General features: G+C 38.9%; 1 protein-coding gene across 1 annotated transcript; it reads right to left on the bottom strand.

The window, feature by feature from the left end:
* Positions 1-32,793: 32,793 nt before the first annotated feature.
* On the bottom strand, positions 32,794-65,734 carry LOC146004235 (uncharacterized). The gene is made up of 2 exons (XM_083142916.1): positions 65,287-65,734; positions 32,794-35,127 (listed from the first exon to the last, which is right to left on the bottom strand). Exons 1-2 carry the CDS (start codon positions 65,605-65,607, stop codon positions 33,877-33,879), a joined length of 1,572 nt encoding a protein of 523 aa, XP_082999042.1. The 5' UTR covers positions 65,608-65,734; the 3' UTR covers positions 32,794-33,876.
* Between the last annotated feature and the right edge of the window lie 6,355 nt (positions 65,735-72,089).

The raw sequence follows: 72,089 nt of genomic DNA, 5'->3' as shown, positions 1-72,089 counted from the left end.
TTACATTTTCTTTTTTCTGATACAGCGGCGTTCCAACAAGACATATCGTTATTCAAGATCATCCTTGGCAACACAATGAATGTCTTTCAAGTAACAAAATCCTCTTTGATATTTGAGGCATTAGATAATTCAGTGCTAGAACTGGAGGTGGATGGCCGGGGGGACATCTCACCAGTTAGGAAGAATTAAACAAAGCATCCCCCAACAAATAATTTTCACTTTGAGCACAGCTTTAATGTGCTACTGGAATCAACATACTTGTGTCAAATAACACATTTTGGTTTATGTGTAGCTAGCATGAGTCCGAGTTTTTGTATAGACTGAGGAAACACACATTCAGGAAGAGAAAGAATTTTGAAATTGCTGTATCGAGTGCTGCATTTTGTTGCTCTGTGAAGTTGTTGTTAAAACTTGACCTGTTGAACAAGAGAAGCCCCAATCTCATCATGGATTCAACCGTTCGGTGCCATCAACATCTCTAAACAAGCTCCCCAAGCCATATCCGAAGGAATTTTTCTTATATTTGATTCCCTCAACTTGCAGGAGCTTCAGCTTTTATCTAGTGCTACTTTGGAATAACGACTCTTTCTTCTACCATTTGGACTTTTCATGTTGTTGATTGCTGGCAGATTTTTCATCGTTTCGCAGATATTTCATACCGTTATTTCCTTCCCCCATTCTCTTCATTCCCTTCTCATTTCGGTCCGGGTGTCTCCCCTCTATATTCAACAGTTGGAAGAATACTTCAAGAATGTCAGAAGCGGTGATGACCGGAAAAGGAGGAAGAAATAATCAAAGAAACTTCTCGTATATTTCCACGGGGACAGCTGTGATTGAGTGGGATTCACTAACTGTACGTTGTACAGTGCGTTCGTCTTGACTCTGGTCCGAGATAGCACGTGAACAACTTTGAACAACCCTTATAACACAGGTTAGTACTCGTTATGCAATATAAATATAATCGTCTACATGCTAGAGATATGTGCGTAAATAAGCGAGACGTTTCGAGACAAAAATGCTGGCATCTGCGCCATGTTATGCGCTATCTCGACTCAGAGCCAAATCGAACGGACTGAATATTTTAGGTAGTCTACTCAGATTGGTCCGTCGAAATAAACAATCGCGTTGTAGATTATGAATATATATGGGTTTATAAGCAACATAGAGAGTCTGAATGTATTCGAACCTATTGCTACCAATTTATTTATTACAGACTCAGCTTTTGAAGTTACGTAATCCATGTCATCGTTGCATTTCTTGTAATTTCACACTTAGATATTTAACTTTATTTACTCTTATAAATTTTTTCTCTGAGTTTTATCTGCGGGTGTTTATTAGCATTCAGCTTACCCTTTAGAATTATAAAGTGGGTCTTCTGGGTGGCAATCATCAATTTCGCTGTATTACACAAGTCCTCGAAAGAGTTTATCGCAATACTGAACTTCCTCTCAACCCTGTTCTTGAATTACCTTATATTACAATTATTACGTCATCTGCATAGTCTATTTGTGCTTTTGATCCCTAAATATTTTCCAGTTTTTCTAGAGATGGTTCCAAGTTTAGATTCCACAATTCTGACCTAGAATTCATCTCTGTGAAAATCCATGTGTTGTTGATTTTGAGGCAGTGAATTTAGGACATCTGATATGCTTTCCTGTCGGTGCAATAGCTTCCATAATTCTGTCGATGGTTCCTGGGTAATCTATGTCTCTTAAGATCCTGATAATATAGCTTGATTGGTACAGGTAGATGTAAGTTCAAAGCCTCACAACGCCGTCAACGTCTCTACCATCTGTGAGGGCCTCTTTTTTCAGTTGGGAGAGGGACGCAAGGCCGTTTGTACCTTACAGCCTTGCACCGGAGAACCAACTGCAATCGACTTGATATATCGCTTGCAAATACACTCGATATAAATGTCGATTGCATCTGTGTATAACAAGATTTCGCTTTCATTTCCACAGCGATCTCTTGTAATACACCATTCTTCCTTTTGAGTCTGCAAATACTGATATGTTTAAATCTAAGGTAATAAAAATTGCACAAAGCACTTGAAATATCTATTACTCAACCTAACCTACAAGCTTAAAGAATTACTTCGCAGACCCAAAAGGAAGAACCGTTAGTGGTCTTACATTATATAGCCTACTATCTGAATACCTACATACACACTGGCTATCAAGACTTACTTCATTACATAGCTACATTTGCCTGAAGTTACATGGAAAGGTCTCAGGGATTACTGTAATTGTACCTGGTAAGCTGGTCAAGTTCACCCCAGCATAACAACAGTGGATGCTGAGCAAATATAGGAGCTTCTCGACCTAGCAATATTCCAGAGCTGACGAACTCGTGCATCTCGGAGAACGTCATGAACTATCACACCTAAGTAGTATAGGGCCACCAACGCAGAGGCAGACCCATTGCCCTAGGTGGGACTTCCACGACTCTCCTACCAAACGGTAGAGAAAAACCTTATCGGGAGAGGTCCTACAGTTTTTCTTGCCATCCGAATAACAGGGTCCATGAGATATATGGTGGAAACGTAACGTGTAAAGTGCTCTATTTTTTTAAAAAATAAAAACCTCCTTGGTCAGCAGCTATAGTGTGTTCAATATCGAAACAAGGCATAATCGTGTTACAGCAAGAATCCAAGTTACTTCAGGAAAATACTGTGTATTATATTTTGTTAGCACATAATATAACACACAGGATATAACTAGTAGATAAAATAGCAGATAAAGAGAATAAGTAGTATTCATTTTGCCATCTAATCTATCAAGCTGTATACAACAGCGGTGATTGGACTCTATGAGTTCACTAGGTGCCATATAACTGAAATCTGGTTGGTAGGCTTTGGCACTCTAAGACCTGTTGGCCACAGGGTTTATCTATTTTATAGACAAACACCTTTGAACAGATATAGAATTAATAAAGGTCCCGGGTTCGAATGCTGGCCTGGGAATGGGTGTTCTTTGTGACTGTCCCATCATCTTCATCTTCGCGAGTAGCCAAAAGTGGCAGAAAAGCTAAGTAAAATAAGTCAAGTCAATGTAGCATTAATAATATAAACACGCCGGTTCGGTGACCGAGTGTGTTAAATGGCAGATTTGCGACCCGAAGTTCCCGGGTTCTAATCTCGATCTGGGTATCCTTGTAAGTGTCCTTTCTTCAATTTAATAACATCGTCGCCGTTAGCCAGAACTTACAAAAAATTGATTGAAAATAGTAAAATTCAAAAACTTACGTACTATGCTGCAGCTCCACTTTTGAATGGAAATCCGGTATTTAGAACTTTTACCTTAAGTAAAAGTAGAATAGAATTCTTATAGCTACGCGTCGGGCCGTCAGTTTTTGAATGTAGTTCCATAGCTATTGTAACGAGCTTCAACAATGAATAATAAGTTTTGCATGTTAAAAACATTGTTGTGCTTTGTGTGTTAGATCACGTTCCACTTACAAAATAATCTAGAATGTAAAAGAAGAAGTTTCGAACATAAAGAAAGTAAATATTGAAACTGAACGTGAAGTTAGTAAATCTTTAGGCTTAGCTAATTTTACTTTTTTTAATATAACCATTTTTACTTCGTTGCTCATTACCTGTGTCAGTTCATTTTGAATTTCAGAACGTGGATAATTATTGTGAATCTCATTTTATTTTGTACGTCTGAAATGTTCTTGTGGTAATTGATCATATTTAGAAAGAAATTTCATCAAATACGTGAAGCTTCCTTCATTTTCTGTTGTTTCTACTGTGTATAATGTTTCTCGATGTTCTCGAACCGTTAAGTTATGAAAAGTCAAAAATTGTGTTTATGCTTATCAACCATTGTAAGAGAACGTTCCATTGTTGTTGTTTGGCTTCCTGAATATTCAAAAAACAGATGGCTACCACCGGTATGTTTAAAATATACTAAATAGTTGACGTATTCAATCAAAGTGTAATGTTTCACTAGAATTTATAACCGGTTAAAAACATAATGTTGAAGTTTTATCGGCCACAAAAATTAGCCCTTTCCATCTATTTTTCTCACGTCTATTTATTACATTAAAAATAATAATAATAAGCCCATGGGACGCGAGGCCTTATACCACCCTTTGCTACGCCTCTGTTGTTATCATAATTCCTCCTATTGTCACGCTAAACTGAAGATCAGATATGAGAAGCAAAATGAATTCAGAAATAAAAACGCATTCTGTGCGGTAGTCTCAGCTCCGATTTCCTTTTAACGCATCTTGTAGACTCGTTCTAATCCAAATTTAAACTGTAGGTCCAGTTCCGATTAGCCTATCATGGTCTTCTCGAGCCTGTTAAACGTGGTGATTATGTACAGGACGAATGAGTCTTGAATATTACATATCCAAAACATGGCAGTTGGGAGGGGCGATCGTCCCTATCGCCCTCCCCGTGGATCCGCGCCTAGTAATGCTTAGGGCAGCCAAGTGATGAACGAAATTCTTTAGGGACACGACAGGGATGGAAAAGTTTGGCAATGAACAGCCCCATTTGCTACGAATTTTCTTGCATAAAGGACAATTTTCCTTCATGTAGCAACACTGCTCATCCCTGTTGTGATAGCTGCTGGGAGTACAGAAGCAGTGGCGTGCCCAAGGAGGATGATTGATGGCGGTTATGGCCCAATATTCCTATTATATGTATATGTCACAAAATGAGGGCGGACTACCAAGAAAAAGTATACGTAACCTCTCACTTTCGAAAATCCACTGTACAGAAGCCTTACGATACCTCATCCCGACGGCTCCTATTGGCTGCGGGTTCCTGTATCGAAAGCCGGAGCAACACGTGACGGGTTGAACTCAATGTGACATCACACTAATATGGTCCATCGCGTTATGTAACACTTCGACAAGGGAAGTTTTTGAACGTGGCCCATGAGAGAACAACAGCATTGAAATTTCTTCTCTGTGCTACGTTTTCTACAACGGCAGTGTGACATTCTGATGTGAAACGTACTCGCGGACCTTTTTAGAAGGCAACTTATAATCGGTCAACCCTGGTCCAGGAGTTGTAAATAAATTCAATCCCGGACTGGGAGAGAAAAACAGCAAACGTAAATTAGTTCTAGACAGAATTAAACCTTTTCGTATTGGTCCAGGAACCTTTTCCAGGATGAATTTAAATTCGGTCCAGGAACCTTTTTTCTGGATGAATTTAAATTCGGTCCAGGAACATTTTTTCGGGATCAATTAAAATATGTTTCATGAACCTTTCTATCTCGCTTTGTATGTCGGCCAGTCCATGCAAAGTGAGCCTGGGCCATCAAAATTAATGAAATTCCATTTTATTTTACGACTTCATTATCCACACAATTCATACTTTCTAAACTAAGTAAGAAACATGTATTTATTTATCTTTTTTCTCAAAAAAATCGTACTTGTAAGTAGGCAACCCTGCATGCTTGTAAAATGTCAAATTTGCGCATTACATCTGGCAACATTTTCCAGCTATCAATGAAAGTGATAATAAGAACTGCAACAACAAGTAAACACATTACTTTGCAACATAATTTCTGTTTGTTTTACTAAAAAATGGAAAATATTTACGTTATTATCATATATGTAGTTGGAAGCTGTACTCATATCGCACCCGAAACATCGATATGTTTTAATAACTTCGAATATTCTAACCTCAAAATGTCATGCTTGAATTCCTTCTAAATATATTTAAAAACTAAACTATTCGCATCATTTTTGTTCACATTTGTTTGGTTTTTGTATATTTTTTTGGCGGTTTCGGGTGCGACATTCCTCTGGTTACGGGTGCGAATGACTTCGGTTTTGGGTGCGACATTATCTTTTCGGGATGTTTTTGACTTTCTTAAATAGAATTTTATTTAATAACTAGCCTTGTAATATATTTGTACAATTTCGAAACTAATTAAGTTATGAATTATATATATTTTGTCTTAATTTGTTCAAACTATGGACGGATAAAGTACGAATCATAATATCATATTAAAACACAAAGTTTGGTTTGAGGTAAAGTCAAGACGTGCAAACGTGAACACAGCTGAAGAGTTTTACAATTATATTAAATACATGTCAATAGAAGAAATTTCAAAGTTTGAAGAAATATTGACGTCAAGGTTGGAAGGTATCAAACCCATACCCAACCTGCAATCGAGTCATTTTTTGGAGCCCGCAAGTTTCACCAAAATCAGATATGGACGATCCGCTAATTCAGAATTCAAGGAATTCAGGATCAGGAATTCAAAGTTGAATACATTACCATCAGCCTCTATCTCTTCCCTACCTAGACTGAAATATAATGACGTTTACTCAGACTCGGATACAAGTTTTGAAAGTAATGAGCGACATGACGAAGACATAATTGAGGTAAATGCACAAAACGTTAAGGAAGGTTCTTACCTTTTTGTGGAATTCCCATCAGAGAGAAAGAAAAGGAATATGTACAGGTATGCAGCAGTGGCGTTGAGCGACGTAGATGAAGAAGATGGGGAGGTCAATGTTTGCTCAAAACAGCAAAATCTATTCCAAGCTAACGAGAAAGACATTTCGTATGTAAACTTTGAACAAATCAAAGAAATATTGCCTAAACCTACCGTAATATTGAAGAAAAAAAAGGATTTATTATAAATTTCCTAGAATTATTGATGTCTTCGAAAGTGTATAAATTTTAAAAAAAAATTGTTTAACATTAATAATTATAAAACTATGAATGTTATTAAAAAGTGATTATTGCATATTAAAGTTTGTTAAATGTAGGCTTAATGATGGTTAGAAGTTCTAATAATCACACGCTGTCGCACCCGAAACCAAGCATGTAGCACCGGTAACCTGCTAAATGTTTAAATTTTAAAATATATGTGTAAGACTTTCCAAAAATAGCATCAGTATATTTGTAATTTGTTTATACTCCTGTCCCTACGTATTTTTATTCATAATTTTTTGGTGTAGTTTCACAGAGTTTTAAGTATTTGTAAATGCCCTCAAAGGGCACTTCCGAAAGTTGTCGCACCCGAAACCACACATTCAAAAATTCATAATAAAATAAACTGATGTTGCATTACTTTTCTACATACAGAATACTCTATTTAATTGCTAATTTTGAGTTGCATATTTTCTATTATTGTATAACCCATTTATCTTTCATTAATAAATAATGAAACACTAAAATGTCTTATGAATTTGCTTGTAAATGTCGCACCCGTAACCATGGAATGGTCGATGTCTCATTATTCTACCATGTCTTCCACTCTCCATCTCTACCGCGGATGTCGGCAGACAATAGGAGGAAACAATCCCGCGTTCCTGGTTTGGAAACATTAGTCTGGTGTAATCCACACTTCAGTAGGAGGTGGAAGTGGACCTGTTTTGTAATGGAGCCAAGTGGCCACAAACACACATTCGTCAACAAAAAACAAAAGAAAGTGTGAACCCAGAGCCTTGATTACTGCAATTTCCCGCCACGCGTTAAGCAACGCTTTGTTTCGTTAAGTAGTAAAACTTTATTGCCTACTCTCAGTACTTGAAATCTTTCATATTCCACTCCCCATTATTTCCAGAAAATTACAAATCAGCTTGCCGGTTCTTTCGTAAAAACAGTTAAAAGAAAGGGAAACTTACTAATACGAATATAATCAATTGCCGTGGCTGTCTATCAGCAAGAATTGAATTCATAACATTCTATAAGGCTAGAGAAGTCACTTTAAAATTGTTGTGTGCTTTAGTTGCAATTCTTCCGTATGAGCACTCTTTTGATGGAAAGAGGTAAGGGGGGCATATAGGGAAAGAGAATGAGAAGAAATAAGATGATCTTATAGCACATATATAAAAATATTTCTTTTTTTCACATCTCTACTACACACTCTAATTCTTTCTGTCCCTCCCTCCCTCCCTATTCCTTCTGTCTTTGAGACATATGTGTATGTACACATATATAAACGATTTTATACTGATAAATATATATATGATTGGTCATCGCTATGTTAAAATGTTGATTATTGTTGGTAATATTTATGTACCCATTGGCATGGGTGGCTAGAATATATCACTTTGGGTGATCCACGCCTTCGTAGTGAATATGACTCTGTTCCACATAGTTTTAATGTTTCCAATTGTCTTTTTAAAATATAAACAGTTTATAATGTTCTTTAACAATTTGTAATGTTTGTAAATAATATTTTACGGTTTCCAAATACATTTTAATCTTTCAAATATTTTCAATTTTTAACTGTAGCCCCAGGATCTCCGATCTTGCACTTAGCTTCATATCAAAATAGGATCTGCTTAAATTAATATCATCTATATTAGTTGATATCTCGTTCTTCTCTTAGCCTTTGTCTGTTAACCGTTCCTTCCAGCTCATCTTTTAGTAGGCATTTCAGTCTTAGCCATTGCTCCCTCCAATTTTCTTTTCTCTTCTTTGTTTCACAGTTTAATTTCTTACTTTGTCTATGCATTACACACGATGCAATCTTCGCCATAGCTACATTTATAACTCTTCTAGCCGATTTCCCTAACTTCTTCGTAGGATTCAGGTTTCTGCACCATAATATACTGCTATACTCCACGCAAAACATTTCGTTAGTTTCTTCTTTAGTTCTTTAATCAAAGGTACACTCTGTCCCATCTATCTCTGGAGCAGGCGAACGAAAACAAGACTCTGCGCAAATAGTGACGCGAGACGGCTCCACCAATGGACACGTGAGAGAGAACGGGATTGCGTGGAGGGGGAGAAAACGACTGCAGTTAGCATCCTTCCGAGCACCGGGTACTGCTTCGCTCTGCCCATTTGATTTCACCACCTTCTCTGCCGCTATGCGCGGCCTTGTTCTTCTTCTATTAAAGGCTCCCCTTATTCGTTCTCCGCAGCTAGCAAAATTTTCGCAAATCATATCCCCAGTTGGCTCATTGTTACCATGTTAAACCATAGGAGCATCCTCCCAGGAAACATTCTCCACTTCAAGCACTGATGTTCAGCATAAGAACTACTCAGAATATTGTGGTATGTTTATAAATGATCGTCGAAGTAATTATACCCGCGCTCCACACACATGCACACATTTATTTTATTCTAATCTATGAAAAGGTGCCGAAACGGCGTACCGTTGCGTACCGCAAGAAGAAAGAAAGAAAAAAAAACATGCCGGGATCTGAAGTTATCAGCTTGTTCAAGTCTTTCCCTTCAAGTTAAGAAACATATTTTAATGTTTCCAAATAGTCTTTAATAGTTTCAAATCCGAAAATTCTGTGCATTCTGTCCATGGACATCGTTAAGCGGTACGTACAGTCATGGAAAAAAGTTCTTCCCCATAAGGCTTTAATAGGAGCAAGTAATGCAGGAGGGTAGGCAACACACATTGCACCCTTCGATGATCGGGTGATTTTGCCTGTCTTAACACCGAGAAATGTGTTCCACGCGAAGGTCAACATGACAGGAAAGCAAAGAGGGTCACGTGACTATTGGTTACGTGGAGTGTTGTGCTTCTCCACGTCCCCAGTTCTTGATCCACATTGCAGAAAAAGTAGATCTGCATGCAATATATGAAAATAGGTTGTTTTCAACTACACGCTTAATTATGATTTTCCCAATTGTAAATCTATCAGACGTGTCTCCCGATTTAGTCGGGACAGTCTTTTACTTTGAATTCCTGTTTGTCATAGGCGTAACTTGACGGGAGCAGAAAGGGCATTTGTAACCCCCCCCCCAAAAAAAAACAGGAATTAAATACTATGATTTGACGCGTCCAAAAAAAGTATTATATTGAAAGATTTTTCCCAAATACGTAGATAGCAATTTAATACTTTGAAAGTGTCTCAGATTTGTTTATTGTCACAACTTAGTGTGGCACAGATCTACTACAAAAATGGAATTTCGTAACAGAAATATGAACCCACTCCTTTTATTTCGTAGCCGATTTCATCTTGAAACTGAAATTAAGAATATTAGTTAACAATGTCATTGGTAAACAATAAAAAAATGTGTTAGACCCAATTCTTTAATACCTTATCATAATCTTTATCGCAAGTTTAAATTTTGTTGTAAGTCAACTTTATGCAAAAAAAAAAAGGTAAAGTTCTCACCTGTGCTTGGCGCTACGCCATGAAGGCGTATAGGGGGTGTGGGGGTAACGCCCCACACTTTCTTGATTCGTTCGTGAGTGGGGGTGATGTGATCAGCATCACGCCGCCCCACACTTTCTTGATTCGTTCGTGAGTGGGGGTGATGTGATCAGCATCACGCCCCTGACCGCCTTTACCACCAGGGTTTCCCCCAGGTACCCATGTCATTCGACGCTGGGTGGGCGATGGGGCCGCTTCCAACGTTAGAAAAGTTCCCGGGCTTGAACCGGCCGGGAATCGAACCCGGGGCCTATAGCATGGTAGTCAGACGCGTTACCGACTGAGTCACCGGCACAGATAGACTAATCTGAAGTGCATACAGTTTAAAGTGGGATCCGAACCACTATGTGCGATCACCTGGTATCGTACCCCAGACCCCTTGATTACAAGGCCTTACCAATACGCCATCAGTGAGGCGCACACAATCTTTGTATTTCGACCTTTTTAAACCTATATGTATCATATAAGAGGTTGTTCAACGTTGCTATGCCTCTATGGATTATATTTAGCCAGCATTCGAGCACATAGCGTCAGGTTTCATAGAATATAAGCTTCTCTTCCATGTTTATGGTTTCCTGTCTGCAGTAGAAAAACTGGCAGGTTCCCATAGCTTTTCTTTCAATAGTCTTCCAATGGTTGCATATCATATCACTCAAATTTGATTCATTCGTTTCGAACACAATCCCCGATGGCGCAGTGGGATCGTGGGCGCCTTGTAATTAAGGGATCCCGGGTTCGATACTCGGTGGAGGAACATAGTGGTTCGGATCCCCCTTTAAACTATAGATCCATTCACGATTAGCCTAACAGGACATAAAGTGGACTTAAGACACCAATCAACCAACCAACACAATCCCGTTATTGTCCAGATTATCGAATCCAGAACCTTCGTCGCGAATAACATAAGCAGGAAGACAATGTGAAATAACCGAACAGAAACAGAACCTAAAACCTACATCAGATAGATTGAATTAAGTCGACGATACAGCACGGGTTCTGAAATGAAAAAGAATACGAAAGTTGAAGGACCTCTATACGCACCCACTTTTCCTCCACTCAATGGGGAAGATATCCTTCTAGCTGAGAAGACTTTACGTAGGAGTGCCCTGAGGAAACTTCAAGGCCACGACGAAAAAGTTCTACGTGCAATGACGGGACCAAAACATACGTCAGATAGCTGTGTTCCTCCTTATTTCGTACGCCATTGATAACTGGAACACGTGACCTCGTCTTTGGTAGAGCAGAAGCCTGCTTGCTTGCCACCACCCTTTAGTTCAGTGACCTTCGCCCGTAGTCAGCAAGAGTGAATGACTCACCAGATACTTGTTGTCTGTGAGGCTACACAAGAATAAATATTTCGTTAGTGGCTGTAAGTATTGTTTCATCTGCAGTTATATCAGTTAACATTTCAATAGTTTCCTTCCTAATGGTTACGTTAGTGATAAACATGTAAATTAGTTCTCGAGAGTGAACGTTTTATCTATTTGAACGGGGGATTTTTATACAGCCTGCATGTATTATTTTTTCCTCAAACAAGAAGAAATTCGAAGACGCAAAAAGAGTTGTATAAGAGTAGTTAACAAAAGGAAAAAGAAGAAGAAAACGAAAATGTAAATGCTGAAATAAATTATGGTAGAGATCGAGTGAATAACATTTTGTCATGGGGCCTCCTCGATGGCGTAGTGATAACGTCGTCGCCTTGTAATCAGTGGATCCCGGGTTTGATACACGGTGGATGCACATAGTGGTTAGTATCCCACTTTAAACTGAAGGTCGAGTCCAGATTAGCATATCTGTGCCCCAAACCAAAACTAAGAAAGAAATTGTCACAGTGTAAGAAAATTTCATGTTCAACCAGATACGAAACAAAAGGGAATAATATATTGCAGGTTGGAGTTCACATCTGTAGCATCTAACCAGCACAATTATGAATCGCAACATATCGTATCAGATCCATTTTTATTATACATGTATGATAATATAAGAGAAGTAGAGGAAAGAGAAAACCAAGCGAAACACGGACGCCTTCTCCAGAATTTCAAATCTCGTTACATAAGGTTCTGGGTTGGAGTCCCGAACAGGCATGACTTTCTTGTTCTTGCCCTTTAATCTGCTTCATTTCATCATAATTCATCGTCATGGTTTACCTGCAGGGGAAGAATAATGACAATAATTGCCAATACAAAGCCAATGACAAACAGAACAACTCGATTACGGAGGTGCCAAGAAGAAACGAGACTTGACAGTTTCTCCGTCTCTCGGTTTGTCGAATTGAAAATTGCTCGCCCGTTCTCGGTCTCGATTAGTTAAATATAGAAATCGAAAATGTATGTGAATGAATATACATGTATTTTATATATTCCGGTTTTGTAGGAGATTTCGTGAGAGATGAAATAAGTACTCTTCCATCGTATTTATTTTTATAATTTTTATTCCCTGTTTGATTATCGCGACGATAAGGACGAGTGACCATTACATGAAATTGATGACGAAATAGTCAAACACCCCCGACAAGGACGATACTCAAACCCGGGAACTTTGGCGACGATATCGAATGTCAATCACTTAATGAGCTTGACCACCGAGCCTGCTTAATGTTGTTTCTGTCAGGTAATTCGTAATAATATCCCACATTCACTATCATTTGCTTCATAATTTATCTTATTGTTGTGATTAACCTGAATTCAAAGAATTAGTTGAAAGGCAAAAATGCAAGATTGAATGTCTCTGATGTTACTTCGTGCCGAATAGTATGACTTGGTATTATGATATGATATGAATTTATTAATCATATAATATGCCTATTCATTCCATTGATTGATCCCAATCGAGCACACAAAATATGCTATAATGTCCACTCCATGGAGGAGTGGTTAGCACAGCGCGCTACGATGCCATGGGTCCCTGGTTAGAATCTCGACTTGGGCGTGGGTGTCCTTGGTAAGTGTCCCTTCATCAATTTCATCATAGCATCACTCATCTTCATCGTCGCTATTTGCCAAAAATAAAAGAATAGCAAATCTAAATAACAAACATCCAATCAAATCGAACATCTCTACCGATTTAATTCTATACGGTACCGAATTCCCACTTTATTACTGCATCTTAAGTCATTTTACAGCATCTCAATTGTTTTCCGATTCGAAAACATTTGGAATGTTGTTTTGTGCAGTTGATTGTGCATTGTTTCGTTGTTTGGATTGTTTAATTAACGTCGCATTAATTAGTTTTAGACCAATCGTGACGGGGGAAGCAAGAGCACAAAGAAAGCGAAAAAGACAAGGAAGAGACCACGGCTTTCTTTAAAGATAGCATCCCGTGAATACAACTCAAGTGACTGCAGAATATTATGAATAAAATTTATTTCGCTTTTTCCTTTTATTTCTGTTTCAGTTATTTTACTTCGCTTTTCTTCTACCACTCGCGTTACTCGTGTCGGTGAGGAAGAATTATAAACTCGTGAAATGGACGATGGTACAAAAAAATATATGCCTCTCCCACGGTTCGAAACTGTCAGTACAAAATATTGTCTTATTTTTAAAGTTTACGGGCAAATATGGTTTGTCACGTAGCAATTTTCGCTTATCACTTTCTCAAGGGGTTCCATTGCCTCTCTGATGTCGTAGTGGTAACGTCTTCGCCATGTAATGAAAGGCTTCCGAATTCAATACCAAATAGAGAGGCATTTGGTTCGGATCCCATTTTAATCTGTAGGTCCAGTGCATGAACTGGACTTAAACAATTAACGTGTGGCATGTGGTCTGTGATGAGAAGCATCATTTCAGCGAACCTTCTTGACAATGACTCTAATATCACTTGAAAGAATAGTATTTCCTTACGAGTAGTTCTTGTCAAGAAACCAGTTCCTGAAATTTTCTTCTGGAGGCATCGTAGCACCCAGCTGTTTGTTGTGGCTGGGGCACGAGTCATGTGACTCATGCTATCAAAGCTCAATCCTTCCCGAGAACTCAGAATCACCAGGCAAACTTAAGCGAATATTTTTTATTTGGGTTGCATAAACAACAGGCTTTAAGACGTTACGAAATTCTACGTCCCGTGGCCCAGGTATTTTTTTCTAAGACGTACACGCTTACAATTGACCAACGATGCTTCTTTGAGAGAAAATTGACTCCATCAAAAGAACGTAATATTATATGGATGTGAAACTTGGTCTCTTACATTGAAAGAGGAACATAAATTGAGATAATTTGAAAATCAGATCCTTAGAAAAATATTTGGGCCTAAAACGGATGAGGAGACAGGTGAGTGGAGAAGGTTACATAATTTAGAAGTACATAATTTGTATTTATATCCTGATATTATTAAAGGTAAAGTACTCTCCTGTGCTATGCCCCACACTTTCTTGATCACGGTCGAAGGTGGGGGTGATGTGATCAGCACCACGCCCCTGGCCGCCTTTACTCCCCAGAGTTTCCTCCAGGTACCCACTTTATACTACGCTGGGTGGGCGCGGGAACCGCTTGAACAGGTGGAAAGAATCCCGGTCCTCTCCCGCCGGGGATCGAACCCGGGTCTCTCGCATGGTAGACGCCCTAACAACTGAGCTACCGCGGCTACCAGATATTATTAGAATGATTAAATCAAGAAGACTTAGGTGGGCAGGCCATGTGGCACGAATGGGAGAGGAAAGAAGAGTTTACAGGATTCTTGTTGGGAAACCTGATGGTAAGAGACTAGTAGGAAGACCAATACGAAGATGTATGGATAATGTTGAGATGGACCTAAAGGAAATTGGCAGGGATGGAAAAGAGTATATAGATCTTGCTCAGGTTAGGGGCAGATGGAAGGCCTGTGTTGCTGCAGCCATGAACCTTCGGGTTTAAGAAATCTAGAGAGTTAGTTAGTTAGTTCCATCAAAAGAGCAAGGCCAAAATGTAACTTCCAGAATACGATATTCGCCTAGTTCCTATTTACTAAGCGTTACAGTTCGAGGATCCTTGTCGATTGCTCCTTTCTGTGTCACGCTTAGTCACCGGGTTTAAAAAAGAAAGATTTTTAAATGACTGTGTGGACACGGAAGTTTCTCTGCGTCATTGTCTCTAGCCCAGCAGTAGGAAGTGAGCGACATCTCATTTTCTCATGGCTGTGCACGCTGCTGAAGGTGGAGGAACAATCGAGTGTCAGCCGAACAATAGGTCGCTTAGCTCACAAATCCTTATGTATTCGTCAATGTCAAAGAAGCGTAACGAACCAGTCACAAATAGTGAAGGACAAAGTCAAAATACCTCGGTGGCTTCGACTATTGTTGAGGAGAGATGAGAAACTAAGACAAAACGCTCCATCCTCTTGGTGCCAAAGTTCGAAATCACTGTTTTTGTCCACGTGCTGAGTAATTGTATGCGAAAGGGTTTGGCCAGAGGCGTACTCAGGAATTTCGTAGGAGTGGACATTATGGTTTGTATATTCTACGTTATGTGGGCTCCAAGCAGTACGTTGCAGGAAAATTTCGTTTTGGTGGACGAAACATTTTTAAGAGTGCTTTGCTTTGGTCAAGTATTGTCTTCGTTTGCCACTCTCTCCCTTCTATAGCCTCTCTTTTTTACTTTCTTTTTCCCCTCTGTTCTTATTTATTTTCTTTCATTTCTTTCTCTTCCTTTTATCTTCCTTGTATCTTACATTTTCTTCTCTTCCTCTGTAATTTTTATCTCTCGTTTCTTAGTTTTCCTTAATTGTTTCCTTCATTTTCTATTCTCTCATTACGAAAGCGTAATGCTTTCGATTTCTCTCATTCTTTCTACTTCTCCCATTCTTACATCTCTTCTGTATCATTTCTCTATAATTTACTTCCACTTTCTCTCCTTTCCTCACTTTTATTCTATTCTTCGTCCTTTTTTCTGTCTGAAATTCTTTCTATAAATATCTCTTTCTCTCTTACTTTCTCTATGAATGTTTGGAGTTCTGATGATGTGATGAGAATCGAGCAAGATCTCTTTGTTTTAAAACTGCAACTGTTTCTATTTTGTCCTCGTTCGGTGGCCAGGACACCCCTATGTGGGGCGTACGTGAATCTAACCCAACTATAAACGATTATCCATTGCAATAAAGTGTCTTTATTAGCGCTCAAAATTTCGCCTGCGCTATTTAAGTATGAAGGATGGTTAGCTTGAATTTGAATTTATTACTCCACATAAACCACATACATTGGTATTTGGAGGGTTCAGTACAGTTCATATAAAAAATATAATTACAAAATTTCTATAATTTACAATCTAGATATTCACTAACGCTATTTTTTCTCGCATATAATGCCATTTCATATATGTACAGTGAAGGGAGGGTTAATATTTTGTATTTCTTAAACAACGTTTTGCATACGCCTACCTTCGTCCACCCATGTGGGTGGCGATGGTGTCTCAGCGTCTAGATACAAAAAACTACTTGAAGACATTGGATTTAAAAGTATAAATAATGGCGACGATGGGGGGGGGGGGGGGTGAATGATTAACTGACAGGAAAGCACAACCGTGCCTTAGCCAGAATTCGAACCCCTTATTTCGTGGTGCATTCCGTTAACCACTCCGTCACAGAGGAAGGGTAAAAAATAACGTGAGTTCAAATTTGTTTTAGTATATATTGTTAAGAACAGACCAGATGATCCATATTTGATTTTAGACGGGAGTATACATGGTGTTGATATCTGTACCTGAAAATTGACCCAGATTAACTTGTAAAAACATAATGCTCTTACACTTCAAGACAATAGAATAATAAATTGTTGGCAATTAAAATTGCAATACTAGGAACGACGCTTATTTATATATATATATCTTGCAAATTGGTACCTGTAGCAAATATCAGGTACATGATTTGAAATAGACACCGTGGGAGTATTTAAACGCTGTTGCTAATTTCAGAAGTATAGATCTTGTTTACGTAATATATGTGATTTTATTGTTTTCCAAGCATAAGTGCGACCAGCAATGCACACCATTAACAAGGGAAATGCTTTTTAATCATCTATCTCAAAGTTTCGCCCACGAACACGTTACTTGCAAATGATTGCTTAACAACAGGCAATAAAAGTTAAAAGCTAATAGAAATCATTGAAAGCAGGACAATAAAAGAGACACTATGTTTTTATTTCCGGACTTGCGCTCTTCTTGCCAAAGAAAACAAAAAGCAACTACGCGACAACTTGCACGAAACGTAAAACGCAGTTAAGCACTTGAAACATTTGCTTAACAACAGCGCTTATTACGCTTTCACGACTCGGAAAGCGGCTTACTCACTCATCGCCCCTCCCCGGAGGACATTAAACAAATAAGAATGATGCAGTCACAGCAAAAGTCATGTCGTTGGGAAATGTTGTGCTGTGACGTTGTGCGATCTTCCGCTCCCCAACACACGGAAATTTAAACGGGGCGATAAGGTTTCCTTTTCCTTGGCAATGGGCCGATGGTTGTTCTGCCACCCTTCAAGGCCTTGATTCCGAGGAGTCATAGCAACACTTTCACCGACCGCAGCGCCACCATTAGAAAATCGGAAGGCACGAAACTAAATTACGCAAATATCATGCTACTTACGCAGGAACAACTAACATCCGCCATCTTAAAAAAAATTGAGGAAGGAAATGTAACGGTTCGTGGACTTCTTTTTTTTTCCACGATCGTCGTTTGTCCTTTGTTTACTCTTTGCAGCCATCTTGCAGAGTTCGTCCTGTCAACCACTTTTCTCTTTATCGTTTTCTTATGCCACCTTTTACGAACCAAAGGAAGAAGTTGAGGAAGCAACGCACAGCTGATCCTTCCTTTTTACCTTCCACTTCCTCTTTGTTCCTTTTTTATTTTTTGGCCATTTTTCCGTGGCTCCACAAGACTTGTCAAGTATGGCGACTGCACGTGGTCACAGTCTCTCGATGTTGTGTATATTTTCTTCCTCAATGACGTTCGTGGCGCTGCAAATAGGATGACATAATTCTTCCTTCTCCGTTCTGCTGATTGTTTTTTGTACGAAAAGAAAATTAAAAAAGATATTATATTATATCTCGGTCAAGACCAAGATATATACATGGCAGGTGAAACAATAACATATTTTTGGAATCATTTGCAATAAATTAGGAAAATAAAACTTAGGGCATGCTTTTATAAATAGCCCCTTTCAAAGAATAATTGAACCCTTAGTGTACATTTATGGAAAATATGTTGATTAAATTAATTTTACACACAAATTATCCAATAAACATGCTATTTATGTAAGAGGCAAAGTTAAAGTATGTCATATATTATTTTAATGTTTATACTTGCTCAGTTTCGTGTATGTATGTTCTATAGTTCTTATTTCTTCTGTATAATTTTGTATATCTAGACCTTTATTCTTCGTGGATCGAATTTCATGAAAACTGAATTCATTGTTTCACTTTTGATTATTTTCTTCCGAAAATCTTCAAATAAAAATTTTGCACTTCCAATTATATTTCCTACGAAATTCCTTAATTTATTTTTTAGTCAGCTAATTTTATTTTCACTGTGTCTGATTGACTAACCTTTTATCCACCTATCTTGGATAAAGATTAAGTAAAATCAGAAACTGCTTTCAAACATAAGATTAAATTACAGTATTATTTTGCGGGTATCCGTGAAGGAGTGGTTATCACAGCGCCCTACGAAGTAAGGGGTCCCGGGTTCGAATCCCGGTCTGGGCATGGATGTTCTTAGTCTATGTTTCTTCATCAAATTCATCATATCCTCACTCATCTTCATCTTCGCCAAAAGTGGCTGAACTGCGAAGTAAAACAAACCAAATCAGTCACGCAATTAAATGATTTTCTTTCAAAATGATACTGAGAAATGACAGATTATTCTCGAAAACGTGGTGGTATATTGGGCAATAGTAACAAATCGATTCCGTCAAAAGTTGGTCTATTTGGACCGATTCAGCTAACACATAGATCAGGTCCATCTTCCTCAATGGGTGAACAAGGTCTTGGCCCTATTGAACGGTGTGGCGGTGGGAGTAGCGAAATTTCAATGGTTAAGTAACAAAGAAATCTTACAGAAAAACAAACCACTATTTGCAATTCAAGAGAATTATTGTATGGCACATCTAAGAAACCCTATTTAGTGGTTTGTCATTTAGTAGTCTCACGTTTGGTTGTAACTTATTCTATTCCCATAATTTTCATTTAATATAACTAATCTATCTACCTGTATAAATCTTTTGGATGTAGTACGTTATGTTGAACGTCTAAGATTTTCTATTATAGTTTTTTTGTATTTTTAGTGCAATATTAATGTGTTTTTTGTAACAAAAGCGCATGCTGAACTATTTTTATTCTCCCTGTCCTACCTTAATTTGATCTCGAAAATTACATTTGAATAAAGATTTGTCCCAGGCAACTATGAATCTGCCCCGTCCAGAAATCATTGTCAATTGTTAGAACTTATAACCAACAATAACGTTTGTTGGACTTGCCATAGTTTGGTAAGTTCGTGTGGGTGGTGATCTGATGTGTATTGTCAGTTTCAATAGTGTTCTAGGACAACGATCTGGAAACGTCCTAAGGGCTACTAAGTTTTATTATCAGGGCTTAGTGTGGTGCTTACCACACATTCATTCCTATCACCAGGGCTTGGAGGCTATAGCCCCAGGCCTCCATCTGCAAAGGGCCTTCAACTAGTGAAAATGCTTGGAAATGCCATTAAAAAAATTTAAGAAGTTGTGGTAGGTAAAAATATAAAATATATAACTAACCATCTGGCATAACTTGGCCTAGCAGAAACTGAAATTGTATACAAGAGGGGGCTCACAATATTGTTAACCCCGTTCCTTCACACATAAAAATCAGTGCTTACCTACCGTTACCGTTGTGAGCAATTTACTAACAAGAACAGAAGCTGTTACCAAGTGCATTTGGAAGATATTTGGCCAGCCATTGACACAGTTAATTGCTGACCAACTTCTCTCTTTCTTGAGAACCTCTGCAAATGTTGCGGTTCATCGGCTACATTCAGTTTACTTAAACATTTCGTAATACCATATGTTAATAAAGAGAAAAATCGTAATACCTTGTGCTTATAGCGCTTCTTAAGTGACATTTTGTAGTTCTTAATTTGAAGGTAAACACTCCAATTCTGGTTTCGTAACAGTGCAACAGGTGGCACAGGTGTCAAAGCACCCTCACGCACTCTCGCTCACAAATAGCCACTCTGCCACTCCCAGCGATACAATTGCGCAGGAAAGTTCAAAATGAGCACTTGCACATGTCAGTCACAAGAATGGTCTTCGAATTAGGGTCATCTAGCAGCAGTGCAGCTGCCACGAGGACACAAATGTTATTATTTCTTTCTTTAGGGGTGATACTTTTTATACACTCGGAAGTCTTCCACTCTGGTCTATAAACGATTCATTACATAAGCAATTTGTCTTCTACACTTTATACTAAGTTCTTTCTTTAAGTTTATTTTGAACAGTAATAGCGTGGTAATAGATTTATTTAAAAATCAGTAATAGTTAATATTGCATATTGGACCTATTTCAAAAATTAATAATAATAAAAATAAAATAATAAAGTCTTTAGTCAACTGGCGGTAGACATTTTCCTTCCTGACGATTTAGAAGACAACTCCTCTGCCAAAAAAAAACAACAACATTGAAATTATTATGTTGCTTAGTTATTTTGGTCTCCAGAAATAAAAATCGCTTCTCTGGTCAACTCTTCTTTCTCTAATCACTATTTGACGTCAGCAAAACGTACTGCTTTTTTTTTTGTATGCGCTAGTAAAAGTAACTTTCATTATCTCATTTTACCAAACTTTACTATATCTTTAGGTTAATCACGAGTGAACGATCATTCGATGCAATTGAAAGGTTAAGTGTCACGAGCCGGCATTAAATGCTAAATCAGAAAACACCAGCCAACTCCCCGGTGACGAGAGCTCGCTGAGAGAGTGAAAAGTTTTTGGCCAAGAGGGCCGGAAGCTAGGAGCCTCAGTGTTTACACCGCGCGGAGGTTTGGGCGGTGCACAACGTAGACGCCCTCCGCGAGCCAGCACCGCGGGAACATCAACAGCGACTGGTCCTTTTATTATTATCAGTGTTTAATTACGTTTTGATCCGGGTATGGCGTGAACTTCCCCCCTCGTTACGTGAATCCTAAATAAATATTTGTAAGGGGCATCCGCCTCCACACACATAAATACAACCTCCCGCAGCCAAGCAGTGTAAGCCGGCAAACGGCCTAAAACGTAACATAAGAACAAAGGAAAACCCATTCTCGTACCCAGAACCTTAAGTGCCGATTTTGCGAGTTTATCAGTCACAAAGTGAACATTACTATCCATGTCACGGTTTGATTTTCATTGTCACATTTGTATCTTTTTCTTTGCGTTGATTATCTTCCACACCTGACTAAGCGCGATGATGAGGATAAGTAATGATTATGTGGAAAATATTGAGGTATCATTACAACCATGTCCAGGTGGAGACTAGGGGTTCATCTAGAAACCTGACACGCTCGGTCACCGAGTCTGCTCATCATCACTTTTGGAATTCAATTGACGGAAATTTTTGGAGTACAATTGAAGTTGTAATTGCAGATTTTTTTTAATCTCTAATATCAAATTTTTTCAGTGAAGTACAGCGAAGCACCTACAACATTGTGCAGATCACAGACTTTTGCACATTTGTAATTTCTAACTTATACTTTTGAATTTCCACATTGGAGATGTTAATTAGTAATTTTGTAGAACTGGCAACTTAGATCTTGCAGTTTGCAATTTGCGTTTCGAGGGTTTTGTACATGCCTCTTACTGCTAGCAGTTTTACCGGATTTCTAATTAGTTAATATTGATATTGCCCTTTAAAACTTTATTGCTCAATCATTAATATTTTCTTCGTCATTAGCTCCAGAACGTGCGTTGGCAACGTTACGTACAGCCTATTTGTTTCTAACGCACGTGTGAAACTTTGAGTCGTGCATTTCTTGCATTTATATGCTGAAACATCATTTGGTCGTGTAGAATTTGCCGACCTCAGAGGCGGAGTGGTTAGCACAGCGTGCTATGACGCCTGGGGTCCCGGGATTGAACACCAACCTTGGCATGGATGTTCTCTGTGAGTGTCATCATCATTTTCATCATATGGTTATCTTCGCGATTAACCAAAAGTGGCAGAAAAGTGATGTAAAGTAAACCAAATCAATCAATCATTTAGAATTTCATTTATACTTTATTAAACTACAAACTTGACTTTTCATGGAATCATGTAATGCAGTAAATGCAAACATTGGCGGCGTCAGAGAATTTCGTCTGGGTTGACAAAATAAATGATCATGTCTTTGTTCATTTTTATCTTTTTAACTTTCTCTCTTTCTTTATTCTTCTATTTTTCTCTTTTCTCCTTCTTTCTCGCTTTATTTCCTCCCCTGATTCTCTTTCTCTTTTTCTTGTTCGGTTATCTATCTCATTCATTTTATTTAGTTTCCTCTCTTTCTCTCTCTCTCCCTCTACTTTGATTTTCCATTTATATATTGATCTCCCTCTTTATCTATCTTCTTCTACTTTTCTTCCTCCGTTTTTCTGCCTATTCTTTCTTTCCCTCCTTTATTTGTAACTCTATTTCTTTCTCTCTGCATTTTCATCTTAATTTTCTATCCCTTTCTTTCATTTTTTCTTCTCCCCACCTTATACTTGTTCTCCTATAAATGTTTCTGAAAACATCTTATGTATGCCTTTTGGATAAACAGAAGGGCGAGTAGGCTAAGTCTACCCTTTGACTGTGCATTCGAATTCAAACAAGAACTTGTTGTTTCCCATATATTCCCCTAGAGTAGATTGGACATATCTCCGAGGACGACGGCATGCTTTATAATAATAATAATGATAATCATACGAGGGTTGTTTTCTTGTATAATGAGTATTTACATTGTGCCTCCAGAAATCAAGAGAGATCGGCGCCTATGAAAGAGAAGGTGACATGTTGTTGGAGTGTGGATAAATCACTGGATAGGAAGAACGCTTCCAACCAGTGGCGGCAATTACGGGGGCGTATGGGGGGCAGTTGCCCCTCACTTTTTGCCAGTTTTGGCCGCGCACTGTGCTAAACCTTATCTACTAATGGAAAGTAAACTGTCTTGCGGCCCCCCCTCCAGTTTTGTAACCCAATCGCCGCCACTGCTTCCAATGATATTTCATTCAGGCATTTGAAGAAAAAATAGTGTTTTGCCGAGGTTTCAGAGACAAAATCTGAAGTCTTCGCGACAGGCTGGTTCTTGTCAGACCGTGTGCTTCGCAGCTCTTGTAACCAGCCATTGGAAATCACCAATCACAGTAGTTCGAACCAATCACGTTCGTGCCACACGTACCGTATCTCACGATGGCAGCCTCATTGTCAACAAACGAACATTACACAACGAATGCTTCGTGAAGTGTGCCTTCCGATCGAGGGTAGTATCAAGCGCAGTGGACACAAAAGCCTTGTAAAGCCATACGCTTTCAACAACGCCACGTTCAGACAAAAGAAAAGTCACACTTGAATGAGCGCTGACACTCATACGTTCGGTATAGGCTCGGTGCAGGCGTTGCAAAATGACTTCGTTGTTATTTATTGTAGCAGTGAAAGTTCTAGATTGTTGATATTCTGTTTTTGTGCACTATGGCGTGTTTAACGAAGGTCTTATCTGGCAGATCGAGAAAGATACGCTGTTGTTTTTGTTGACGTGGCGAAGTTATTATCCGAACTGGCACTTTTAAATCGACTCGATCCCGAACAGGAGTCTACGCATTCATGTATTTTCACACATTTATTTTTTTTGCCTTACAAAACGTATGCGTTGTGTTGGGCAACCATTTCTAATTATTCTCAGTACCAAATGCAGAAGTAATTTATTTTCGCAAGAGTTCATTTTTTCCCCACATACATAGTGAAATTCAATAGGTGCTGTGCTGTACAGTACATAGAGCCTAGATGTTGTCCTAAATGCCTATTTTGTTCCTGTGATCAGATTCGTAAGCTTTCAGAACAGAAATTATGTTTCAGGTAATATAATCACTATACGCAAATTCTAGTGCTTATAAAGAGCCTAAAATGTTTCATCATGTCTCAACTGCGAAAAGTGTGTTTTTCTGCCTTTTTTTGTTTAGGTTTCCCACAGGCGGGTATAAAGAGCACAGGAAGGTGCTTGTCCTCTTTTTGACGACTAGAATTTATCAATAATTAAATATTCAATTAACTTAAGAATAAAGGACAGAGCCGGATCTCCAACCACAAATAAATACACACAGGTACTACTATTGAACTTATTGTTAATTAAACTAACGTGTATTTTCAAAAGAGTTTGCTATGTTAACTTAATTAACGGACATACTCAGATTTGATTTGATTAATGACATACTATATCACCAATTACATAATTATGAAGGTTTTTGTAATGTAACATATTGTATTAGTAACCTTAGAGTTGTTTCCGTTTCAAGCATAACAATAAACATAGTCACTGCCCTCTAGTGTTTCTTTTCGAAGGTGTTGAAGTGAGAAACTGGCAGTAAAGTTTCTTCTATCTATTCGGGCTATTTTACATAGCTTTTCTGCTTCTTGGGTTAGTTACGAGGTTGAGAACGAATGATGAGCTTATGTAATGTATGATGAGACAAACAATCATACATTCATGCCTTGTCCAAGGTTATTTTTTTAACTCGGAATTTCTTACTTCTTTCTTCCTCTCTCACCCCCATGTTTCTCTTTGTCGTTCTCTTTTCCCCTTTCTACTTATCCGTTTCCTTTGCTTCCTTTTTAGACATTTCTCTCTCATTCTTCCCTTTTCAGTATTTCTTTCCTTGTTTCCCTCTCCGCCCTCTTTTCCACTTTCTACTTCTCTTTTCCATTCTCTTTGTCTTTATTTATTCTTCACTCTTTCCTTCCCTTTCTTGCTTCCTTTCGCCCATTGTTTCCTGTTTTCTTCTCTTTCTTCCTTTCCAAATATTATTTTTCCTTTTGTCTCAGTTCTTTCTCTCTTTTCTGTCTATCTTCCTTTGTACCTTTCTCTCTTCGATGTTTCAAAGTTTCTAGGATATTTGGGTGAGCAGTCAAGCAATTTTCGGTGGGCCAGAGTTAGAGCTAAGATTATAATCATTTGTTGACTTATTTTACAAGATAATTTCCTCACGTCGAGTCTGTCCCAAGAGAAAACGCCACTGGACTTGAGGGCGGGACCAAGTGTTTCACCAACAAAGTCAAATTTTTACCCCTGCCAGGGGATGATTTTATCTCTCTCTCCCATAACAACACAATAATGATATTTAATGCTGCAACACAAATATTTCCCAGTAGATTTCTAAATGCAAACTCGTTCATGATACAAGTTTCCAAGTGTCATGAATGACAACACGTCTAGCTGTTGTGAAACTGACAGCTAATTGTCAAGAAGTACATAATATTTGAAATATGTGTTACTGTTGGCTGAAACGAGAGTAATATATAATATATTTAATGGAAAATGTTCAAGGACGAGTTTCGTCAGTCACAGACTGATGATTGCACAAGAGGATGGAGTATATGAAATGACTCTGGAATTTCATGTATGCATATTCTACATACCTTAATTTATTTTAAGTACTGCGGACTCCATACAAGTGCGCAGAAATTTATGATTTGGGGGGTGGTAGTACAAATTTTACCTTCCAGTGACGTTCTATGTATGTAGTGACGGGGTTGTATTACATGAATCTGTGTATGAAAAACCCACAATTGTTCCTCGTAACAACATTCTTCTTTTTCAGTAAACTACAAAGCTTCGAACCAATAATAATATTAAAAGACACTATTCAAATATGCAAATCGAGAAAATAACAAAAATAGACTCTGTGTCAGGATGCGAAATCCTGGGGGGAACAGGAAGGGATTTGCTCCAATCAACAATCTTGGCCTCAAAACTACCCCCACCACAAATTTCCAGAGGGGAGTCTTTGTTACAACAACAAAAGATAAGCAGTTAGTTTTGACTTCAAATATACTTTACTAAGGATAATATTGAGAAAGAGATCTACACTAATAGCAATATATGCACAATAAAAGTAAAACAAGAATGCAAGACATACGAGTATGACATCTAATGCTATATATTAATAGAAAGCAAAAACTAAAAAAAAAACTATTTCAACTATTTTGTAAGTTATTGATATCTTTAACCAGTTGCAAAGAAATTAGTTTGCTACTTTATAAATATCTGATGTTTAAAAGTAACCAATGAATGCCTTTCATTTTTATTTAATAATTATGTATATTTAATAACATTATAAATATGTATGTCATGTAACAATTATACATATGAGGCATTCCATGTGAAAGTTCCCCTGAACCTCAATTTTGAAATTAAAATTAATTTGGATAAAAATTCAAGAAGTATTATACATAATTAAGTTAGAAGATATTTTACATATTGTTCGTCTATTTTAAGTTTTTGATTTACTTGTGTTTTGAATTGTGTCCCACCCTTGACACCAAATAACAATTAATTTCTCCTTTAACTGTTACATTCCCCCCTCAACTACACAAGAATATTAAAATGTCAATTACCTTCTCTTTGCCTTAAATAATTTATCTTTTATCATTTCAGAATTCACAGAAATTAAAATAAATTTCTTATTAAGTGAAGAGGCAGTATTTCGTCTGTCCAACCCGTGACATAGCCTGGATGTTTGTGAGTGTCCATTCATCATATCATCACTCATCCTCATCTTCTCAAATTAGCCAAAAGTGGCACAAAAAGCGAAGTGGAGTAAAGCAAATCAATCAAACAACTAACCGTGACATAAAATTGTTCACTTGTAGCCAGTGATGTGCCGTAGACTATAAGTTTACGTCTACATGCGTTGTCTACACGTAATCTACGTGTAGATTATATTGGGTTGTAGTTTACATAGACTACGTAGACAATCTAAAGTGCATTAAAATTAATTTTCAGGGTTTCATGAAAGGAAAGTGACATTTTTAACTATATTGGTTCCTAACGAAATGAAAAGAATCCTATTTACAACAAAATTGCTCTTTTCTTCTATTATCAAGTATGGAGAAGATAAATAATATGCAAAAAACAACAATAGATGGCAGTCGTGAGGCAAGAGTGGTCTTTTTCCCGTAAAACACTAGAATATTTCCTATATTAGGTTTTTCCCTAGGTGAGAAATTGTTCGAATTTGGAAGAACGAGTATGAAAAGTTCTCCTCATACATCAGCAACTGATACGCAGTATAATTTTGATTTACTTCCACGGCGCCCTTTGCTAAGTTATCACCTTTCGCTATGGTGTTTACATAGATTACGTAATCTACGTATATAAAATAGTCTACGTGTAGAATGTAGACTATCGTTGTTTACGCGTAGACGCACATCACTGCTTGTAGCTATACATCTGGAAAGAATGTTGAGGATAGTTATGTTTAATCAATAGTTTTAAGTTTGATATTACATTGCACAGAAACTGTAAGAAAAATGTTGCTTAACTATCAGTATTTATTTTAATCAAAAATACAGTCCGCGTGTCCCACCCGTGGCAATGGAATATCCCCTATAAATACATACATATATGGGCGTATTTAAGGGGGGTTCAACGCGTTTCAACCCCCCACCCCCTTGGTTCAGTAAAATTACCAGATTGCCTGTTCTATCCGCTATGCGCAGAGTGTTGTTCGTAAAAATTTCTTCATACCTACTTTGTTATAAATTACAAGCGTATAGAATGGAATACGGATGGAAAAATGTATTCTACACACCAGATGGGACTGCAAAGCAAATGTCTGTAATTTCCTGATAGTTTCGGAATTTCTCTAGCAAATACTCAGAAAGCTCTTGACATTTCACAAATTCTATAACACCACACGTAATTACTGCCCGAAGCAGCTGTTTGTGAACTTATAGCGCGAACATTATAATTTCATTAGAAGTTCCCGATATGGTTTGTTACCATTCAAGATTTAAGTATTCCCAGGTTCTAATTTTTTGATGTAACTGATAATCCCGAAAGTCGATAAACTATTTTCCACTCTCTAGATCGGAATGGAAAATTTGTCACTATTGGAGATTGTAACTGCATCCGGGTTAGCTCCTGCTTCAGCTATTAGTACTTCTACTTTCTCTGGGTTGAGTGGGTGTGGATTTAGAAAACAAAAATAGTTGGTGAAGAATATGATGGTGCTAATGTAATGGGTGGTAGAATTAAGGGGGCGAGATAGATAGATAATTTCAGAGAAGTGTTCAAAAACAATTTTTGTACATTGTTCAGAACATATTTTAACCCTGGCTGTTGCCCATTTCTGTGGGAAATCTGCGATATTGAGAATGTCAAATCAGTTATAATTTTTCCCCCTCGAGTCTTCTCAAAGGAGCAGCCTCCCGTGGTTAGCACTTCGTAGGTCCCGGGTTCGAAACCAGGAATGGGCATGGGCGTTTGTGGGTGTCCATTCATCAATTTCATCATGTCATCACTCATCCATATATTCGGAAATTAGCCAAAAGTTTCACAAAAAGCGAAATAAAATATTGCAAATAAATCAATCAATCGTCTCAAAGTAATTTGGTTGTAAGAAATGCAGTGCAAGATAGCTAGGGAAGTTCTGTAACGTTCTCAAGTTGTTTGACACGAGATGGACAGAAAAGTATCAATACTCAGTAGGGTGACTTGTGAAATAATATACACTAATAGTAGAAACTTTACTGTTGTCCATTTTTGGACCATTTTGTAGTAGAATTGAACCCAAGTTTCTCTGAACACAGTCAACACATTGAAAAATTGCAACAACTTATTTCAATATGTAATGCCTATTCCTCATTCATTGGAACAGTGTGTCAAAATGTTGGATGGCTTGGTTGATATTTTTTACATTTTCAAATCTGAAAGAAAAATGTGGCAAACAGTAATTTAAAAGCAATTTCCAGGGTCTGTTATTTTCAATTTTGTAGCAAGTAGGAAAAGACTAATTCTAACATTGTAATTCTTTTTTAAAGAGAAGCTGGGATTAGTTTTCTCATTTTATGTAGAAAAGTTAGAAGTTCGTAGATAAACTTAATTTAATAAATGTATGACCTTTCATGTGGTGGCAGAGTGGATTTTGATAGCCAGATCATACCTAGGGACGCTACGTCCCGGATTTTCAGGGACAATCCCGGAGTGGTATAATTTGTCCTGGTATTCCGAATAGTTTCTTCGGGATGCACAAATGTCCTGAAATCGGGTGGGAAAGTAGACATGATTAAGACTATATTTTCCTGAACTTTTTTTATATTTAAATGCGTGGACGTAATTTTAAAATGCTCATTTTACAAAACAATCGTAACTCTACATTGAACGACTCCCTTTCCATAATACAAGAGTTAACGAGATACAGACTGCACTGCAAACATATTTGACTTCACGATGGTGCCGCCGTCTGCTAGTGGTGCTGAATTTCAGTTACGATTCTCTTCCATTGTATTGTAACCTGCTTACTATAAAGAGTCAGTGCTTGGCTCAGTCCGCAGTTGTCAAATAAAGTTCCCACACAATGTGTGATGTAAATGACAATTATATTGTACAGTCACGGACACTGCCGGGTTGTAATTAATACATTGGGTGACGTACATACATACAACTTTATCGGGTCCAGCCCCCCCCCCCCCCCCCGCCCGTTCCCTAACAAGCTACCGGTCACTAGTGTCCCGGATTTTCACTTATGAAATATAGGAACCCTAATTGAACCAAAAGTTGAATCGCCCCCCCTTTACGTGAGCAACACACATAACACCTTGCAGTGAAGCGAGCATTTCAGGATCTAGGTGTCCCATTTTTATTGCCGGTGACTGTACATTAACTTTTCTTTCTAGTTATTCTCATCAACAATAATTCCTGTGTACGATCACTTGAATATGGCAGTGGATAACCTCGCCTGCACCTTCTCCTCCAGATTCAAAGTTTAATGAACACTGTTTGAGGATCTAATTGAGACTCATTTCTAAATCTGTTTTGGACAGGAATTAATTTCTCAAATTAGATCTGTATGAACTAGTGTAGTGGGCAGTGACAGGATTGGCGCAAGAATTTCGCATTTACTTCGGTAGATGGCACTTCTTTCTGCAAGGTTGCATTAGGGAAGAAACTTTCCGGACGAAGTGCTGCGCTCTGTCGTCAAATTTTCGTACTGCGAGCTTATGCTGTTTATCATGTGTACTGCAATGGTCAGTGGCGTATTTATGTATTTTTATTTTAGAGATCTGTGACTTTCATACTGGAATCTGAGCTCTCATTTTGTGGATCTATCTCGAACTTGTTGTCACCAGGTGGCTGGGCTTGCATAGGGTTGCCTTCTGTCCGGCTCGCAGGTTTACAAATTAAGGCGAAGAGTGACAGTTTCGTACCAGATGTGACTTTATTTCAGTGTCGCCGGAATGGGTACTGCTACTAAAAAGTACTCTGGTTGTGCATACAAGAGAATATGAATTTGCAGAATCTCACGTATTCCGTATATCTACTTCAAGTTGCGGCTAATCAAATGGAAGTTTCGACGGTACCGACGTTCCTATCCAAGGTCATTGTATCTATGGACTTCTAAATTAACCAATGGGAAACCAATCACTTCTCATAAGTCACGTGGTTTTCTTTTGATTGACTTCAATCTTGCAACGGACGTGCATAATTACTTGAAACTAGAGCTTTAAATTTAGATGGTATCTCAGGGGGTCTATATTTGTCTTGTCCACTAGTAACTATTCCAGACCTTATAATTTCTGTACGTTATGTGCACATGTTAATAAGTACAGTTTGTCGTTTGTTCGCATATGTTGGAACTTGGAAGAACATGACGAATCATGAAGGTTTAATTAAGAAGTCATAGTGTGATCTATAGAACATGTGTGTCATTATATCGACCACCTGGGAACTTCATATCTTTTTACGTCACTTTCAAAAGGTCAATGCTACTCTCCACAGCACCTGATCATACAGAATAATAAAAGATAATGGAGACACAGGTCAGTATCGTCTGACACGAACTGTGCACTGCGAATAGAGAGGCTGCCGATAGCATTAATTCTCAAATGCCATGTTGTTTTTGAGCAACTTCAATTCATACCATAAGGCCGGGTTTGGACGAAAGCATTTCCATTAACATTTTTGCTAACATAAATGCTACGTAAATGCTTCCAAAAATCTTACAGCAGATAGTATTTTACACCGAAGCATTTCATGAAACATTTCGGCTAGCTTTTATGATTACAATGTATAATACATACAGCACGAAAGGCACATCAAGTTACACCATCTATGGTGAGTGCACGGTGTTTACAATTAAAAACAATAAAATATTATTCCATACGAGTACAGTAAATGCTGTAAAGTATGTATTTAAGCAGCGCCATTCTTTTGTACCTAAAAGCATTCAATACTAAACGTTATTCCTCTCGGTTGAATAGTTATCGTTTCTTAAAGATGTGAGGTGATACATTGTTTAGCTCGCGCGGCCGCCATTACAACTGCGCTCGTGACCTAGAGCTCGGCTCTGATTGGTTACGCTACGAAAAATGGTACGGACCGAGCCTATCCTTGAGAAATGCCATGAAATATGCCATGGCATCTGAAATGCCATAAGATTTCTCACTTTACACGGTAGCTTTATGGTCATGGCATAAATGTTACGAAAAATGCTAAGGAAAAGCTTTTCGCCTAAAGTGGGCCTAAGCCACACGTGCCAAAATTTTAACAAAGAAATGGCTAAGAGACCAGACAAGATGAGACTTTGACAGTCTCGTCTCGACATGTGTGGCTCTGAATTGTGTGAAGAGCTAGTAGGAAGAAAACGGGTTATAGTACAAATTAGATCAATAGTTACACATACTGCTTAGAAACCTCATTTTCTAAAATAATGTGTAACTATTGATCTAATTTTCTCTATTACCCCATTTTCTTCCTACCAACTCTTCACATAATTCAGACCCACCAGCTGCCGCTGGTTGGTGAACCACTACATATAGGCAAACTTTTCTTAATGTTTTCATTTTCTGTTTGGCCCTTCATTTCTACGTTACGAATCCTCCCAAAGCTGCATTTATTTTGGATCATGCCGCGCAGGTTAACAAGTGACAGTTGACGAATTGCCTTTACAACTACGAAAAACAAATATATATGTATGACCTGAATATAATTAAGTGTGGGGCGTTACCCCCGCACCCCCTATACGCCTTCATGGCGTGGTGCTATGCACAGGGGAACACTTTACCTTTTTTACCTGAATATAATTAAAAACGTAGATATACGATTGCTATGTCTGAGTAAATCACATAGTAAAGTAATTTTAGCTTACCAAAGTCTCGAACAAGACCGAGAGCCTCGGACACTAAGTCTAGTCCCGTCTCTATTTTATAGAGGTTTCTTGACGTTCACAGTATCTTAACTGTTAATGACAAGTCTCGAAGGACCTTCGTCCAGAACTTTTCCATCCCTACCTTACACGCTAGCATTTTTATACTTCTACTCACCTGTTTCACCATTTATAAAAGTCATTGTGATATTTCACAAAATGAGGTTTTTCCCACTTCTTCACATTATCTAACTTGGAATTATTTTTAGCTTCTTTTCCGTGCGGTATAATTATGCAAGATAATGAAATCAGAAAACTCAAGCAACTGGTATAGATATTAGCGTTTGTTGCATTACAAATCAAACACATCTCAAATTGTAGCATGATTTATTCCAAGAAACTTACTTGATATTACACATGAAATGCACGTTAAGAATTCCTTGTCCCATAACACATACAAGGGAACTGCCTAAATTTTATGCACTAAAGTTGCTACGTAATTAAACATAAATTTCTTCAGAGCCAATTTTATGACAAACTCAAAAATTATTTTGAGTCATGTTTTGACATCGTAAAAATAACATCATAACTCTTACAAAAGTTACTGAAATGCGCAATATATATGAAATCAGTACTCGAAACAAGAGGTGACGTCATCTTCCCATCTAACCAATTTTGCACAAACCATCACTCTACCTGTTTCATTGTTCACGCTTCTTAACAATGTATTATAACTCCTCATCTTTTCCATTTATGTAAGAGCTCGAACAAGCATTCTCCCAACCAACAATTTCGCCTTTGAGCACTTCGTGTAATCACAGATACTTCAGTAAATTCTCTGTAAATCCCTATTAACATAAAATTTTATTTTATATTTCAGAGATAAATGCGAACAAGAATTCCTGGCCGTTATCTTCTACAACAGAAGGTTAGTAAATCGTATTTTTATTCACATTTGTTCTCTGACAGTGAAATATCTTCGTATAGAGCATTTCTGCAGTTTAAACTTGAAAATGAATTGCATAAAAACGTTACCACTCTACAAATAACTTACATGGATAACAATAACAACTGCTTGTTCTTATTATTACAAGAATAATGTTTGTGGTGTTGTTTGTTTGTTTTTTACAATTACCATGGTTAAGACTCAGCTTGACGGAAGCTTGCTTTATGTCTTGCTAAGTTTGAATACACATGTAATATCTGCTTTAATACAAGTCTTTATATCCGTGTAATTAGATATGCTATTCCAGTGGGAAGTATGGTTGACAAGTCACAACCAATTTTGTTTCTACACTAGATAAATGTAAATGTAAAGGCAGTAACATTGTACCTACACTAATAACATATCGTCTTGCATATTTTGTCTTGTACCCTTGGACACCATCTTTGAGTCAGTGTTCCTGAGGATTGATGCTTGTGGAGTCCTCTTTGGTTAATTTTCAGTTTTATCAACTAAACCATCAAAGGCATAGTCGTAGTTAAGTCCTCCCTAGTCTTTGTCACAGAAGACATCGTCGTTCGCCATCTTCACTTCCACAGTCATCTTCACTTGCTGGCCTTGTTCGTAGCTTGGGAATTTCTCTCGTAATGTTTGGCTTTTGATGACTGCGCTCTTTCTCAACTTGACAATATCTGACCAAGAGGTCGACGAGAGGGATAGCACGCTGTGCTCGAGAGTGATCCTCTTCTCGCATCCGTCCTGGAAGACGTTGAGAACGAGCGTGAAAGATTCAGCATCCTTCTTGTTGCCCAGCAACCAGAGCCAGACGAGAAGGTCACCTTCCGACGATGGGTCGGCAATGACTCTGAGGAAGAACAAGTCTCCGTCCATGCACAGTGAAGTCAACGAGGTGTCGCTCTCCGGCGGAGGTATTTGGACGGTGACTTTGGGCTTGAAGTACTGTATGAGCGGGCCCTCGTGGTACTCCTGAATGTGTCTCAGCACCCCGCAGGCCTTGACGAGGCTCGGGCAGTCCTGCTCGTAGGGGCAGTGGTAGAGGGACCCGTCACCTTGCAGGAAATCCTGATGGTAGAAGTCGTTGTAGATCTTTGCGTTCAGGGACTCCGAGGAGCCGTGATAGGACGCTGGGCGCTTGGCGAACGGGATCCCCAGCAGCCCAGAACTCTTGTTGGACATTATGGACGGTGTTCTGGACATCGGACGACTCACGGCCGGGCTGTCCGTCCTGCAAATCTCGCCGGTGGAGAAGGACTTGGCCTTCAGGTTGGTGGACAGGTCCAGCTCGTTGATGAACTCGTTGGAGAGCGGCCTGGGGAGGGAGGACAGGGTGACGCTCGACGAGAGGTTCTCAACAGATGAAGATTTCCCCATGATCCGAGTGAGCAGCTTGTTCTTGGGCGGGGTGAGAGCAAGGTGGAACCCGCCGGAGCTCTTCTGCGTAGTGTCGAGCTTCTGCTGCTTCTTCTTGCCGAAGAGCTTGTCCCTCAGCCTCGTCCCTTTGCTCTCCTCCTGCTCGTCCTTCAGGTTGAACGCCTCCGTCATCGACTGGAAGATCTTGTCCGCCAGCAGACTCCGGCCTCTGGAGAACCGGACCCTGCACACAGGACAGCGTTCCGATCGGACTCGGCACTTGATGCAGATCAGGTGTCCGTTTCCGCATTGATGCGCGGGTGGTGGGATCGTGTCCAGGCAGACCGGGCATTCCAGAACGGACAGGATGCATCGTAAGCAGGCGGATAGGCGCTCGAGGTTGGACGGCATGGGTCCACAGCAAAGATCCTGCAATTGAACACAGAAATTGATATTTATATCACATATGGAAAATTGTGGGTAGAATCTTCCACTAATACTAGATACGTCTAAAAAGATGCCAATTCACTCCTTGTTTCATTTACGTGACAATTAAAATGTGTTAAAGATAATTGTTATTAAACGGTGTAGCACATCCAACTGAAAAATGTCAAATTTCAGTCCCTAGCATTTTTGCTACTTGATGAGACACCAGTCAGATGCATTTATATTTCCAGGCTTCTTAACTGAGGAAAATACAAGTAGTTTACGGTGCCATCCAAAGATCAGGATGTCGCCTGAATGGTACACAGCTGCTGAGGGATAGAGAATTCTTTTATAGGCAAGAGAAAGACAGTGGTAGTGATGTGGATACAGTCATAAAATGCGTAGTATTTCTTTTCAGAAGAAGCAAGAGACAATTAACCTTTTGTAGTACTACTTGCACTGTTTAAAGTTAGATCCTTAGAAGGTATGCAATTGTGCAAACTTCTCACCCTTCTGTATCTAGACAAGAAATGTACAAACTGGTAAGTTAATGCATTCTTACCATTAGCACACACGTTACATGGTCATATTAGATAAGATTACACTCCAAGAGGATAATACAGTATTTGATACCTAGCAGCGGCTTTCTTTCAATTATTTTATTTTCGGTTCAGTATTTTTTTTTCATTTTCACTTGTCAACGATTTGGACTGAGCATATGAGTTACTTGTATCAGGAAATAGAAACTCTTAGGACTTCCCTTGTGCTTTGAGCCGTGCTCTCATCACATAGGATCGGGACCCACATATTCCGATCCCGTGAATAGTATAAGCGATGTGATCAGCACGACCTTCCTTCGGTCGCTTTTTCTCCCACAAGTTTGTCTCAGGTAACCAATGATTAGTTTGGGTGAGACCGAGATTTTAAAATGCAAGAATTTTGTGAAGAGAATTTACAAATATACATCTGTATGCAACAATATTTGTAAATTCACCAAGGTAATAAAACGGCTGCATTTATTTGCTTGTAAAATATCTTTTTATCTGAAAGTAATTGGAAATATCGGAGATAATAAGCATTTTGTTTAGTCATAACATAACTTATCAACAACCCACAGCACGTTCAAAGAAAACAGTGTGGGAGGGGAGAAATTTTTACATTGGCCTTGGAGAAGCATGTAAATCCAGCCTTGCACTCCAATAAATATATTCCCTCTCCTTTGTCCCCTACCCACTCATTTTTCTGGAGACGTTCTGACTGCCTCGAGTTACTCAGGCAGAATAGAAATACTTCAATGAGCACTGAAGACGGCGGTGTTTGAACCCAAGATCCCTGAAGTACAAGCAAATAAAAAAAAGACCGAAAGCCAGTGTGAAACCCACACGAACGTGGGATAAGACCAGTCACTTTTAACAGAGTGTTAAGTGCGACAAATCTGTTATTTCCCTTCACGCGAGAGAGGAATTTCGTGTTTTCGTAATCTGTCTTTGAAAGAGCATGAATCACGACGCTCGGTTCTCCCATTCTCCTCGCTTCAGCCTCGCCTGAGAGCTCTTCGACCCTGCCTGTCCCCAAAATTTACATCTTCCCCGAGTGGGAAGAAGGAAGGTAGCCCTTGAAGTGTGCTTAAGAGATGTCTCAAACAATGGCGCTTCCACTAAACAGTGCGTATTTTATCTAAGGGCACGCGTCGTGTTTCGTAAACGCATCGGGACGTAACCTTCTGCCAGCCTTGCCGGATTACATCGTTTGTAGCTTTTGTGACCTTCGTGTGCTCCGGCTACTTACTATTTAGCCTTCCTCGAGCAATGAAACTCTTGTAAATGATTGTTGAACTTTCCCCGCTTCTAATATTGTACGGATGGTCGAAAAGCATCGTAAAAGAAAGGATTTTTTCCCCAAAAGTTGTGAGTGCGCATTCAAATGTATAAAAGTAAGTCTGTCTCCCTTGCAAAGTAAGAGTATATTATAGGGAGTTTTCAGATCAAACTGACACGCTGCAGCCGAAAGGTAGCACGTGTCAATTGATAACGAACCTTTAAGACTAAATCCAACCTTTCTTACATGTCAAGACAAACTGCACGTGTCGCTTATTGATTGCATGTTGCCCGGAATGGGTCATTTTCTGAATAACGTGCGTGTATCGTGTCAGCTAAGTCTGTTAGATATTTTTGGGATCTTTCAAACCGAAGCGACACGTGTCACTTGGAAGCAAACTATCAGTCATAAATACATTCTTTCGAACCTGAGCGACACGACAAGCTGCACGTGTCGTTCGGACTGGGCCGTTTTCTCAATGGCGTGCTTCGTATCGCCTCAATCTGGTGTTCGCACATTCGCGGTGAATGATTGCTTATAGAAGGGGGATTTCAGACCGAAGCGACAGGACAAGCGACACGTGTACTTTGGAAGCGAACTCCCGGTAATCAATGCAACATTTCGAATCTGCGCGACACGACAAGTTGCACGTGTGGTCCGTTCCGTGACAAATACCAGTGTCGCTTGTTACTTGTCGCTCGTCGCTTCGGTCCGAAAACTCCTGTAGGGATGGAACAATATATAAAATTTACGGATACAAATAACCGATGTCGAAAATGTTTCTTGAAAAAGATGAAGGGTTCATAACCCTCCTTAATTAATGCACGTGACCAGATGATTGCAATGGAGTTTGCCTTTGAAGAAAGAAATTGTTGTATTTGAACATTAACCTTACTAAACGATGGAATTTTGCAGTAAATCACCGATATATCGAGTAGCTAAATTATCGGTAAGATTATCGATACACATAGTCCTTTATCGCCCGATACCGATAATAACCCGTCGCTCGACAGCCCTCGAAGGACCTTGCTCTATCTCCCGATTGCCAGTCTCCCTCCCACAATCCTACCTAGAGGTGTGGAGATCTTCAACCGATAATGGGGTTGCGTGGGGTGAGCACGTCGAACCCTCAGCCGTTGTAGAGATTTACGAGACCGGGTTACGCTACTCGCTCGTAGCTCGCCAATTTCCTCACGATGGCGGGTTGCCACCGGTCCTATACACAGGCCGAGAACCCAGAGATTGAATCGAGGAGGACTTGAACCCATGCCGTCCCGGAGTTGGAGTCCAAAGCACATCGCCTTACACCGCACAGCCACGGAGGAGGAAGCCGAAATGCCAACCTCTATTTCACGCAGTACACCATGGGCTGCATTTTTTCAGAACAACGAGGCTCTGAACTCTCAGCCAGTATAATTCGCTGTTGAACTTGTATTGTGTCGTCCATGTGTGTTTCTGATTGTTCTTTCATCAATTTTATCTTATCACAATTCACATATATACACACAATTCATCCTCGCCTTCGCAATTACCCAAAAGTGGAAGAAAAGCTAAATAAAACAAACCAGTGAAGCATCCCTACACCCAAAACCGCAAGTGCATCAAAGTGAATATGATTCACTCTAGTCAATAACATTATGCATGCACATGTGTAATTGCTTAAAATCTACTTGATGTTTGATAATCTTACTTCATCAAATGGAATGTCTACTTTGTTGTGTGTAAGACGCATTTCTTTTGATGCACTGCTGTGCATCAACAGGATCTAATGCACTTTAACGTGATGTTGAAATAAAGTATGTATTTTTTGTGTAAATTAACATATTTTAAGTTCTGTGCGTAGTACATTACACACAAAAATTTCCTATAGACCCATAGTCACATACGTCATCGCTTGTGTTTTATTGGTGAATATATCGATATTATGACAATGCAATATCAAATCATCTCCACATATAAAGCTCACCGAAGAGAGGGTTATGGAGGTTAAACCCTCCTTTAAACTTTATTTCTTACTGGAGAAGACAAGGCAATATATACCAAATTCGTTCCATTCCTATTTATGATTGGTTTCAAATTTTCTCTCCTGTACTCGAACTCTCCCCCTTAAAAAAATGCATGGGTACCATTATGCCTACATGTATACACGCGTTTATGCATTATTGATGAGTACGTGTCATCCTTGCCTCTTTACTTTTCGACGTTTCGATACATAGTCGTAGTAGAGATGTGATGACACATTATATGATAGCCTTATCTCAATGAAAGTAAATTCCAAAGCAATCTTATTTGATTGATTGATTTACGATTTTTTACTTCGCTTTTTGTGCCACTTTTGGCTAATTTGTGAAGATGGGGATGAGTGATGATATAATGAATTGAATGGACACTCACAAACATCCATGCCCAGGCCGGGATTACTTAAATTAATTGCGCGAGACTTATATATTTCCTGATAAGACTAATTTAAGATTAGGTCAATGTAATATTGCTGCAATTCTCGTGGTTACAAAATTGGTGGCTTTGTCCACTATACATTATACCCCTCCAAAATCACGTATTATGTTACGAAATTTCCATTGGAAATTGTAAGCTACAGTGATAACTTGCTGAGATTTACATTTCTTATTCTATGAAAATGTAGTCTAGGAAAAAAGAGAGCAGAACTTCATATCCACGCATGATAGGGAGCAAATCGTTTCTTGTTCGTCCGTCATTTTGAAATGTGTGAATCCCTGTACACCAAAAGCAACCGAACCAAAGCTGTCCAAGATATTTAACTCTCAGACTTGAACTCTGCTTTAAGAATTTCCCGGGTGCGAATCCTGTCCCGAGCATGGATGTTTGTGAGTGTCCAATTTCATCATGTCATCACTCATCCCCATCTACGCAAAGTGGCACAAAAAGCGAAGTAAAATAAAGCAAATGAATCAAATCATAACAAAAATTGAGCCCTTCCCTAGGAGTTGCCTCAAATGGCTTCTGTTCTTTCCTTTTTCTTTTAGTTAACTTGTGGCTTCCGTTTTTCGTTTCCTTATACTCGACTTGCTACTAGGCCTGCAAACAGATTCCCTTCCTACTAGTCTCCCTTCTAACATTTTCCTGCCTATCCTTTCTCACTCACACCACATGGTCCCTCCACTGAAGTCTTCTGTCGTCTTTTAATTATTTTCCGTTACTCGGTTCGTCTGTCAGTAACGGGGTTTAACAGTAACAATTTTTAGAGTTTGTTTCAATACTTCCATGACAAGTCTACATGCCTCCTGACTATTTATATCGTTTTTGTTCTGTCTGTACAACGTATCGGGGAGTCAACAAGATAGCGTCAGCACTTTGTCCACTTCTATTCCTATGTGGATTGGTAACCGTCCTGCCATTATATCATAAATATAAGCTAGTTAAGTGATGCCGCAAGCATTAGCAGTCTTGCGAAATAGCAAGATATCCACAGCAGCCGTCATTCGCTAACACGGAACTTGATTGCTGATAAGGGCAGCGTTGATTGCGACTCGAGGCGCAATTACCTTGATTTGTTTTTTTATCATAATGGAAAGCATGCTGTGGAAAATACACAACGGCCTTCGTTATTTGCCAACGACCTTGGCAACTTTTATTACATTTTATCAGTTCTGAGAACAGTTGTGGAATTTCTTGTTTTTAGGTGAAAAACGGCCGTCTCGTTACTTGTCGTTTCTTATTATTCACATTTGTTTGTGTTCGTTTTTAAAATGGCCATTGAAGTAAATTTCAATTTCGTCTTCGGGAATACCACCGAGTGTTCGTACAAGGCGTCAAACAGAAAAAGATTAAGGCTCGGCAAGACCTTTGTCCAACACCAGTAAAGTCGTTTTCAATTTCTCCTCTCCTTTCGAAAAAAAGCTAGAATATTTCAAATTCTGAAATTCCTTCTAGAGCATTGCCGTGAATCCTCATGTAGTTTGCTTTCGCTATTGTCTAGATATTCGCAATAGTTTAATACTCTTACGCAGCCGCAAAATTATTACAAATATCTGCACAATAGCGCAAGCAAAACTACACAAAGATTCACGTGAATGCTATAGAAAGAACTCCAAGCAGATTTATTTTTTTTCGGAATTTGGAATATCATAGCAATTTTTCGAAAGAAGAGGAGATTTTGAAAACGACTTCACTGGTGTTGGCCGAAGGTCGAGCCAAGCCTCAAGAAAAGTAATTTGCATTAATGTCCTCTATACGCTGTGAAAGTTTGTTCGGTGTTACGGTGTCTGTGGCGGCACCTGAGGGTGTTGGTAGGCAACATTATCTATAGGATTTAAGGAATTATCATTATTTCTTTCATTTATTAACTCATGCTATATTTAATGGATGACTGTCAAAGTATTGGGAGGGCAACACAAACATCTTCAAATAACAATGTCCGGGTTCGATACCCGGTGGAGGCACATAGTGGTTCGGATCCCACTTTAAACTGTAGGTTCAGTCCCAATTAGCCTTACTGTGCATAAAGTGGACTTAAAACGCCTAATAAATCAATCAATCAATTCAAATAACAATGGATGCTCTACATTGATCTTTCATTTTATTTCTATCTCGAAATTTGCCCATTATATTTTGACGGAGATGGTCATCAGGTGGGTCAACCTGACTTTGAGACGGGCCACGGTTCACTCAGGTTCACCCTTGGCGCTGCCCAACGCAGAACGAAATCGAGACGAGAACGAGACATTTACTTGAGACTGCTGAACTTTTCTCAGTGAAAGTTTCGCAGCACCTTGGTGTTAGGAAGTGAGCTTGAAAGATAAGCCCAGTCCCTACCGTGGCCGAAGATTACGAGAAGTAGCAGACATGCAATGCTCATTCAGGTGCAGTTACACGAAGTGAGGCACGGGGGTATGGTTTCAGTGCAGTTAGGTCTGAAGGATGTAAGTTTCGTAAAAGCGAGCGACTTCCTTCGGCCACGCTGCGGCTGGCTTGGCAAATGCAAACTCCTTGCTTCTACAAGTGAGACGATAATAGAAAGGGACCGAGACATGAATGACAACTGCTGCAATTACCAACATACCCGGTCACAACTCCAGTGAATCTTGTACATTGCAATACTGTTCTCTTGTCTTATTGGATAGACGCTCAAGCACCTGTGTTCGTATTACTATTACTGCTGAGAGTCGCCTTTCCCAGATGAGTAGAATGGTGGCCTTAACCCTTTCAGGCAATTAATACATCTTAATGTCCAATAGAGTTTGTCCTCACTCACTGACACGCCAAGCACAGCTCAAACCCATGAGCCTCGAAACATAAAATTTTAGAGGTGTGGACCTCCCCGATGGCGTTGTGGTAAATTCGTCGCCTTGTAATCTGGGGTTCCCGGGATCGATACCCGGTGGGGGCTCATAGTTCGGATCCCACTATAAACTGAAGATCCAGTCCCGATTAGCCTATCTGTACATAAAGTGGAATTAAAAGAACAAATCGATCAATCAAGTTTATGGGGTGTCTCTCTCGCTCTCGCATGACGTAAGCACGCATGAAGAGGTGATTTTCCGAAATTCATTTCCTACGGGGGGGGGGGGGGCGTTAATTAAACTTTTTTTTGTACGTTTACAGGCCAAAGCTCTGGACCAAGAAACCTGAAACTTTAGGATGTCTTCCTCTTATGACGCAAGCACTTAGTAAGTAGCGACTTTCCAAAGTTCAATTTCTAAAGGAGGCTAATGTTAAACCTTTTTGAAAATTCATATGTTTACAGCCTAACACCTGGACCTAGAAATACGAAAATACAATAAAACCTCGTTAATCCGGATTAATGGAAAGGGGGGATAAGTTGACCGGTTTAACGGAAGTCCGGATAAACTTAAATAACCTAAAAGAACAGTAGAAAGTGCAATAAAACTCCGTTTATAGCAACAAAACACATTTATTATGGTGTATTTAAAGGGCATAGGCCTAAATACACTATACAGTACAGTAAAATGTAAAGCAATTTCATCAGTGGTTGACTGCCTTTTCTTTGGGAAGTTCTCCCATGAACGTTGGATGTACTGTACGTATTCTTACCCGTTACGGAGCAATATGACGAATGTGATTGTTGACTTCTAGCCACATTTAAAATCTTGCAGTCTGCTTTTTTTTTCCTGTCTGGATTAAGCAAAGTCCGGCTTATCGGAGTCCGGATTATTATGAACAAAAGTCGTCAACAGATGGCACTGTATGTATTACAAATCTCGATTCGTTATTTTGCGTTCTACATAAACGGATTAATGAACACGCATAACATACACATATAAATATAATACAACGCGGGAGGATCGCTTGTTGTGTTTAATTGTAATACTTTGTTAACAGATTTTATACTTCTTATTCGAGGAAACTCCCTGTAAGCCAAGGGAAAATTTTAAATACAATAATCTGAATTAATGAAACCATCCAGTTGTGAACAAGTACCGTACTTCTTGAATTGTACTTTTCAAGCTAACAAATGTTCCTTTTGGTTCCTTAGACGTACGCATATTTTTAATGTTGCAATTAATATTCTTGGGACATCCAATAAAATTGAATAATGATAAATGAACGTTTCTGAGCTGTTTCTCTTATATTTTTCTTATATTACGTCGGTGTTTAGCCTCTCTATGCTAAATGCCACAATAAGGATGAACAATGATTAGATGAAATTGATGAAGGGGCGCTCACAAAGAACACTCACGCCCCGCCTAAGACTTGAAGCTGGAACCTGGAGCGACCGTAAGTCAAGCACTTACATATTCAGAGGTTGCAGATGTTTCTTTTATTTATTTCCATGTCAAAGTGCCCTAAATCTTAATTTTTTAAATTAAATGCAATGCTGTAACTTGAGTCAACAATCTAGACTTGTCTTTGGATAAGAATTCAAGTATTATACATAATTAAGTTAGAAGCTAGAAGATATTTTACATATTGTTCGTTTATTTTAACTTTTGATTTGTATTGTGTCCCACCCGTGACACCAAAAAGAAATGTAATTTTTCCTTTGACTGTTATATTTCCCCTTCAACTTCACTAGAATATTCAAAGGTAAACTTCCTTCTCCCATTGTCTTACCCTCGAAATACCAAGCAAAACAACACCCACGCAAAACCAATGGGGTGCATTTGATTTGTTTCTTGTTTCGCGCTTAAAAATGAGGGTTTTTCAAATAACATACATAGAGTATTTTTATAATATATTTCCTAAGTTACAAGTATAAATAATATGTAATAATATGTAATAAACACAGTAATTTATATTCATGTTCTATACGTAGCTTTCATGATTTTGAATGATTAATGATTTTGAATGATGATGCAAGAAAAGACGTCATCCAAGAATAAATTCAAATGTAGTTGACAAACAACTTTTCTAATGCCCAAAACACTGCATTTACTTTCATTATTGGAATACCAATGGGGTACATTTTGGACCCCAGACACAAGAAATATTTTTCTTTCATAGCAAATTTTTCGAGAAAGGTCATCTTTTACAGCTTGTCATTTACATTAAACCAAAAAATTCAGCTACAAAAAAATTCCAGTTTCGGAACTAAAAACCAGATAAAATGCAGCTACAAATTTATGCGTGGGTTCCAAAATGTACCCCCTTTGGTATTCCGAGTGTCATAATTTATTTTTCATATTTTGAAAAATTCCCGGAAATTAAAATAAAGTTCTTGTTAAGTAAAGAGGCAGTGTTTTATCTGTCCCACCCGTGACACAAAATTGTTCACTAATAGTTATAAATCTTGCAAAGTAGTATGTAAAGTTGATGGTGTAGTTGTGTTTAATTAACAGTGCTTAGTTTCATAATGCATTGCACAGAAACGGTAAGAAACATGTTTTTTAACTATCGGTAGAATGGTTATTTTAATGCCAAAAATGTAGTCTGGATGTCCCACCCGTGACAATGGTAATTATTGATATGAGCGATTTCGTTCTCTCTTTCTTTGAAGTAAAACAAAATATTTTCCCAGGAGAATTGAACGAACTCCTTAAACGCAGCCTTCCCTACGCCCCTACCAGAGCGAAAGGGTGTACACTTGTTTATTGCCATACAGTATTATTTTCTGCGAACAAGAGAGTAAGTTCAAAGGGAAGAATTAACGTTATCATTGGCCTTGTCAATTTACAATAGAGACACAGCAATACTTTCGCAAGTCATTGTTCTATTTCGGCTTTGCCAATATGTCCTTGGGACATCCAATAAAATTTACTAATGATAATGACCTCTGACTAAAAAAATTATATTTGCATTGAGTAACTGAACTGCAAAATGCGATTTTCTGCTGTTTCCATTTCATGAAATGTGATCAGTCAAGTGTATGGAGCTCATCCTTCTGGACTGATTCCTCAAAGCCTTCATGCAATTACGGTGCGTACGTTTAACATTCGGATTACTGATATTTGTTAACTTCTAGAATTACTAACAGCGGACATCTTCACCGTAATGTTTCGTTGGACTTATTAAGTAAGGGAAAATATATTTATATTTCCATCTGTATTATGTACGATTTTATAGTTTTCTGCTATAAAGTTTTAATTTCATTTTTATAGAAGGTAAGTGTCGTGTTTGAACGCAGAGGCTAATTTATGCACACACGTAGGTACTTCAAAATGTAATGATTATCACGAGAATTTATAAAAAACAACGATTTGATACTAAACTTACAAAACCATTTCTAAGATGGCTGAAACTTACAATTTCGTAATCAACTACTTTACAAACAATTGAAGGTTGACTCAGATATTATGCACACGTAACATTCCCCCTCTTCCTTATTTGATTTAGTTATATTTCAGTCTATCAGGTGGTTTTCTCAGTCGAGAGGACCTCCTATACTGCTGCGGCTGCGGCTGCTGTTGCTGTTGATGTAGACTGCAGGAATAATCTGAATTCAACGTAGATGGCTGGTTACCTGGCGTTGAAACTTCAGCTCCCACAGTATCACTGTGATTGTTTAAATTTCTTCCAAACAATCAATAAGTCTTCATCGTAGCAAATTCATCCGCCGTCTTGACCTGTATCTGGCATATGTACTCGTTCATCATTATCCTCTTCCTTATTCTGACTTCCAATATGATATGTATATTTCTTGTCTTGTATCCACTTCAACAGATCTTCATGCACGACCCGGTTTCTACCTTCAACATTCACCAGCCATGTAACTTTGCTTTTCCGTGCTATAATTTGTCGTAACTTTGGTTCAACGTTTCTTATGCTTTATCCTTTCCGCAATTTTGATTTATTATTTCTTCCATTTTGGTATCAAATGTATTCCTGGGAATGTAGGAAAAGATAATTTGCTGTGGTGTTTTGACACCTGATGCCACCAATACTCTCTGTAACAATTCCTCAACGTTGAAATGTAAATTTTTATTCAATTGCTTCCGTTCAGCACAGTCTAGCTTTGTTTTCACAGTCTGAACGAAGCGCTCGACCTGACCATAACTTTCAGGGTGGTACGCAAGACAATGATACAGATTGATGTGACGTTCATCACAGAATGTTTTAAATTCCGTAGACGAGAATTAAATATACTTTGGTAGTCCAAAAATAGCAAGATGTGTGCTCTTTAATTCTTTAAATGAAGTAGATGAAACTCTATTGCAATCTATCGATTTGCTACAGGCATCCACTATTATAAGTGATGTTTCTGTACACTATAAAATCGATATGCATCCTTTCCCACGGGATGTCTGCATTCAGTCCATGCACTATACTTCTTAGCGCTTGTATTTGGCTTGACAGCTGCACAAACTTCACATTTATTTACATACTCTTCAATAACCTTATCCATTCCTGGCCACCAATATCTCTCTCGGAGCATTACTTTCATTTTTACAATACCGCAATGATCTTCATGGGCTCTCTGAATAATGTAATTTCGCACTCCTTTGGAAACAACCAGTCTCCGACCCAAAAACAGCAACTCATCCGTAATGCTTAATTCTGAATCTTCTCTTTACATTTTCTAAGCTTCAACCTTTGCACTATATACTTGTAGTTATTTAATGGACTATAATAAGATTTTAATCTTTGGCCAATATCCTGATAGGATTTTTCATGAGGCAATGTTACTTTAGGGGGAAATGGGCACGTGGGGAATATGGGCACAATTAAGGTTATTCCGTCACAGCGTATGCTGTGTGCGGTGAAAAATGTCAATTGTAGGTCGACAACATTGGTGGAGTTTTGATTGTCACGTGCAACTGGGTTCCCATCTGAACTGGCGGAAATAAACGTTCTGGACCTGTTTAAAGGGAAGTACTTCTCGAAATTGTACTAAAAAATACAGCTGATATTATTTTTTACTACTAGGAGTTAAGATCTGAGCAGAATATTACTTGAGATAATGATATGTATCGTAGATGTACTTGTAGTAACACTTACTTACTTATTCCGATCCTCTTCTACCGATTGGTGTCGAGGTTTTGTAGAGAGCTCGCCATCTGTCACGATCTTCTGCCAACTTCCTTCCTTCACTCCACGTGATGTTCCTCCTGCTCAGGATATCCTTCATTCCCTCATTCCATGTCCTACGTGGTCTTCCTTTCGGTCTCTTTGCATCCAATCCTCCCATTCTTGCTTCCCATACCTGTTTAGGTATTCGATGTTCAGGCATTCTGCTGAGGTGTCCAAACCATCTGAGTTGTGCTTGCTCAACATCCTGATATATTGGTTGTGTGTTTAATGTTATTCTGATTGTTTGATTTCTGATTTTGTCCCTTCTGGTCTTTCCCACTGTTCTCCTCAAATATTTCATTTCTACTGTTTGTAAGTTTTGTTTTTGTTTTTCATTAATTATCCAGGATTCACTTCCATATATCAATGTTGGTACATAAGTTGATTTGTACACAATCATTTTTGTTTTTTGGCTTATTTCCTTTTTCCCTAAAAATCCTTTGTTTATGGCATAGTATAATCTGTTTGTATTCTTTATTCGAGTGTTTAATTCTTCATCTATTTTTCCATTACTATTGATTGTAACACCTAGATACTTAAAACTTTGTACTTGTTTTAGCTCTGAATCTTCAAGGCTTATTATGCAGGGTTTTTCTATTCTCCCTATCCTTAACACAGTTGTTTTATCTTTGTTTATTTTCATATATTTCTTTGACATATTACCATTTATTATTTCTAAATTTCTTTGTAGGTTTGCTTGTGAATTTGCAAACAATACAATATCATCTGCATATAAAAGTTCAGATACAGTTACAGTTTTCAGTTTCCAATTTCCTACTTTGAATTTTCTCACCTTTAGTTTTATTTCTTTCAGAACATCATCCATTAGAATGATAAACAAGTATGGGGATAAAATATCACCTTGTCTTACTCCTGTTGATGTTATGAATTCCTCTGATCTGTTATTGCCAGTTCTGACATAACATCTATTTGTTCTGTAGAAACTTTGTATTGCATCTACTAATTGTTTGTTTACATTGTTTTTCTTTAGGGTTTTCCATAGCTCTTGCCATGGCACCCTATCGAAAGCCTTTTCCAAATCTATAAAGCATAGGTATAATTCTCTATTGTATTCTATAACTTTCTCTATTATTTGCCTTATTGTAAATATGTGATCTTGGACACCTCTACCTGGTCTGAATCCACTTTGTGTCTCCTCTAATTTATCCTCTATTTCTTGTCTTAGTCTAGTTTCCAAAATTCTTGAATAGACTTTGCCAGGCACACTGAGTAGTGAAATACCTCTATGATTTCCGCATTCCCTGTTATCTCCTTTCTTATATATTGGTATTAGTATTGATATTTCCCAATCCATCACTATCTTCTTTTCCTTCCATGCCACATTTATTATTCTGAGCAACAGATCTTCTCCTTCCTTTCCCATATACTTGATCATTTCTGGTGCAATGCCATCATGACCAGCTGCCTTTCCTAGTTTCATTCTACTAATAGCTTTCTTTAACTCTTCCCGTGTGATTACTTCTTGTTCTACATCTAGTATATCTGGTTCTTCAGGTCTTCTCTCCTCCTCCTCCTCCTCTTCATTTGGTATGTTTCTTTCGTTTTCACTTAACAATTTTTGGAAGTAGTTTTTCCATCTTTTCATTATTTCTTCAGAATTTGTTAATAATTTCTTATTTTCATCGTATATAAATTTTAAAGGGCAATCTTTTTGTTTCCTCATGTTCTTCAAAACTTTGTAAAAAGGTTTTTGATTTTCCTTACGATTTTGCTCCATATTTCTTCCAAATTGCTCCCACATTTCTTTCTTTGCCTCTTGAACCACTTTCTTCACTTTATCCCTCTGCTTTCTATATTCTTCAAATGCCTCCAGAGTACCCACAGACAGGTATTTCTTCCATTTTTCTTTCTTATCTTTTACCTCTGCTTCTATTTGTGGATTCCACCAATTTGTTATCTTCTTCTTGCTTCCTACTCTAGATGTTCCACATACTTGTTCAGCTGCAGATATTATTGCCCCTTTCCATTTACTCCAGAGTTTTTCTAAGTCCTCTTCTCTTTCTTCTACATGCTCATTCGCTAGTTCTTCTTTCACTTTCTTTCTAAATTCTTCTTGAACCTTTTTCTCTTTCAACTTGTATACCTTTATCTTCTCTCTTATGTTGTAATTTATCGTTTTCTTCCTTCTATTCATCCTTGATGTCTTACTTTTAACCCCTATGGTCATATCTAATATGAGAAGTTTATGATCAGTGTTTACTTCTGGCCCTCTTTTAACTCTTGCATCTCTTATGAACTTTTTCATATCTCTCCGCACAATGATGTAATCTATTATAGATTTTTCATTTCTACTTGGTTCTTCTCCAGTATATTTGTGTATGTCTTTATGTATATGTATATACATAGTGTTGGTGATAATCAGATCAATTATTATGCAGAGTTCCAATAGTCTCTCTCCATTGTTATTTATAACTTCTTCTCCATACTTTCCTATTACTTTTCCCCATCGATCAGTTTTATTTCCCACTCTGGCATTCATATCTCCTAGGATAATAACTTCTTTATCTATGTCTTCAATAGTTCTTTGTAGTATTTCATAAAACTGATCTTTGTTGTTTGAAGTTTCATTCTCGTTAGGGGCATATACAATCACTAGAGTTAATTCTTTCTGCTCGAAAATGTCTACTGTCATTATTCTCTCATTTATAAATTTCCATTCCTTGACATTTTCCTTTCTATCTTTATGTATCATACATGCCACTCCTGATCTTGCTCTTTCTTGTTTTGGTACTCCACTGTAGAATAGAAGAAAGTTTTCATCAAGTTCTTCAATTCCATTACCTTTCTTCTTTGTTTCTGTAACTGCAAGGTATTTCACTTTTGTTTCCTTTATATCTCTTACTAATTCACATTCTTTCCCATTTAGACCCCTTACATTCCATGTTCCAACATTCACTGAGCCATATCCTCGCCAATTCGTCGTCGTCGTGATCTGTCCGGCTTGCTCTCTTGTTCTTCTTTTAATCATTGTAGGTTCAAATGTGCAGGGGATTGGCCTACACCATTTTAGCCCAGTGGAGGGGCTGCCTCCTTTCTGCCTCTGGGCTTGCAGTGAGCATAGCTTAGCTGTTCTTAGCTGTTCTGCTCTACGTTTTACGGGTAGAGTTAAAGTCTCTCACTCCAACCCCCAACCTGGGGGACCAGGATTTTCTTTCGGGGTTTACTCCCTTAGCCTTTGAAGTTCCCCTTTTCCACAAGGCAGTAGTTTCCCTCTTCTCCCAAGAGGGTGGGTTGCCTCTTCCGCCATCTCTACCGTTCCGAAGGTCTCCTTCTCCGCCACAGATGTCGTTGAGGTCTTCACCGTAACCCTGGCAAGGGGCCCTTACAAGGTGCTACCATCCGGAGCCAGATGGACCAAGGTTTTTTATAGAGGTATTACTCCTCTAGGTTCCTCCGCCTCCTCAGCCGATGAGATGACCATCCATCATCTTCCGCCTTCGGAGCCGTTGACCGTTAGGTTGCTTCTTAGTCTGGCTCTTTACCCGCTAGCCTGCCCGGCATGGGAGACCCTGCCAGTAGCTATGCTACCGCCGGTATAGCCTAGGGGATCATCAGAGCACGCAAGCCCCACCACCAACTACAAGGTCCTGCAACCACTAGGTGGGGCTTGTAGTAACAACAAAGCTAGAACAGTGGATCACGTACGTACTATGAATTGCATCATTGTGTTGTGGTTCGTCTAACACAGTAGTACCAACTTACATAAAAGGTTTCAATTCGGGGGAAATTGAGCACAGCAATTCGGTGTAATATGGGCACTTTAGAAGATAAGCTTCTAAGCCATATAACCTTTTTGAAATCTCAGAAATTGACAAAAAAGAAGTGTATTACCCTTCACGATCCATAACAAATTCACATCGTACTCCATTAACGGATGCAAGTAAAGAGGACAGTCAGTGCCCTATACGCAAACGTTGTTGGTATCGTGATGAGGAGTGGATTTGTTGTCACCTTTGTTCCTTGCGCTATCATAATAATTATGTTGGTACACAGGAAGAATTACATTTCATCTGCCCTAATAAGGAAGATTAGGAAATTTGATGACTGCAGGACATTTTTATGATATGAATTCATTCAGTGCTATCCCATAGGCGTGCGCAGACCCTCTGATTAGGGGGCAAAGCTTTGATGAAAGTTCAGTCGGGAAAGAAAAACCTCATTTTATCTCACTTTTTTTAGTTTCATTGCATTGATGGGTATTTATATAATGCAGCAACAAAGAAGCACCATACGGAATAAATAAATTGTCTCTGAAAATTTTTAGACAAAAATTTTGGCAAATTGAAAGTAATATTGACTTAATATGGCACAAGAAACTTCATGGGCCCCCATGGCATTCTTTTACAACCTTTTTTTTTTTATCATTTCGGCTCCCTGGGCCAACTCCCGCCGCCTCCTAGCTACGGCTCTAACTTGACAAGACTGTAAGAAAAGCATATATAGTGCGAGCGAAGCGAGCAAGAAAATTTTACGAAATGTATTTTTATTTGTATAAAACTTGATATCGAGGGGGTGCAATTGCCATTATGTGACCCCTGCAGGTGCTCTTGTCCGTCTGGAAGAAATAATGCAAGATAGACGTGAAAACAAATTCCATCTTGAGTATATTTTTGTCCTGCTACTCTTAGATTCTACTAGTCTTGCTTTCTTTTACCCCAATGTTTGCCCCCCTTGCCACCCTATAATTGATTTTCGTCCAAGTTTGAGGAGGGGGCAATATGAGTATACTATCGTTTAATAACGGCGATAAAATTCCTCTACACTAAATTTCTAGGTAAAAGTTTAATAATGTAGGGACATAGACTTCTGGAAGGGGGGCAAGGATGGCCACACCTCCCCTTAGAAATCGAATGTCAACTTAAAAGTATATATTTCACACGTATAATTTGAATTCAGTCATAGTAATTTACATTAACGCGATAATTTCAAATTCAAGTTGCCTTTTTTAGGGTGCAACACTATTATCGGCGTAATATGCCCCATGGAAAAATACTTTGCTTATCCCTCCGTGGAAAAAAAAACTGCGAACGTCTATGATTAGGGGGGAAAGTGCCCCCCCCCCCCGTACGCACGCCTATGTGCTATCCTGTGACTAATTGTTACGTGTGTATCCATCAAACATAACTGCCCATGAGTGGGGGTAATATGGGTTTTGCAGGCTTTTGTTTGTGTGCATTTTTTTTGCTCCTTTACAGAAAGAGATTTTTACTCATGTGTACTACCAGATACAGTGCAAAGACTGATCTTCATTTTGCAATATGAAACTTATTTTTATTTCAATAAATCTCTTAATTACTAGGAATTTTGCCTTAAAGGTGTTCATAATCCCCCACTTCGTATATATATATATATATTGTTTTGATTGATTAATTTGGTTTATTTTATTGCGCTTTTCTGCTACTTTTTTGTGCTAATTGCGAAGATAAGTATAAGTGATTATATTGATAAAGGGACACTCACAAAGAGCACCCATGCCCAGGACGTGATTCAAACCCGGGACCCCTGGCGTCGTAGCGCGCTGTACTAACCACTCCGCCACGGAGATCAGCTCATTTGTTCTGAGAAGATGCTTTAGGTACATCACTTTATTCTCAGCGGTTAGGGATTTACAGAAATTCTTCTCAACGTGTAAAATAATATCCCTTCCTTTAGAGAATCCAGAAACTTGTTCCAGAAATATCTAGAATATTGTAAAACACATGAATTTGCCATCTCTTAGATGTAGACTTTACACGATATATTGGAGGTCCATCTTATCTGAAATACCAACTGCATCTACTTAATGCAAAATTTCATTGTTTTTGAAAAAAAAATCTCCACTTGTTTCACATCAAGAGTCGAATAGAGAAAGCCCATGAGCATAGCTATGGGTTTTCTATGTCTTCATCCGATAAATCGTTGATGGAATTTTTCCATTTTTCGGAAGGCGTTATGAATGAAGGATGTGACAGCTACATTTACTCAAGCCTATGATAGGCATTAGCTTTAACTTGAAATTATGATTAACGCAAAAAAGAAATTAAGAGAATAAATTATTATAGTAGCGTTTCATTTGATTTTGAAGTACATCATGTAGAAAACCTTAGCAAAACTTTAATAAGCAATGCCAACCCCCCCCCCAAACCAATTTTTGAAATTACTTTCTAAGTTTTATGTCTACATCTATACTACATTTTATAAAATGTCACTAAAGATGAAATGCCCTATAAATTCTTTAAGGAGATAATAAGTAATAATATATCGCAACGATTAAATCGACCACTTCCGTAACTCTAATGTTGGAGTTCGGCTATTGACACATTCTTGCCTTGCAAGTTGTACAGTCACGGACACTTCTGGATTGTAACAATCTCACTGACTTTGAATGGGTTCATTACAACCCACAAGTGTACGTGACTGTATACTGAGAGAAATAAATGCATCATATCGATTGAGGCACCAGAATGCATCGATTGATGCACTAAAATGTGTTTAGCAGATTCTTCAAAGAATCAGATTCACATTTGATGCATTTTGGTGCATTTTTGTATGTCGTGAAAGAAACACCAAAGTGCATCATTTGATTCAAGTGAGGATTTATTTCAGTCGAGATGCACTTTAATGCATCAGCTGATGCGTTTTGATGCACCTTGATGCGTTTTGATGCATCAGAATGCATATTTTTTTGATGATACACTTAAACGTTTCGTCTGAGCTACATAAAGTCATTAGCTCAGACCAAAGGTTTAAGTGCATCATCCAAAAAGAAGCAGGAAGGCATCAAGAAACACCCATGATGATGCATTTAGTTTTCTGTGTGTATATATAAATTATCTCGAGAAGAGTTTCGAGCAAATGTGCTTGAAATGAAGGGATTGTAGCCAGGGAATCTCCTCCTTATTAGCTCCCTTTAACAAGCTCTACATTGTTTTTATAATTCGTTCGCAGCCAGAGCAGAAGGACATAAGAGTGACCTTTTTGGGTGGAAACAGACACCAACGCCCCTTTCCCGTAGTACACCATTCTAACCGTATTCCAGTTGCTGGTTAACGAGGCTCTGGCCTAGTACCAGGAGATGCTGTGGGGGTAAAGTGTGGTCGTGCCTCTCGCTCATGTGCTGAGCCTCGACTTTTACCATAGTTATGGGTATTTTAGATAAGATGCCATGAAGCCACGTAAGTAGATGTGGAGATAGGACCTCGCGCCTCGACGACCTCGGCTATTATATTTTAGGTGATGTGATCAGCACCACACTTCCGCCATCTTTACCCCAATGATGCTCTCAGGTACCCAGTTATTGGAGGCTGGTTGAACCAGCCACCCCGGTAATCGAATCCAGATCTCCCGCGTGGCATTCAGATGGCCTAACGACTGGGGCACCGTGGCTCCTACGGACAGTTTAAACCTTAGATAAATATCTCGGTGTTAGCTTAGTTTTCCCCACTGGTAAAAGATCTCCGTCAAATCCAGACACACTTTCTATTAAATCACGGGTTGGATATGGATTCTTGCCTATTTACCAAATTTTCCCCTTTTCATTAAAAATACGCTTTAATATTTAACATTGATTTTATATTGTTTCAAGTCTGATAATGAATTTTTGCAGTACATTACATAATCTTGTCTGAAAATTCATTTTTGTCATATTTTGCTTACTCCCGCTTTTTGTGTTATTTTCGCTCTTTCACTCTCTTGTCTAGTGACAGCACCTTCGTCAATTTCATCTAATTTCATCTTCATCTTTGCGATTAGACAAAGGTAATAAAACCTAAACAAAAATAAGAAAAGAATATAATATAATGCAAAAGCTTCAAGTCAATAAGTGTGCAACTATACTTAACAAGTTTATGTCCATTCCCTATTTTGGTGCTTCATTACATAGTGCCTATTTGCTAGACTATTTTACAACTTTTCTGTACCTTACTGAAGCTTGTCATAATTACAGGATGGGTGCAAACAGCCTAAACTACTCTGGCATGCAACTTCAACTAGCTACTATTGGACTGTATATGTGAAATGGTTGTTGCATCTAGAGCAACCTACGAACAAAGGACAGCAGGACAAAACCATTAAGTCCCAGGTTAGAACCCTTGGTTTGTTTGTCTCAACATCATGTCATCAGTTCATCATTCATTCTTATCTTCACGATTCAATACAAGCGGTAAAAAAAATACTTAAATTAACCTAAATGCAGACATTGACGGCGAAAGGAAGGAAGTAATTTATTCAACTCAAGGGGAGCATTGGAATGAACGCTTCGGGCAATCCAATCCGTGGTCTAAAAACATTGAAACAGACAAAATGATGTAAGTAAACGTACAGGAAGAGAGTGTGTTACTACAAACAGACGAAGGTTGAACGAAATTTGTTTTTCGAGCGCCGTCCTTGCAGGAGCAGGAGGCAATTCGATCTGACCTAGCGTAGACCACGAAGGTCCTCTCGTGCCAGAAGCGGCTCTGCAGCACTGCTCAACGACCTTCCGCTCTCCAGGAATATCTACGATTTGTTGGAAATTCTGCTTATATCAACTTAAACCTATGCGGTTTGTTGGAATGCTGTTGGATTAGTTCCAGGCACATGCGATTAGAGCAATGATGGAAATTATTTGAAGGACGCCGAAGAATAGATATAAAATCAGTATATTTCTTAAGATTTTTTCAGAACATAGACCAAATATCCGTACTCCATAGTTCATTTACTTCATCCATCAACTTCTGTTGAAACTTTAGTTTTAGTTTCAACGCTCGGTGGCAGCGTCGTCGCCTTGTAGTCAAGGGGTCCCGACTTCGATACCCGGTGGAGGCACATAGTGGTTCGGATATCACTTTAAATTGTAGGTCCAGCCCCGATTAGCCTTGCTGTGCACAAAGTGGACTTAAAACACCAATCAATTAATCAATCAATCAAATGTATTGCTATGTTAATCAGTACTGCAATGTAATACTGCATAAGCCAGCCGTTGTGTATCAGTGTGTAAGGCTTGACTGAAGCATAGGTTGCTTAGGTTCCCGAAGTCAGGATTTTTCCCGTCAACGTCTCGCGCAATAATTGTGACGCCCACCGAGATCTTCCAAAGTCAAACATCTCCAAATATGACCGAGGTGGAGAATGTGCCTTACGGCAGGGTGAAATGACAGGAGGATTGTACGCTCTAGAAAAATATGCAATTGAGTTGCAACCAAAGTGGTAGCAACAGGGTGTTGATATGGAATTGGCGTTGTTCAGCACCATCTTTTGTGTCTTGTGACACCAATTGATGTCAAATCACACAAAGTACAAAGGCCTTTAACACTTTATTATGTGTTGTGTTACACCACTTTCGGAGGCAACTCAATTGCATGTATTTTAGAGTGTATCTTTACATTAGCAATAATAAATCCTTTAAACGTAATGAGGCTCTAGATTTAAGTTCCTTCTAGACTATGGGAGTTACTTTGTCTGTATTTAAAGATTTATCGTTGTGGTTGACTTGAAGTGGTAGAAAAACTACGTTTAATTTCCAAAATGCAATGGGATAACATTATGAAGCGGACTTCCTTAACGAATTGAATACGCACTTCGTAGTCAGTTTTTCTAGGTTCAAATTCAGGGTAAAGCACCTATTGCTTTGCTTCTGTCATTTATCCTCATTATTGGTAAAACCGACAGAAGGTTGAAAAGTGATGTAATATAAAGAGTACAAAGCTTAATATTAAAAGTACAAAGATGCTTGATGGTACTCGTATTACTTCTTAATTGTATTTTATGGTAAATTTCTGGTAAATCACAGCGATGAGATAGATGATCATCACATCCATGTCTTGCTTCGGATGGATATTATGACAAATAAGCTACCAGATAGGAGTGATCCCTCTTTCCACAGTCCTAATGCTATTATTATGTTATCATTGTAATTAAAATTTGCTACTACATACATGTACATGTGTGTGTTTGTGTGGGTGTGTATGCATGTATGTATTGATTGATTCAATTAGGTTATTTAGCGTTGCTTTCTGTCACTTTGGCTAATTGCGACGATGACAGTAAGCGATGATGAAATTAAGGAAGGAATACTCACAAATAACATCCATGCCCAGGCAAGAATTTGAACCCGGGCCCCTGGCGTGTGGCGTCGTATCGCGACATTCTAACTACTCCGCCACGGAAGTTGGTGTATGTATTTTTTCATGTATACCCCCCCCCCCCTGTAACGAGTGCACTCACGGTCCCCGAAATGACGTGTCAATCATACCCCGGCACGGGGCCAAACGTCGTTATGTGTACGGGAAACCGGTCGTGACTCACGGTCCAGTTATCAAGTTCGGTACTGAGACGGTCGTTTATTGTCATACTATTGCGAGGCGGAGATTAATACCTTGAAAAGTTACACTGTTTTGTTTACCTTTGATATGTAGATTCGAACAATCATAAAACACTAATAGCATAATATCTGGTACCTGAAAAACGTCAAATAACAACACTGACGAACGGTAAAAAAGTGAATATATATTGTAACAACAAAAAAATATTGCAATCAACAACTGTTTACAAAGCCTCCTCACTCTCACAACATTCACTCTATCTCTCTTTCACACACATGAGGTATTTTTACATGTGAAGTATGGATACAAATCATGGATCTCATTAACATATCATTCCTTTTAATTTTTAAACCTTTATGTGAACTTAGGGCATTTGTCTGCCAGCTCCTGTGCTCTTTTAAATTAACTTAAGTGCCAGCCCTCGGAAAGCGGTTAACTAAGACAACTGGGTCGGCGTGGTTAAATCTTTCGTTCGAATGAACGTATGCATCCAGTCGTAAGGACGACATTATACAAGTTTCTCGGACGGGGGTATTACACATAAGCCTCTCTCGTCCAATGAGAACAACTACACAATTACATAGTGATGCAAAAACTTAATTGGCTCCAGCTGCCGGAAATACACAAATCAATCGTCGGCGCGAGCAAAAATTACATCAAAAACCACTATGCAACAAATAATACTATTTCACGCACACGACCTTGCAATAAAAACAACTACGCTTTCCACAATTAAAAAGGACTCATCAGTCAACTATTGACAAGTTAAATGGCGCGACGGGGCGGTCGGTTACACAAGAAATGGAGCACACTTTGACAATTTATACTAAATATTAAAGAAATGAAATGGAGCTTCTAGCCCTGAATGCAGACAATTAAATTAGCACATCTGAACATGAAATAGCTCTTTTTTATAACAATACCAAAAATTATCAGACGCGGGGGTTAGGTTTAGGTTTTTCCTGAGTAACTTTGCGAATAAGTGAGACTTCGGCGTTAACTGTACGGTGTTGATACTGACGACGCACGTTTACATGGACATGAGACCCTCTGAAGTATACTGTACCAGACTCTGCTACATGGCGTGGTCATTCATCTCTCCTGGACGCGGGACTTGCACACGGTTCCTTTGTGGCGAAATTGTCCTCCGAGGTCGATCGCGACGAGGAATAATTGCGACGACATGGTGTACTTGCACCTCCTCAGTACTTCGGGCGTTCCTCTTGTCACTAGCGTCGGGTGTACGTTGTCACGCGCCGGTTCGGAATATCCCTAGTGTCGGGCATCAATTGGACGTCGATCTGCAATCATCTCTCTCTGGAAACGTCCTTCGGGCTTTGGTTGGGACGTCGATCTGAAAGCGTCCTTCGGGCTTTGGGCAGTGTTTGGTTTCGGCGTCGTCTGACTGGCTTCGGCGTCGTTGCAGGTGTCAGGGAAGCGACGGCCTCCCTTCTCTATCTTCTTTAGCCCTCCATCCTTATGTAGTCCACGCTTGGCAAAAACAAATCACCGCGTAATCTTCGCCAAAATAAGGCGCACACTGGTAACTCTCTATCTGCAAGTCGCTCACAGTACGTAAGGAAACGAAGTCCACGGACGCAAAACAATGATCACGCGAGAGTGTAGCGCGGAAATGCTCTCTCTATGAAATCCGGGTAAAAACTGTGTCTGGAATCATAGTACTGCCTATATATATAAGAGATTCGAATTCTTCCGTTGAAAAGGACGCTCTAGTGGCTTGGCTTCTGTTTCAGAGGGATGGAAATGACCTCTCTCCATTGTCTTGAAACGCGGTCAAGTGCGCGTCGTCGATCCTTGCAGGCTTGGGCTCCAGCTGATTTTCCTGGTCATCCGTGAACATGGGATCGACCGCCCACTGCGTCTTGGAGCCCGGTCTCGACGAAAACAATCTTTCCTTATCTCCGTGTTGGTGCAAATATGTCATGTTCTGAGCGGCGGCTGTCACTCAAGAAAAACCCTTCTCCCAACTCCCGACGTCTGGCTCGGATACAAGTTTATCCACAAAATAAGATCAAACCTCACACTTTCATGTTTGTGCATAAAATGAATCAATAAACAAAAAATAATTTATATCGAACTGCGTTTCACATGTCACTAGATACCGTGACACCCCAACACACACACATATGCAGCTACCTATATATTATCTATACCATATTGAGTTTTAATCTTCAGAAACAAGTTTTTGATGATTTTTTATGTTTAACTAGTTAGTGATCAAGTCTTATTATGGCTATAAAGGTGATTGGGTGACCGAGCTTCATGAGTAATCGACTCGGAAGATTTTGTTTTGATTCTAGCTTGGGCATAAATATATCTTTGTTAAACAACTGAATCAATTTAATCTAATCACCATTCATCCTAATTTTCACGATTAGCCTCAAAGTCAGAAAGAAAATGGAAATTATTATAGTGACAATTGAACGGCTCGGGAGTTAAACTTGATAACCCACAGTCTGTTCAAAATTGAGTTAACATTGGATTCAGTTGCTGTACAATAGTGAATGAAGTAATGTACTTAAATCAGATTGACTCATCTGTTATACCATCTTAAATTTGTAACCAGAGCAAAAATCTTTTCATTGTGTGAGTAACTTTTAATGCATATATTCACAAACTTTTACTATTCGTAAGATATCCCAAAATATTTTGATGACATAACAAGAGACCGGTTTTGCATCTCACTTTCCCAAACCAAAGTAACAAATTCCAAAGGTCCACATTGATGTTACTATACAGATAAGATATTTCCATTCACTAAAAGAAGAATAAGGTTTCCTTCTATCTCTTCCGTGTAGTAACGATTCCTAATTAAAGTGAAGATACGTGTTGTTCATTTGTTAAACATTTTACCGCAAAAAGATTTACAGATATCTTGAAGTGATAGGTACGACCGCTATATAAATGGAGTAGAATTGTGAGATGCAATTAGGTCCATATGCGTTGCTAGATATTTCTGTCGCTAGACATTTCCTTGATGTAACTAGATTATTGGAAATAATAATTGTTATTATTATTGTAAAATAATAAAAATATACCCATTTTATTCTAAATTTACCACTATTATATCCTTGGGGTGACTGTTTAATCGATCCACTGGGCGAATGATTATCCTACAAAACTTCCTCTTTTAATTAATTTTGCAAATTCTGTACAGTTAATGTACTGAAATGCACAGTTATTCTATTTTGTTATTAACTCTTACAATTTTTGAACTTTATGGAATGTTTTAGTCCTGAAGTTTACGTTCTATGACCCTGAAAACGTAAATAATAACTTTACAAGATTCTGAAAACTCATTGAACCATATATTCTATGTATTAACTGGTAGATGATGAATTTGAAGTTTTGATCTGGTTCCTGAATTTTTCGGAAATGTTGTTCTAACCTTTGGTAATTCTTCTGAAATACTAATAAACTGTATTTCTTTTATAATAAGCTTTTTGCTTATTTTCTAATTTGAAATGAACGACACCCTCCGCTTCGATCCCTTCTCCCGATGCCCATGAATAGGCCATACTATGACGATTCTACAGCAAAGAGGATAACGAGTTAGAAATAACGTTTCGTCGTCGCCTTGTAATCAAAAGGTCTCGGGTTCGATGCCCTTAGGAGGCGCACAGTGATTCGGATCCCACTTTAAACTATAGGTCCAGTCTCGATTAGCCACAAACTCAAGCAACTAGAAATAACATTTCAGTATTTTCAGACACTACTTTATTTTGTCAAGCTGTATATTATTTGAGATATTTTTATTGTAACTGTAAACTATCATAATTTACAATTGAACCGTCCGGGAAAAACCAGGAAAGTATTTATATAAGAGCTAGTATTTATATGTTATTTCTGTTTGGAGTTTGTTTCTAAGCCAACTTTATGCACTGAAAGGCTAATCAGCACTGAACTTACGGTTTAAAGTGGGATCCGGACCACCATGTGCCTCCACCGGGTATCTAACCAGGGACCCGTTGATTACAAGGTGACAACGTTACCACTATGCCATCTGGGAGGCCCAGCTATTAAATCTTGTTTCATATTTTACTTCCCCGTATATATCTCCTATATCATCCTTGTTAACATTTATTGTTTTTCATACGTGACAGTTGAATGAAGGTACTATTGCATTACATGTAATTATCGATGTGTGCACTATGCGATCAACTGTCCTCCATATCTTCAAACTTGTTGATGTTCTGTGTGCATTCTGCTGCCTCATGCCGAACCTTGTGACGTGGTGTCTAGATGTTACGTAAAGGGTGAGGTTATCTACTGGATATTACTGGAGTTAGCAACAAAGAAATCACGTCGAGAATCACATTTTACAATAGCTTCAGGAGAAAAAGGTTTCCCCAAGTGTGTAACTTTTCGTCCATTAAAACCGGAGTTGGAAATTCCACCATTGAAGATAGTGTAGTACGCCATGCTGCTACTTCCGTGTCCTTGAATATAAATAAGTTTTTTCTTCCTTTCTTTATGCCTGATTGGGCAGTGGTAGCATCGTCGCCTTGTAACCAATGGGTCCCGAGATCTATACCCGGTGGAGGCACATACGTCGTGGTTCGGATTCCACTTTAGGTCCAGTCTCGATTAGCCTTACTGTGCATAAAGTGGACTTAAAACATCAACTCAAGCAATCATTTCTTTATGACAAGTGTTGGCAACCAAAATTTCAGAACACGTATTTTTTTTTGCTTGTTCAAAGCGCGTGGACGGGGGTGTCGCCACGGGGAGACAAAGGGGTGCTCTATCCAGCATGAAATTGTCTGACCTCACCCTACTGCCAACTCAAATAACTTATTTGAGAAATAGAGAGAGAAAGGTTGATTGATTGATTGAGTTGGTGTTTTAAGTCCACTTTATGCACAGTAAGGCTAATCGGGAGTGGACCTACAGTTTAAAGTGGTATCCGAACCACCATGTGCCTCCACCGGGTATCGAACCCGGGACCGCTTGATTACAAGGCAAGAGAGAGAGAGAGAAAAAGAAATGAGAGAAGATAAAATGGAAACAGAGAGAAAGAGAACAAGAGCGAGCACGAATTAGAAAGAAAAGAGGGAAGAGGAAAATGTAAGAAAAGAAGGAATGATATCATGATAATATAATTGAAGAGAAATCAAGAGGAATAGCTAACACGATGAATAAAAGAAAAGGGAAGAAGGGAGATACACGTGAGATAAATATATATAAAGAGAGAGAAAGAGAGAGATAATATTACAAACAGAAAGTTAAAGGAATGTGTAGAGGGGTAGATATTTGGAAGTGAGTACAGTACTCCCCCCAAAATCATTCCATTAAACTTGTCCCCCTTGTACCCTCTCAGATAATTTGACAAACGCAAGAGCTTGTCGTCAAAACAATCTCAAGGATAGTACATATCGAAATACATCAACTGCCAACCTCCGTGGTTGTTAGCACAGTGCACTACTACGCCAGTGATCCTGGGTTCAATTCCTGACCTAGACATGGGTGTTCTTTGTGAGTGTCCCTTCATCAATTTCATCATATCATCAGTCATTCACACCTTCGCGATTAGCCAAAAGTGGCAGAAAAGCGAAGTAAAATGAACAAAATCAATCAATCAAAAGTGCATTAACTGCTAATAATGCACTTTTTGAGCATCAAAATGCACAGAAAAATGCGTCAAAGATAACCTTTTAGCAGCTGCTGCTCCCTATAATGCACTAAAATGCATCAATTGAACGGACCAGTGACGACAATTTCAAAGAAACCAAAATTGAACGTTTAACTGTGCCAACTGATCAAAAATGCGCCAACATTGATTTGATGCATTTTGAATTCTGTGTGTAAACACGATTTTTTTCTTTGTATTATACTTTCAAGCAAAATAATTAAAAGCATTGTATACCATACCATATTCTGATATATAATCGTTAGTTGACTTGATCTCCGTTCTCTAAAACTCTTTAGACTTAGTAAGAAAGTTTAGGGAATGAGTGTAAAAATTATGAACACTTTAGTTTATGGAAGAGAGACTGCATATTGATGTACTTTGTATGGATGGTGGGGAAGGAGGAGGAAGGAGATATACATTTTTAAATAAATTTTCAGAAAATAAATGTTTCCATTGAAGAACATTATTCACACTATTCAAACTTTTCGGTACGTTTTCAAAGTTGCAATTTATAGAAGAGCTCTCAGAAAATAGATTTCACTTGGGAGCCAGTAAATCTGTATGGCTCTTTCTGAGCTCATTTTCCAGGAGGAGTGGGTGAAGCAGAGGAAAGGAGAAGATGAAAACATTGTATCAAACCGTTATAGTGTTCAAGTTACGTAAACGAAAATCTAAATAAATCACTACGTAATTCTTCTACTCAATTACGAAGAACTGTTGAAGAATAAGTGATTGTTTCTGTAATGTTATGTGCGATTCCTCCAAATAGTTGTTTCTCCGTGCTAGCGATTAGAAACAAAATCCAATATGAATTCTCTTTGAAGATTTCAAGACAATTGTTGCATCACAAGACACCAAGGACGGTATTTATGCATTCTAACTTCTTTAAAACAACAGTACACTTTCCAATTCGATAGCTCAATATGTATGTATGAATTTTGACTGTTACAATTGCAAGGAATGATGGGAATGATTGAGTAATTACGTATTTCTTTACTATTAAATCCATATAGGTATAAACTTTCTTATTTAATATCTATAAACAGAATTGACAATCTTCCCTCATCTACAGCTAAGATTATTGGAGCTTCAATAATTTATTTACATAACATATTTATGAGCAGGGCCCTCTCTATATAATTTTTGCTGGATTTGCCCAGTTTTTAATATTAAAATGAAGTCTCGTGACTTTAATAATACAAACTTTTGACGTTTTCTCTGTCTAATGGTTCCGTTAACTTTCGAATGAGCCCAGGAGAAGCTCTTCAGCTCCATCTGTTCCGAAATTGTTTACACAAACCTAGCTCTTATGTATCTTTATTTATTCAATTCGCAGTTTCATGTTTCTACAAATTTTACATAAAAATAACAGGAAAATATGAGAAAGCTTTCCTCCCGACACTCTCTCCCCTCTAAATCATAAGCCCTCCTGCACCTCTGCTGAGCACCACATGAAAACATACAAGTTTTCAATGAACATGTCCTGCCCACCCGTATAGCTTGCATAAGAAACTTTTTAGGCAAATAAACCCTTCTCGTATAGCTCCTACGCTCTGGCTTCTTACTATTAAAACTCGTAAATCACAGGGGCCTCCCCGATAGCGAAGTCGCAACTCTGTCACCTTGTAATCAAGCGGATCAGAGTATGATTCGGATCCCACTCTAAACTGTAGGTCCGGATCCGATGAATCTATCCGAGCACAAATCCATGTTGGAGGTACTGATTCAAACTGAGGAAGGATGTGTTAATTTTGGAATGGGTGTTCCAATGCTTTAGTTCTAAGTTACTAATATGTTGAAAGCAATGGGATTGGACCCAGTGATAAAACTGTAACTTTCAATGGCCTGTGTTCATTGGGTTGCGTTGACTCCCTTAGAATTGTACTACTTTCGGAATATATTTCTATGAAGAACTATCTAATATGAGACATTATAAAAACGTACCTCTCGACTGCATTGTGGATCCACCCCGGCGTTCCAAAGCAGCAGCTGAACCCTGTCCTCTCTCGCCCTCACTTTCGAAGCCACCTCATTGATCCTTTCGCCGAGCACATCCTCGCCGTTCACTTCCAGGACACAGTCACCCGTCTGCAGACCCGCTTGCTCTGCGGGAGACCCGGCATCCACTCCAGACACCCACGGGTAAGGATCCCATTTCGTCCTGCTCAGGTGGAACCCGCTGCATCCGTTCGGAGGCCTCTGAACCTCGCACAGACGGACAGTCGGGTGGTAATGCTCGTGGGATGTTTCTGTGGTGTTCACCATGGTTGCCAAAGAGATGACGAATCTTGTCACTTTTTTCCAAAAGGTGCCTTGTTGGTGTACCAATGGTTCACTGGTGCAGGTTAGCGTTCTATACAATCGTTCCGGTCACTGAGAGAGAAAAATATAATTTTCGTCCGATCACTCAAGACACTACTTCTTGAAGACTATCATTGTTGGTACCTCAATTTTGAGAACACTGTACAGAACTGCAGCACACTCACTTGCAGAACTCTCTGCAAGCAACCACTCAGGTTCTTCTCTTCCTGGATCTGCAAAACCGTTCCTTGTAGTATCTTCCCAGAGAATGAGGCCCGATTAAGCGAGGTTAAGCCTGAAGGTTACCGAGAGCGTGTTTGTGTGTCTCGGAGGCCACCAGCCGCTCACCTTCACCTCCTTTCAGCAAATTCCAGTCGCCCGGCCCACCTACGGGTCTTACATCACGTTGCCAGGGGCCATGCACCTTTTGTGTCTCATGTTTCCTTGACGGAGGCGTCGATTTAGCATCTGGAAGCGGCATGATCACGAGCATTGAACTGCGGTACGTGCATGTCGGAAGAACGGGAGGAGGGGCTTCTTTGCCTCCCTTTCTCCACGCCTAATTCCGTTTCCAGTTTTTAGCTGTCCCTGTGCAAGCAGTTATTATCGTTTCTTGTCCTGGTTTGTTTATTCGACGACTGATTGATTGGCAAGCTGCGAAAGCCGCGTGGTACACTGAGTAATTGCAGCTTACAGAAGAAGGCTTCGGGCTGGTGTCGGGCACTCTCAGGAGCTATTCATTAATGGCTCTTGCACGTCGAGTCTGATTCGAGCCAAAGATCTTGTAAATAGACACTAGATCATCGACGAGCTTGATGGTTCTTAATAACGGGCGTCACCAGAAATGTTTGTAGGGGGAGTCAACGCGTTGATATAAAATAAAATAGTAGAAATAATAATCCAATAAAAATAATAATTATTATTATCAAGCAATAATAATAATAAACTATTAAAATTACATCATATCTGCTTAGAATTCTTTCTAAAGCATCCACGTGAATTGTCATGTGGCCTGCTTTCGCTTTTGTCTAGATATCTGTGATGGAAAATAGGCTTACGTAGCCACGAAACTATTGCGAATATCTAAACAACTGCGAAAGTAAAGCACACGAAGATTCACGTGAATGCTGAGGAAGGAATTCTAAGCGGATGTAATTTTTCAGGGTTTGGAATATCACATCGGTTTTTCGAAAGATAGGAATTTTCGAACACGGCTTGGCTGGCGTCGGTCAAAGATCCAGCGAGGCTTTAATACAAACTATGACAACGTGACGTTTTGGTCATATTCTTGCATATTACACTCAATTCTTCGATCTAAAGCATATTTTTAATTTCACTATTCTGTTGGAAAGCTAACTGACGGGGCTTTACTTACGAGATGGATTTTACGGTATTGAATTTTTAGAAGACGAAAATAACTTATGACAATCATAATAGTGCAATAAAAATTGCAAAAAATACTCAAAACCAAGAACAGAAGATTAATGAATAATGCTACATACTTTTATAACTTACATAAATATTTATTGCGTATGTATGAATTGGAATTGTTGCGGTGATTTGTCTATTCTGAAGGGTATATGTTCTTCGTTTTATGTGAATTAGATAATGATCTGATGTAAATCAAGAGGTGTTTTATGATAGTGTAGGACAAGGTATGAGCCTTAATATCAATTATGCACACGAACAGTAACAATAAGCCCTAAAAAGGTCAAAAATGAAAAAAAGAACGCAAAAAAAAATATTTCCTGAGTTTCGAGGCTGGCCACTATTATGTTTACTATCGTCTTCTAACCCCGAAGAAAATATGACTTTTCATCAACCTCAGAGTTTCAAAAATATTAGTTGCTGCAGTGGGCCCTTGCTTTAAATCAGAATGGAGATTGCCGTACTGTGCATAAAGTGTGACTTAAAACACCAACTCAATCAGATTGGAGATTTCATCTTCATGTCAGAGTTTCTTTATTTTATATCCCTTCTCTGGCGCTTTATGCTAATTTTGATGATAAAGATGAATAAAGAGTGTATGAGAAAAGTGAAGGAAGAGAATCAAAGGAACAGGTTAGAACCCAGGCTTTTCGGTGGCGAGATTGTGAGTACACAGCCAGTACTTACGTTAAATACCAACAGATTACTGGAATATTCCACTGATGCTTACGGTGGAAAAAGATAGGGGAGAACAAAAGTTCAAATCCGGATTATGAAGAAGAAGAATCATTCCATAAATGTATGTGCCCTAAAGAAGTTACGATGTTTTTGCTGGAGGATATTTCCATCTGCTTCTCCCTATCACTTTTTTATCTCACCTTGAACCATTCGTGGATCTTGCCAGTGGCATATTTTTTTATATATATATACTGCTGTTTCCTTCATAAGAACTTCACTTCCGTTTTCTTCACTGCTGGCAGCACGTTGTTGATTATACTAGAAAGTAATCGACATCATATTCCTAACACGGTAGGTGACTTTTTATTTTGTCGTCAGTCTCTTTATACAAATTCTGGACGTTGCCTTGAGCAAATGACAGAGATTCGTCTTCAGTTTCCTCAGCCTTCCAACCATTCTTTCACTTAGCCCAAGCAACAGGTTCGACACAATACCCAACAACACGGGAATTTAAAGGTCGGAAAGGAAATTTTGGGGCCCTCTTTAGTCACGGGAAGGGCATTGTTTCGGTGGTTGTTGCTGACCACTAGCAACAACCAGCGGCCTGTGGTCCTGGGTTAGGAAAAACTCGGCCGAACTTTCTCGGCATGCTAAGTTTTGTAAAAACCTGGGTATGGCTGTTTATTGCACAACAACCAAATGTGTAGCCATTGATTTTGCGAAATCTTGCAGACTTCTACAAGCAGATAGCGATTGCATCCAATTTCTCACATTACTGAACTACAAAATAATGTATTAGTTCATTTCGATCTGCAGCCGAGAGATCGGGCGAAGCGTGGCGGGCGGCGCTGGCGGAGATGCCGACATTTGCGGCCTGTAATGCCTGCTTATTTTTATGCACATATGCAGACATTTATATAAATATTGCAAAACGGGCACTAACCTGTGTTATAAGGGTACAGTTTTAATTTTAGTAGCTTTGTGGCTGTATGTGCTCATGATTTTGACACTCCCATCTCCTGTGAAACACTGCGTAGAGGTTTGTTTGGAGAACGTTCTAACGCTGCACCAATTTCATCGAGTTTTCCTTCGGTTAGAATACGTCGTTTTTGCTTAGGTATTTTAAAATTTAACGATCAAGTTTCTCGTAATTTAAGGACAAGATGTCTAACCGTATCTCTATGTGGAGGTGAAACACCTGGGAATTTCTGTAGAAATTGCCTACACACGTCTCGACACGAGTCTGTTTTCACGTAAGTGTCATACATAAAAATTATTTGTTCTAACGTGAACCTTGCGGCTGTCATTCCAATCGTCTCACTGACACAACACACATACACACTGCAATAACACAAACAAGTAACGGCAAGTAACCAAGAATAACACTCTTGGGCACAGTACGAAATTAACACGCTCTTTGTTTACATCTGCTCGCCACGATAGTCGCGAAGGAACAAAAAACTCGAGCTCTGAGATTTCGGATTGCAAGGAAGCTCACGAACACCACTGACTTTTAACGGTTTCGTCTGTAGCGTAATCTTGATACAGTGTTGCACATTCGAAACCTCCAAACGATCCCCATCGACACAAAACTCTTCCAAGGATATAAACTTAAGCAGGACGTTACTGGTCAAAACTATGATTAAAATGTTTATTATCTGTGGCTCTTAACATCATTTCTAAAGCGTATTTATTTGTGTATATAACGGCAGAACTTGGATGAATTACTGAAGAACTTTTGCGTGTTATAACACAGGTTAGTGCTGGTTTTGCAATATTTATATAAATGTCTGCATATGTCAATAAAAATAAGCGGGCATTACAGGCCGCAAATGTCGGCATCTCCGTCAGCGCCGCCCGCCACGCTTCTCCCGATCTCTCGGCTGCAGATCGAAATGAACGCACGGTATGTACACATGAGAAAGAGATTGTACTTTTCATTGGAAATATTGCAACACTGTAAATGTCACAACCCGCCACTGCTTCAGGACAAATTTTCAATTTTGCCCCCTCTTCCTTCCCTTGCATTTTTTTATAGGGGGCTATGTTTCCATGATCAAACATCCTGACAAATACACAAATGATTTTTTTTAAAATGACTGCTTTTTAATACCCTTTCCCTTCCATCCTCATTCCTGTCACAGTTAATCTGCTGGCACAAATAAGCTTATTTCAGTCTCTATAAACATCAAGTGACATTGGATACTGTGGAGATTAGGGTTCACATTTTTCTTAATTTCGGCTGTAAGTGGTACACTGAAACCGACCCTAGGGACCATTGTAACAGGAGGCTAGGTGAGCCCAAGAGTACAATAGGCACTCGGAGCGAGTGCGTAGCTGTTCGGTCTACAATGCTATGGAGAAAGATAATAAAAGCGTCGATTTGTTCACAATGTCATATTCACAATTCAAGAAAACAGTTATGAATACATTGGCTAGAAAAATAGATGGAAATATGTTATGAAACTCTACAGTATTGTTATTCTATGTATTGTATAAGAAATTGTACTATTACAATATGAACTCTGTAAATTGGTGTAAACCTGTTGAGTTCAATAATAATAAATAAATAAATAAAATGCGGTCAAAACTATTCAAGGCACTATGACTACATATCAATCTTAGAGCGGGAGTATCACCACTGCATTTATTTTTGCAGTGGTAGTATTGACAATATTGACAAAATGACGAAGTCGTTGCGTGGCTGTTGCAATGTGTACTTTGGTAGGTTAGCGCGTTCAGTTTGCGCAACACGTCTACCAGCTTTTGCAATCACTTAACCTTGCTTATTGCTTTCTTAAAGGTTACTTCCTAGAAAGGACTCCGTGCTTCCAGCAATATCCACCTGCAGCTATGTTTACCAAACTGTTGTCCACAACAGTGAAGCAGTTGTCCGCGTGCCTCAGTTTACTGAATTGCCCACAAGCGGCAGAGTGAATCAGGTTTGGGAATGCTGTGTGTTCGTTCTTTGCGATTCGTGAGAGGGAGTGATTGGTTGGTTTATTCCATTATCGCCGCTCATTTTTGTTAGAATTCTTAACTGAAAGGAAAGTCTGGGCCTCTCCGATGACGCAGTGGTAGCGTCGTCGCCTTGTAATCGAGGGTTCCCGGGTTCGATGCCCGGTGGAGGCACGTAGTGGTTCGGATCCCACTTTAAACTGTAGCTCCAGTTCCGATTAGCCTTTCTGTGCATAAAGTGGACTTAAAACAACAAATCAATCAATGAAAGGAAAGTCTCTAAGGTGAAACGAATCTTCACTGCTCACATTCATTGTCTGATGGTATTGGAAAACAAGAGCGTTGAACGGACTTCCCCTGTAATGTTAACGCAATCAAGAGGACCAGAGTTCGATCCCAGTGGGAACGCTCCTCTTCCTTGGACACCCTTTTACCCACTTAATGCAATAATGTATGTCACAAATCTATATCTCTTTCTAAATCTCTCTCTCAATCTCCTTGAAATTGAAGATATAATTTCTCCATCTTTGAAACAATGTGAACTGACCTCCCCGATGACGTAGGGGTAACGTCGTCGCCTTGTAATCAAGGAGTCCCTTGTTTGTACCCGGCGGTGGTTCGCACTTTAAGCAGTACAGTAGGTCCTGTCCCGATTAGCCTTAAAACAAAAATTCAAACAAACAATGTGCATTAAATATATGTAACATTTACTACTTTCCATAAAGAAGCAGGCCATCAATGTTAATCACATGCACAGTTAAATATTTTACTTACTTGGGAGGAGCGTAGAAACGAATTGTTGACTCTGCAAACATACCTCTGGAATTATAATTTATTTTGATTATATATATTTCAGGCTAATTTATGGTTTATTTATCTAGTATATAGCTTGATTAGGTTCTTGTTTGGCTGAGACCAATCGACCAGGGTTTTTTGTGCGAATTCCAACGTTTTTGTGGACGTTTTGTTATAGTTTCATTACACATCCTGTATTAATAAGTATAGGCGATGAAAAATTAACAAAATAATACAACTGAAATTTTAAGAGCGGTTGAGCTCGGATACAAGTCATATAAGAAAATGCAATGAAGAGGCAATGTATGTGGGCGTTCTTGTGTCCGATTTCTAGAGGGTGCCTTCTTGCAGGACGAATTCTCAATCATGGTCTTCGGCATTAGACGTCAATGGTTACAACCGTAAGAAAAAATCGCTGTTGATTTATTCTTGCAGTTTATCTCAAATTTCGGTGCATCGTCCGAACGCAATGGTTACTTCCTGGTAGCACTACAAATCATTCCCCCTGGAGGACTTTTCCAGGTTTACCTGGGCACCCCTGTACCCTGTTCTATCCAATCAGTCGTTCTGTCAGGTTGTCGCAATCT

The sequence above is a fragment of the Lepisma saccharinum genome, chromosome 1, assembly GCF_977018435.1.
Source record: "Lepisma saccharinum chromosome 1, izLepSacc3.1, whole genome shotgun sequence".
Lineage (NCBI taxonomy): Eukaryota > Metazoa > Arthropoda > Insecta > Zygentoma > Lepismatidae > Lepisma > Lepisma saccharinum.
The sequence above is the reverse complement of the archived record's forward strand: the minus strand, read 5'-3'. Positions and strand labels throughout refer to the sequence as shown.

What these genes read in the sequence shown, in the direction of transcription:
- LOC146004235 (XM_083142916.1), bottom strand. Translation starts at nt 65,607, where the DNA reads ATGGTGAACACCACAGAAACATCCCACGAGCATTACCACCCGACTGTC. An exon ending in ATCCACAATGCAGTCGAGAG is followed by an intron (nt 35,128 to 65,286) that starts GTACGTTTTTAT and finishes GTTCAATTGCAG; the next exon opens with GATCTTTGCTGTGGACCCAT.